Source organism: Zalophus californianus, chromosome 10 (assembly GCF_009762305.2).
Source record: "Zalophus californianus isolate mZalCal1 chromosome 10, mZalCal1.pri.v2, whole genome shotgun sequence".
NCBI classification, from domain to species: domain Eukaryota; kingdom Metazoa; phylum Chordata; class Mammalia; order Carnivora; family Otariidae; genus Zalophus; species Zalophus californianus.
In genome coordinates this window covers 10,526,152-10,598,240 of record NC_045604.1, presented here as the reverse complement: position 1 = coordinate 10,598,240, position 72,089 = coordinate 10,526,152, and the positions used below count along the sequence as shown (strand labels likewise).

General features: G+C 42.9%; 1 protein-coding gene and 1 pseudogene across 1 annotated transcript; one reads left to right on the top strand and one right to left on the bottom strand.

Annotated features, from left to right (window-relative positions):
• The first annotated feature begins 39,406 nt into the window (after positions 1 to 39,406).
• Positions 39,407 to 40,405, top strand: LOC113933271 (annotated as a pseudogene).
• A 5,287-nt stretch (positions 40,406 to 45,692) lies between these two features.
• On the bottom strand, positions 45,693 to 46,098 carry LOC113933025 (60S ribosomal protein L36a-like). Its single transcript, XM_035722436.1, has one exon. It carries the CDS (start codon positions 46,075 to 46,077, stop codon positions 45,757 to 45,759), a length of 321 nt encoding a protein of 106 aa, XP_035578329.1. The 5' UTR covers positions 46,078 to 46,098; the 3' UTR covers positions 45,693 to 45,756.
• Between the last annotated feature and the right edge of the window lie 25,991 nt (positions 46,099 to 72,089).

The following is a 72,089-nucleotide window of genomic DNA, read 5'->3' as shown; positions in this document are numbered from 1 at the left end:
ATTCTTTGCCTCTTTGGTTAGATTTATTCCTGGGTATCTTATGGTTTTGGGTGCAATTGTAAATGGGATCGACTCCTTGATTTGTCTCTCTTCTGTCTTGTTGTTCGTGTATAGGAATGCCACTGATTTCTGTGCATTGATTTTATACCTTGCCACTTTACTGAATTCCTGTATGAGTTCTAGCAGTTTTAGGGTGGAGTCTTTTGGGTTTTCCACGTAAAGTATCATATCATCTGCAAACAGTGAGAGTTTGACTTCTTCTTTGCCGATTTGGATGCCTTTGATTTCTTTTTGTTGTGTGATTGCTGTGGCTAGGACTTCTAATACGATGTTGAATAGCAGTGGTGATAGTGGACATCCTTGCCACGTTCCTGACCTTAGGGAGAAAGCTCTCAGTTTTTCCCCATTGAGAATGATATTCACTGGGGGTTTTTTGTAGATGGCTTTTACGATATTGAGATATGTACCCTCTATCCCTATACTCTGAAGAGTTTTGATCAAGAAAGGATGCTGTACTTTGTCAAATGCTTTTTCTGCATCTACTGAGAGCCTCATATGATTCTTGTTCTTTCTTTTATTAATGTATTGTATCACATGGATTGATTTGTGGATCTTGAACCAACCTTGCAGCCCAGGGATAAATCCCACTTGGTCGTGGTGAATAATCCTTTCAATGTACTGTTGGATCCTATTGGCTAGTATTTTGGTGAGAATTTTTGCATCCATGTTCATCAAGGATATTGGTCTGTAATCCTCCTTTTTGATGGGGTCTTTGTCTGGTTTGGGGATCAAGGTAATGCTGGCCTCATAAAACGAGTTTGGAAGTTTTCCTTCCATTTCTATTTTTTGGAACAGTTTCAGAAGAATAGGTATTAATTCTTCTTTAAATGTTTGGTAGAATTCCCCTGAGAAGCCATCTGGCCCTGGGCTTTTGTTTGTTGGGGGATTTTTGATGACTGCTTCAATTTCCTTAGCGGTTATAGGTCTGTTCAGGTTTTCTATTTCTTCCTGGTTCAATTTTAGTAGTTGATACATCTCTAGGAATGCATTCATTTCTTCCAGATTATCTAATTTGCTGGCATACAGTTGCTCATCATATGTTCTTATAATTGTTTGTATTTCTTTGGTGTTGGTTGTGATCTCTCCTCTTTCATTCATGATTTTGTTGTTTTGGGTCATTTCTCTTTCCTTTTTGATAAGTCTGGCCAGGGGTTTATCCATCTTGTTAATTCTTTCAAAGAACCAGCTCCCGGTTTCGTTGATCTGTTCTACTGTTCTTTTGGTTTCTATTTCATTGATTTCTGCTCTGATCTTTATTATTTCTCTTCTCCTGCTGGGTTTAGGCTTTATTTGCTGTTTTTTCTCTAACTCCTTTAGGTGTAGGGTTAGGTTGTGTATTTGAGACCTTTCTTGTTTCTTGAGAAAGGCTTGTTTTGCTATATACTTGCCTCTTAGGACTGCCTTTGCTGCATCCCAAAGATTTTGAAGAGTTATGTTTTCATTTTCATTTCCATTAATTTTTTTAATTCTTCTTTAATTTCCTAGTTGACCCATTCATTCTTTAGTAGGATGCTCTTTAGCCTCCATGTATTTGAGTTCTTTCTGACTTTCCTCTTGTGATTGAGTTCTAGTTTCAAAGCACTGTGGTCTGAAAATATGCAGGGAATGATCCCAATCTTTTGGTACTGGTTGAGACCTGATTTGTGACCTAGGATGTGATCTATTCTGGAGAATGTTCCATGGGCATTAGAGAAGAATGTATATTCTGTTGCTTTGGGATGGAATATTCTGAATATATCTGTGAAGTCCATTTGGTCCAGTGTGTCATTTAAAGTCTTTATTTCCTTGTTGATCTTTTGCTTAGGTGATCTTTCCATTTCAGTCAGGGGTGTTAATGTCCCCCACTATTATTGTATTGTTGTCAATGTGTTTCTTTGCTTTTGTTATTAATTGGTTTATATAATTGGCTGCTCCCACGTTAGGGGAATAGTTATTTACACTTGTTAGATCTTCTGGTTGGATAGACCCTTTAAGTATGATACAGTGTCCTTTATCATCTCTTATTATATTCTTTGGTTTAAAATCTAATTTGTCTGATATAAGGATTGCCACCCCAGCTTTCTTTTGGTGTCCATTAGCATGGTAAATGGTTTTCCACCCCTTCACTTTCAATGTGGGGGTGTCTTTGGATCTAAAATGAGTCTCTTGCAGACAGAATATCAGTGGGTCTTGCTTTTTTATCCAATCTGATAGCCTGTGTCTTTTGATTGGGGCTTTTAGCCCCTTTACATTCAAGGTAACTGTTGAAAGATACGAATTTAGTGCCATTGTATTGCCTGTAAGGTGACTGTTACTGCATATTGTCTGTGTTCCTTTCTGGTCCATGTTACTTTTAGGCTCTCTCTTTGCTTAGAGGACCCCTTTCAATATTTCTTGGAGGGCTGGTTTCGTGTTTGCAAATTCCTTTAGTTTTTGTTTGTCCTGGAAGCTTATCCCTCCTTCTATTTTCAGTGACAGCTTACATGGATATAGTATTCTTGGCTGCATATTTTTCTCATTTAGTGCTCTGATTATACCATGCCAGTCCTTTCTGGCCTGCCAGGTCTCTGTGGATAGGTCTGTTGCCAATCTAATGTTTCTACCATTGTAGGTTACATATCTCTTCTCCTGAGGTGCTTTCAGGATGTTCTCTTTGTCTCTGAGACTCATAAGTTTTACTATTAGATGTCAGGGTGTTGACCTATTTTTATTGATTTTGAGAGGGGTTCTCTGTGCCTCCTAGATTTTGATGCCTGTTTCCTTCCCCACATTAGGGAAGTTCTCTGCTATAATTTGGTCCAATATACTTCTGCCCCTCTCTCTCTTTCTTCTTCTTCTGGGATCCCAATTATTCTAATGTTGTTTTGTCTTATGGTATCGCTTATCTCTCAAATTCTGCCCTCGTGATCCAATAGTTGTTTATCTCTCTTTTTCTCAGCTTCTTTATTCTCCATCATTTGGTCTTTTATATCACTACTTCTCTCTTTTGCCTCATTTATCCTAGCAGTTAGAGCCCCCATTTTTTATTGCACCTCATTAATAGCCTTTTTGATTTCCACTTGGTTAGATTTTAATTCTTTTATTTCTCCAGAAAGGGTTTCTTTAATATCTTCCATGCTTTTTTCAAGCCCATCTATTATCTTTAAAATCGTCATTCTGAACTCTAGTTCCAACATCTTACTAATGTCCGTATTGAGTAGGTCCCTGGCAGTTGGTACTGCCTCTTGTTCTTTTTCTTGAGGTGATTTTTTCTGTCTTATCATTTTGTCCAGAGGAGAATAGATGAATGAGAGAACAAAATACTAACAGGGTAACAACAACCCAAGAAAAATATACACTAAACAGATCAGAAGAGACCTGAAAGGGGGGGAAAGAAAGGGAATGAAAGAAAAAGAAGAAAAAAGAAAAAGAGGAAAAAAAGTAAAAGAAAAAGAGAAAAACAAACAAACAAAACTAAAAAAAAAACAGAATATGATCAAATATGATCAGCCTGCTGCATTGATCAGTGCCACACTCTAGATTTTGGGCATATTTTGGTCTGTTAGAAGAAAGTGCCTTCCAAAATTTTAAAGAGAGAAAAACTTATATATGTACAAAAATAAGGGTAAATACAATGAAGGGATGGAATATGACTGTAAAGATGAAAATTATAAAAGATTTTATAAAAGGAATTGATAAGACAAGAAGTTAGTTGAAAAAAGAAAGAAGAGGATTAAAAAAAGGTGGGGAGAGAATGTGATCAGGCAGGAAACTAGAACAAAGCCATACACTAGAGATTTAGGGTATATTTTGGTGTGTTAGAAGAAACTGTATCTCAAAACTGTATCTGTTCTTACTGATCTTCTGGGGGAGGGGCCTGTTGCCGTGGTTCCCAAATGTCTTTGCCAGAGGCGGAATTGCCCCGCCCTTGCCTGGTCCGGCGTAAGTAATCTACTCGGGTTTGCTCTCGGGAGCTTTTGTTCCCTGCAAGCTTTTGGTACAGCTTTGGAGGACGAGAGTGAAAATGGCGGCCTCCCAATCTCTGCCCTGGAGAAGCTGAGAACTCAGGGCCCCACTGCTCAGTGAGCCCTCAGAGAAAAGCAGTCAATCACTCCTGTCTCCCCGGTCTCCGGCTGCACTCCGTGCTCACCCGGCCTGTGACCGAGCATTTCTATCTCTGGCACACGACCCCGTGTGGAGTCTCCAAACCCAGCAGATCCCTGGGGTGCGCTCCCATGCTTCTCCTCCAGGGGGAGGAAGGGGAGTCTCCCTGGATCTGCCGCTTGTTGGGTCCCTGCTGGAGGAGTAGGGGCCCGACTGTGCCACGGATCACAGTCTATGGCAACCCCGAGCTCCGTCTCTGCAGCCGGCTTCCCCGCTCCGATCCCTGGGAGCTCTGCCGCACTCAGGCACCCCCGGTCTTTGTGTGACCCCGAGGGTCCTGAGACCACACTGTCCTGCGAGGGTTCCACCCCCAGCTTAGCCACTGGAGCTATGTCCCTCAGCAGAGCCAACTTCTAAAAGTTCCGATTTTGTGCTCCGCGGCTCTATCACTTGCCAGAAGTGGCCAATGGAGGGCCCCTCCTCCGCCGTCTATCCTCCCGAATATCGCCTCGGATTCACTTCTCCACACGTCCTACCTTCCAGTAAGTGGTCGCTTTTCTGTTCAGAGAGTTGCTGCTATTCTTTTCTTCGATCTCCTGTTGAGTTCGTAGGTGTTCAGAATGGTTTGATCCCTATTCAGCTGAATTCCTGAGACCAGATGAAATCCAGGTCTCCTACTCCTCTGACATCTTGTTCCTCCCCAATAATTTTTTTTTTTAAATCTTTCAATCTATCACTTTCTTGTGCTGCCTCCCACAATGAAATCAAGGCATAAAATCTTCATTAAAATAAGAGAATGATTCTCCAGGACAACAAAAGTTGGGGGGGGAGCGGGAAGACCCATAACTCTTGAATTTGCTAAAAGCTTTTCCTGTGGTTACAAATAATCCATATTTACTCTATCTCCCTAACCCTGTTCCAGGGCACAGGAATGGGTCCTATTTGTCATCTCTTGCATTGGGAGCCCAGTATTCCTAGGAACTCTAAGTAGCCTCCATCTCTTTCATGGGACCCCCACAGCAACTAGTAGGAAATTCTGTCCGCAGTAGATAAGTTCTGTTCAGGAACTGATTAGAGCCAGTGGAACAGAGAGAAAAATACCCCTTTATCTTAGTGCTTTCTGGATTAAAGAAGAATACCAATGTGCATTTCCCAGGATTGAAGTGATCATAACCACAAGGCAATTTGGCAGCTGAATGAGGTATTGCTCATCATCCAGCTTTGCATAAAAATCAGCATGGTACTAGGAACAAGGCTCAAGGACAAATTGCCCCCTTTCACTCTATAGGCAGAAAAAGGGAAGAGATGATGCTTTGCCACTTGAAGCATCATCAGTGGAACCCACAGCCGGGGATTCAGAGTCATCAGCAGTGAATTGAGTTACTAGTCTCAATGACAAAGAATTTGAAGACAACAGAAAATGACATTTTACCAGTGAGGTTAGAAGGACTCATGTTCACACATTTCCACCAAAATCAGGAAAGGAGCAGCAAGTCCTGGTGTTTAAGAATTCAAATAAGAAACTTCATAGGTTAGAACTAAGTCATTATTGCATATGCTGCATTTCTGAGGCACAAACATATAAAATTACCTTCCATTTTGCAAAACACAGATGAAAAAAAGGGCATTTCAAAAAATAGGACAGATCTCACCTCACTGCCTGTGAAGAAGTCACAAGCAAAATGGATCTCTTTACTCTGTCACATCCTAGACCCTGATGCTCCTCTGACCATGACCTGCCTGTTTCTCTGCTCATTAAGTGTTATTCATCATGGAGTAGGGCTGCTGAAGTCAAAGGCAAACTGTTCTTTCAGTTCCAGGAGCACCGAATTGTTCCATTAGTTTTCAGATGTCCATGACAGGTCAGAAGTTCCCCGAACCTGTCTGGAATTGAAGAGACCTCATGGATCCTTCCATCAGAGATTCTGGCGGAATCACCAATGAAGGAAAAATACCTTGACATTATAAAACATAGGGTAGAGATCTGAGATAAAGGGAACCACAGCTATGCAAAAACATTTAACCTGACCACCGTGGTTCCCTTTGCTGTACTTTTCTAGCACTAACCCTAGGACCTTGAGTTATTGGGTTTAAATGTCTTTTTTCATACCCCAAATGACTACAAATGCCAAGAGAAAAAATGTACAAGTTTTCCATTTGCCATAGTCTGTGTTTGAAAACGTGTCTAAGGGCTTCCACAAGGGTGAGAGCATTTTACAAATGACAATTAAGAAAGTCTCCTATTTGTGATTATTTTAATACATCTTTCTAAGAGATCATCAACATTTTAAAATCCTAGTTTAAAAGGGGACAGTAGGCATATAGAGAATTGTTTCCCATCTTGTCTTTTGGATGTGGCATTCTTTACTTGTTCTGATAAGGAAAATCTGTGTCCTAAGATGGCTGACTGAGGCAGCAGGAGAGTCCCAGTCCTTGCTCCGGGGCTCTTCTGGGTTCTTCTCCCTGCTCTGCTTCCTGCGCACACCAGTCTGGATTCTTCTCCCTGCCCCACTTTGTGCACGTGCCAAAAATGCCAAGTATTCAGAAGTAGAAGTATATAAATTGCCCCCTTTGTGCTCGGGGCTCAGACCTTTGGAGACCACTCTCCTCTGAGCCTGCCAGCATTAAATAAACTTCCCATCCTCCAAGATTTCTGAATGCTACTTGGTTCTTCCGTCGGGCGATCCAGTCCAGGTTCCGTAACAGTTCTACTGTTGCTTAGTGCTTGCCACATTGAAGCATCCCTTTTGGGCCAGTAGACTACACATACAAGGTGGTGCCACAGGAAACATAGCCCTGGTGCCTCCAGTCAGCCTGGAAGTGGTGCTGTCTTGTTGGGTTCAGCTAGAGCCATCCTTCAGCCAAAAAGACTTTGGAGGGCTCCATGCTGCCTGCACTTGACTCAGGAGGCTTCATCAAGACAAGCAGCCTGGTCACACTAGCTGATGAAGAAAGATGCCTTGAGGCCTATAGCCACACAATTAGTCTGGTATGTGAATAAGTTCTAGACTTGGGAATTTTCAAAAGGTTTGGTTCCAATTGCCTTCACTAAAACCAGCCTCTTGGTGAATCTATGTCACAGGACTATTTATAAAAGTTGGGATCATCAAGACGCCTGAGTGGCTCAGTTGGTTAAGCATCTACCTTTGGCTCAGGTCATGATTCCAGGGTCCTAGGATCAGGGTCCCTGCTTAACAAGGAGTCTGCTTCTCCCTCTCCCTCATCCTCTCTGCTCATGCTCTCTCTACCTCTCTCTCAAATAAATAAAATATTTTTTTAAAAAAAGTTGAGATCATCATTATTATCATTGTGATTGTGGTGATGATTAGTCTTTTCCTTTATAGAGGCCAGTCAGTCCCTTGTCTACCCACCCCCTTCCAGCAGCCCTGTTGTGACTCTTATTCCCTATTCTGAATGTTCCTGAATGCTAACCTTTAACTAGCTTTTACCCAGATCTATCTCCTTAGGGAAAGTGGAAAGGAGAGAGGAAGGAACACTGAGGAGGGTGGCCAGGCATGGTACTCCAGACTGGGGCCAAGCATAGCCCATCAGGTTACAGACTAGCAACATATGGGGTCTTCTCCCTCCAGTGGGAATAGGGAGGATTTGAGAGTCATTCTGTAGTTAAGAGGCCTTTCCTGTGATGCATATGATCAATTCTCTGTGATAATCAGATGTGTGAACATGGATCTTCAAAAAATCATTTAGCTGTACACGAAGAATAAGAAAAGGGCAAGGACATGAACAGAAATAAGGAAAAGCGGTAAAAGGAGCCCCCATCCTTGTCAGGCCTGACTTCCCCAATGGTGGCAAGAATCCTACTAAGTCAGATTCATGAGAAGATCCCTTCCTTGACATCTGATCACCCTGGCCTGCCTTCAACAAGAATCCTATTACATTGGTTTAGGAAGAATCCCGCACCCACCCACCCTTAATGTCTCCCCTCAGTAATTTTTCATTCCCTGTACCCCTCACCCTGCTCTTTGGTGATAAATCCCCAGCTGTCTTCACAGAATTTGGAGTTGCACTCCCTCTCTCCACCTATTGCAATAGTCTTGACACCTACTGAGAGAGTCTTACATTAGGGTTTCCTTACCATTTTAACAAGTGTCAGAATAATGTTTTTTAATACAGGTCATACCCTCTGGAAGGCACACTATAGGAGAAAGAAGGAGGGAATGCTTAGTGGGGAGTGCATGATTGGGTGATTCTAGACCCATGTGGGGGATAAGAGTCCAGATGATAGCTCAGTCCTGGGAAGTGTAGTCCACTCATCTGAGGTAAACAAAGAAGTGAGGCAGGATATATGTGATCTTAATGGCTTCTTGGGGTAGACCGATGATCCATTTTGCCTAAAAGTCTCTCCCCCAAAGTTCTTAGGAATTTTGCAGTAGTGATATGGGGGTGTTGAGGCTTGAGAAGGGACAGACATACTAACCTTTGCATGCCCTCTTTGTGGGTGTAAAGAGTTGTGTCACAGCTGATGAAAGGTTGGTCCTGCCAAAAAAACAGTTTGAACAGAATTCAGGAGCCTCTCAAAGAGCTCCAGGAGCTCCTGTGCAGACCAGAGGGGAGCGTCACAGCGCTACATAGCCAGGACCCTAAACACTGGCCAGAGAGTTCGAGAGTTCTAAAATTCTTTTGGGCCACTAGGACTTTCTCATTGGCCCAACTTAACATAATTTAAGATCTTACACAGGATGATTCAGCCCTCTCCATGTGTCTGTCTCCAGCTGTGCCATCTCCATGGGCTTCAACTTCCCCACACAAATCAGTCCATCAGGGTATCCCCCCCTTCCCTCCCCAAAAGACTGTTTTCTTGCTTACAGGGAATCCAGCCTAATAATTAAAAACCAAACCTTCCTCCTACAGCCTTACGCAGCCTTGATAGACCTCAATAAACCACAAGGATAGGGGCTGTGCCTGTCTGGCCCCTCACTGCTTGTCTGGTGTCCAGTACACCAACCAACCTACACTGGACATTCACAGTTGGTTATTGAATAACCATACGAGTGAATACACTTTCCTAGGAAATGGGGAGTTTTTTCCAACTGCAGGGTCTGAAAAATAAAACTATCACAAAGTCATTATTTTCTTTTCTTAGTTCTAATTTCAAAAAGACAGCTATGAAGATGGAGAATGTGTGAGACCGCCCTGTGGTCTACTCATGTCCACAACAGGCTTTTTTACTCTGTTGGGTTGGATCAGACTCAAGCGACTAAGTACTCTGAAATTGTTATTATTTTGTCCTTTCTTGACTTAAAGGGGAAAAAAAAAGTCTTCAGCATGGGTGACAAGGTGAAAGGATCCAACCTGATCATATGATTCATTTGCAGATTCAAAATAGTTTTGGTCTAGGGGGATTAAACCAACAGACCTAAAGCCCACCAGTAAAGGGCAAAAGCACTATTTGTCTTTCAGGAGACGGTAGCTTTCACTGGCCATGAATTAATGAGAAACATCATTAGATTACTCATTCTGAGGTCCTTTTCTTATTTTTCAAGTAGGCTATAACAATCAGCATGTTTTGACTGACTTTTCCATCCAAAAAAACCATCTCCTTGGTGTGTCTGCTGTTTCTAGGAAAAGAACTTATCAAAAGCTACTCTGTCCTGCAGGGGTCTTCAAGAGGGTTTATTAACAAGTTCTAAATTTTTTTTAATATTTTATTTATTTATTTGAGAGAGAGAATGAAATAGAGAGAGCATGAGAGGGGGGAGGGTCAGAGGGAGAAGCAGACTCCCTGTTCAGCAGGAAACCCGATGCAGGACTCGATCCCGGGACTCCAGGATCATGACCTGAGCCGAAGGCAGTCGCTTAACCAACTGAGCCACCCAGGCACCCAACAAGTTCTAAATTGAAGCCACGAGAAGTGTGCAGGTGTAATCAGGTGTGTCTGTGTCTGTATGAAGAGTGCTTTCCTCTCATTCACTGATGGCCCATCCACTTGGTAAGGCAATAGAGTGGTTTAGAGCCCTAAGCTATCCAGAGTCCAACTGCCTGGGTTGAACCTAAGTTCTGCCATTTACTGTGTGAACATAAGCAAGTTTCTGTGCCTGTTTGCTCCTTTAGGAAGTAGGGGGTTATAATAGTACCTTCCTCAAGGAATGAGGAAGGAATGAAATATCCTACATGCATAATGCTTAAATAGGGACTGACATAGTAAATCATTGAGTGAATCACTGCTGTTATTACTAATGCTAATAAATTACTAATATTATTAGCAAAAAATAAACTGCACATATCCTTTCACACCTCAATCATACCAGTAGGAATTTATTCTACCTACAGATATATTCATGTGTGTGTGTGAGATATATGCACACAGATATGGATGGTGGCATTGTCTGTCACAACAAAAGATGGAACAAGGACTAAATTTCAAGGACTCAATAAAAGGGTTGGTTAAACCAATTCAGGAACTTCCATCCTATGAAATATTGTGGATCCTCTAAAAAGGACATGACTGCATTATATGAACCAATATGGAACTCTTAGATGTATTATAACTTTTTTTTTAAAGCAAGATGTAAAAATAAGAAATACCACATGCTGCCATTTCTATAAGAAAAGAAAGGCATATATGCTTATATATCCAAAGACAATCTCTAGAAGGAGATGTAAGACCCTGATTATGCTGAAGACCTCTGGGAAGGACAGCTCAGAAACTGAAAGAAAGCAAGAGAAAAGAGACTGTATTACCACCATGTGCCATTGTATATATTACCTATTTGAAACATGAAATATAATATAAATTATGAAATTTTAAAAGAAAATAATATGTTACAGGGCAAGCCTGCAATTATATTGTAAATATACAAAACTGACTGTTTTTAGAGATGATGACCCAGGAAAGTTCTAAGCTCCAAAACTGTGTGGCTGCATGGGCCCCAAATGAAGGTTCAAGCTGAAGGATCTGAGATGTGGCCCCAGGACAAAGCTGAGGGATTTCACTCTCTCAGATTCTGGATCCACTGAGGTCAGAAAGGCCAGATGGTGCTACCCTCCACTTCCTTCCTCTGCCCATCCCACCCCTTCCCCACACCTCAAAATCCTCTTTACTTTGCTGTTACTCTCTTCTCTATTGTCAAGGGAATCTACCCATGTTCACAAATTTTGTACATTTCGATAATCCTCCACACTAAAATCTAAGTCTAAAGCCTGGAAGCCCTGATTTTTCAGCCAGTCACTCATTTAATTAACAAATATCTGTTGAGCATTTATTATGTGTTAGGTATTATTTTAAGTGTCAGGAAAACAAAAATCAGTAAGACACAAAAAGACATCAATTTCTTGAGTACTTCCCATGTACCAGATGTTCTCAAAAGGAATTTACAGGCTAGTGGAGGTGAGGAGGCAAATTGCCCAAATGACTGTAATGTGGTGTTCTATAATACAGGTTGGAAGAGGCCCATTGTCAAAGACTAAAGGAGGAATCAATGAGGGAAGATTTTCTATTGGTCTTATAAGATAGGAATCAAAAAGAGCCTCTGAGAAAGAGCAGTAGCCTCGTTTACACCCCACAACCGTCCAGGGGTTATCAGTCCTATTTGACCTTATTGAATATGAGTAACTTCTCCAAATCTCTCATTTCCCTTACTGCATGGCTGCCTCCCTGTGGTGAATCTGCAAAAGAAAAATGGCCCATGAGCTGTTTTCAGAGATGTCAAAGAAAGTATGGGGCACAAAGTCTTATCCATAACCATTCTTCTGGGGAGAGAATTCAATGAGACAAATCTACTCAGTAGATGGTGACAGGTGCATAGAGAGAAGAGAGCAAGGCCTATAGCAAAGGAGGAAGGGGCAGAGGAGGGCTGATCAGGGTTGAGAAAGTGGGCTTTGCAACACTGAGAGCTCACATGGGGCTGGGAGAGGATCCAAGTCAGGAAGATGGACCCTCTAGGTAAGACCTTAAATGGGCACCATTAGAGGAGAAGTGATGTCATTGGGAGGTAGCACCTATCAAGTGCTGGGGGCTGCTATAGATAGGTACTTTATTGCACTTTCTCATTTATTTCAGACTTAGAGTAACAAGCTCAATAAAGTGATCAATCAGGCCTTCCTTGAGGGCCAGGAGACAGCATTCCTAACAGAGAAAGTATCTTGCAAATCTTCATGATGGTTATTTGAAGACAGCAAAGCAGACAAAAGCTAAGAGAACACAGAGAGTTCGGGAGAATATCACCATCTTGTTCTTCAAAGGATTGGGAAGCTGGATTCACTGGCATTTGGTTTCAGAGCAAACTACTGGTGGAATAAATCTGTAGTTCTGGGAAGGCTGTGACTTATTTGGGTACAAAGCTGTGTGAATAGAGAATTAAGAAAAACACTTGATGTAAGAGCATACTTGTACAATTACTTAAAGCTACATAAATACTGAAGTGAGAACTCTCATCTCATCTATGGGCACCTTAGTCGGGGCTACCAAGACCTGGAATTTCTAACCACAAATGATCTCATTTCATGACTTCTGCCATATAAAACAATGGAACCTCAACATTGAATGAGCTTTCAAAATCCTCTAGATCAACGTTAACTAATCTAGAAGTTGACCAGACTCTACAGTATCCCTGATGTGGTTACCAAGCTCATATTTAAATACCTTCAGCAGCCAGGAACTCACTGCCTCCCAAAGTGGTCCATTCCCTGTTCACCTATTTTAATGCTGTTTTCCATTGAAGCAAAGTCTGTCACCCCACAGTATCCAACCTCTAGTCTTAGTTTTAACCCTTGGAGCCTTACAGAACAAGTCTAATTTCTCTCCTAAAGTCATTCATTCATGTATTCAGCAAATACCTATGGAGTGCCTACTCTGCATGAGGCACTATTCTAAGTGTCAGGAAAATAACAATGAGTAAGTCTTATGGACACCCAGTCTAATATGGTAGGCAGATATCTACACAGATCATTAAACACACTGTAAATACAAAGATAGAGATAGACACAAGGTATCACAGAAGTGGTGCCCATGTGAAGTGTGTGAATCCCCCATCTTGGGTGGGATTTGGGGAGATCTTGCTGTAGAAGGTGACCTCTGAGCTGAGATAAGCAGGCTGGGTGGAGCTGGGGAAAGAGGGTAAGGAGGGAGAAAGGGGTCCTGGAGAGAAGGAACCTCATGTTTTCTGTCCCCAAGAGAGATAGCCCTACATGTGGGATATTGGCATAGAGGGGCAGTGGGAAGGTTGTAGAAAAAATAAAGAATTATGTCAAGAAAATAATCAAAAATGTTCATGTTAACTATAACTATCTCTGCATGGAGGAAATACTAGCAATTTTTATTTTGTCTTTATTTTTCTGCATTTTCCAAATTTTTTCAAATGACCATACAATGTTTTTACCATCAGAAGAAGCAAAACCATGATGATTCTGAAAACAACACATCCCTCTTGCCTTCCATGACCCTCATCATTGCAGGCCTGAGTCAGTGAGAGCAAAGGTCCCAGTGGGGACAGTTCTGAGGTAAAATGTCTCAACATGTCCATTGGAAAGCTGTATTTCCAAGTGTCCCACTCTGTTAACACACTTTTCACAGCAGCCTGGACAGCATTTCTCAATTTATGTGATCACTTTAGCCATATTTAAAATATCAGTATGTAATCATACTTCACTTTAATTTTTCAAGACTTGTTTCCATTATTTGTTTTTATTATTATTTTATTATATGCGTCCATCATCACAGTGGGTTTGTGTTCTTAAAAGATGCATGAGGTGTTTGGCCTCTCCAGTGGGTGAGGAAATGACATGGCTGGATGACAAGCTCTGTGTTCAGAACAGATTCTGCCAGAAGAGATGAAAGCCCAATAGGGACCAGGGCTACAGATGGAGAAAGGCTTCTAAACACAGAACTGTGACCTGGGCAGGAGGGTAGGGGGAGATGGAGGTGTCTGAATTAAAGTGGTAGTAGTTACAGTTGACATTGAGCAGTTACCAAGTGTCAAGCACTTGGACTTCACATGCATGGTTTTAATTAATCTTCACAAGAACCCTGTGAAGTAGATATGGTGGCTATGATGATGATGATGATGGTGGTGGTAGTGGTGGTGGTGATGATGTTAAGGAGGAGGAGGATCCTTGTTTCACAAACAGGGTAACCATGCCATAGAGAGGAAAAGTAACTTGCCTAAGATTCCAGAGGTAGTAAGTGGAGGAACTGGGTTTAAATCCAAGGGTCTGGGACACCTGGGTGGCTCAGTAGGTTAAGCATCTGCCTTCTGCTCAAGTCATGATCCCAGGGCGCCCTGCTCAGCGGGGAATCTGTTTGTCCCTCCCCCTCTGCTTCTCCCCCCCCCCATTTGGCACTCTCTCTCTCTCTCTTGCTCTCTCTCTCTCTCTCTCTCAAACAAATAAATAACATCTTTAAATCCAAGGGTCCTCACTGGTGCTGTGTTGCAGAATGAGAGGGAAACATGAAATCACCTGGCCATGGATGTCTCTGGCAGGCTGGTTTAGACCAACAGGCAGAGTTGGAAAAGAGGCAATGCTGGAGATGGAGTGCTGTGCTGGAAAGTGTCCCGGACCTGGAGCCAGGTTCATGGCCAACTTTCCACTTACAGGTTCAAAGGCCTCTCTAGGTCTTGGTTTCCTCCTGGAATAATCAGACATACCTCCCAGGATCGTTGTGAAGATCAAATGACTTTGTATATAACAAGCTGCATAATCTATAAAATGCTTTACAAATCTAAACTGAATATGCAGGAGCCCTTCCCTGGTAGCCATTATTGTGGAGTCTCTATAGAATTGCTCCTCTACTCACCTTTGGCTTTGCCCACAAGGGAGGCACAAATTTGGCTTTGAGGATAAATTTGGTGTAGACTCTGACTTTCCAGGGAAATGTCATCACCTCTCTCATGAACATCTATGGAGACACCTCTTTGCTGGAGTAAGAAAGGGAAGGAGTTACGTCTTTTATTTTGCTAAAATGCATTATTTGGGTCAACTGAACAAGCTCTTGGGAGAAAATTGAAAGGTTTTCATAAAGTGAAATGAATTTACATCTTTAAAATAAATAAGATATATAGGACTAAGTCCTGTTGTGTACCTCCTCCCCACACATACACACCTGTGCACATATAAACACATGAACACAGACACACCCCTTACCCTCCCCTTCTTTGCAGTTATTTTTCTCAAATACAAAAGCAGATGGATGTTTCCTGCACAATGGTGGGGTTGGGGGCAGGGGGTCTCTTTTAAGGAAAATCCATCAGCGTGCTTTTCAAAAATAAATTGCCCCTGGTTGAGGACCACTGCTTTAGAGTGACTTTTAAATGCCCTTCAAGTATATTAAGGGTAAATACCAAGACCAGCCTCACCAAGGATAGACTCAGGAAAATGTGACCTGTGAAAGTTTGGAGTTAAGCATCAGGACATATTTCCCAATGGTGGATGTTGTTATGCACTGGGTTATGTCTACAGACAACGTGGAGGCCCCATCTTTGCAATCTGGCAGAGGTGTTTCCTGAGGGAAGGGGGAGCAGGAAGGACCTTTCTAGGCCCTTTTAACTCCAGGAGTTTATTATGAATCAGTGAAAAGGTAAGAACAGTCCACTTGGTTAAATAGCATGGATAGTATTTCCTGATCTTAAGGAGTTCCAAAAAGGAGGAACAGAGGAAAACAGGAAGCAAGACAGAGATAAATAACATTCACCAACACTATGGTGTAGCCGATTTGGAGGGAGTCAGCGGAAGTAAGGTAGATAAATGAGAGCACATGGGAGATTGGCATGGTGGACGAGGAGGTGGGCCATTAACCCACCTGAACAAACACAAGTTGTCCCCCATCAAACATTCCACAAGTACCAGACATCACAGCCCAGGATGGGCCTGTTCTGCAATATTTTGGAGCTCAGGCCAAATGTCTAGAGTCCATTGCCTGTGCGGATTTGGCATGATCTAAAATGATGAAGGGCCAAGTCACTTTTTTCTCTTCATTAGTATATTCCAAGGGAAACCCAGGCCATCTGTTTCTGCCTTGTCAACTCTGCAGGCCGCAGCATGGCTTTAGGGAGATGCAGTTGCTGTCCAGATAACTGCATGAACATTTTAATATGCCAATTTATGATTTTTAAGTCTTTTTGAATTTTTTATTTAAATTAAGTCTGGTTTCTCTGGGATAAAGCAATCCAAGTAATCAAAGATAATAACCCAAATAGATTCCAAGCCTGGCAAAAGCCTTCTCTAATCTTCTGAACTTCTCACATGAAGGAAATTGGGTGAAACAGTGCTGGCGTGCAAGGTCAGTGCCTCAGCCACGTGCTACCATCTGTCCCACTGAGCAATATAGACAGAGCATAGCAGGTAAGTTCCACATTTGTTTTACTGATCATTTCATCTCTCTGGAAGCAGAAGTAGAAACAGTGGGAACTGTGACTCTGGCCTTCATTCTGATCAAAAGAAGAAACAGGTACAGAACATAAAAATGGCAGGTAGCTTGGGAAAAATAAACCATATCACCTGAGAATTCAAAATAGCAAAAGATGATAAAGCCAGGCAAATAAGTATTTCCCCCCATTAAACCATAAAGCAATAAACAATCGATCTTGTTCATTACTTTTTCTCCAATTCCTCACACAATACCTGACATCCTACATACTTGACATACTACAGGCACTCAGTAACTATTTAGTTACTGATGGGCCTAGAAATTTTCTAGACTCTAGAAAGGAAATTTAAGAGAAATAAATTTAAGATAAAGGGATTTTATTATTAAATGTGTCTTTTTTAAAGTTAGTTTCCAAAACCAGGCAATAGTTAGCAAAGAAATTCTGATCATACAATCTCTAATAATAAAAAATAAAATTTAAAAAAATTATATCCATTAAGTTGCATTCAGCAGTAAATAACATAAACTCTTGCCAGTAATATCATTGAACCTAATGATATTTACTATTTATCCCAAGAAGTCTGCAGGTGGGTAATGCCAAGGTTGGCTTAAAAGCTCCCCACAAAGACACTGGGTTGGTATATCTATGATGTTTTGAGCATCATATGATATATATAAAGGATATTATTCAGCCATGAGAAAGAAGGAAATCCTGCTGTTTGCAACAACTTAGATGAAACTTGAAGGCATTATATTAAGTGAAATAAGTCAAACAGAAAAAAACAAATATATATGACATCACTTATATGTGGAATCTAAAAAAAAAGAAAAGAAAAGCCAAAGTCATAGGAACAGAGAGTATAGTGGTGGTTACCAGGGAGGTATGGGAAATGGGGAAATATTGGTCAAAGGGCACAAACCTCTAGTTATAGAGTAACAAGTTCTGGGAACCTAATGTACAGCATGGCAACTATAGTTAATAATACTGTATTTATACTTGAATGCCACTGGGAGTTAGATCTTAGATGTTCTCACCACAAGAAAGAAATGGTAATTATGTGATGAGATGTAAGTGTTATGGTGGTAATGATTTTGCAATAGATAAATGTATCAAATCAACATGTAGTACAACTTAAACTTACACAATGTTATAAGTCAATTATATTTCAATAAAGCTTTGGGGGCAGGGAATAATCAGTGGTGTCAAGTAAGATATGGACTGATAATTGATCATTGGACTTAGCAACATAGGGTGGTGGGATACTGGTGAAAGCCTGATTGGAATGAATTTAAGAAAATGTGAGAAGAGGATTTGGAGATGGGGGATTTAGATTTTGAATTTGATTTCAGATTCTTTAGAGAAGTTTGTTGCAAGGAGGAGCAAAAATTAGGGAAGTAGTTGGTAGGAGAAGTGGGGGAATTAACAGCATGTTTGTACCAGTAGGAGAGGGAAAGTTGATGATTTATGAATCAGAGAATTGCTAAGCAATGCCCTTGAGTAGTGAGAGGGGATAGCATTTAGATAGAATCACCCAAACAACCAGGTGGCAGGAAGGCAGAGGTATGGATGAGGTTGCTGGTATGTGGGTATAATGTGGAGCTAGAAGTCTGCCAGTCTTCTCTTCTAACAGCTTCAGTTTCTTAGTAAAGCAGGAATCAAGGTCAGCAGGTGAGAATGAGGATGAAGGAGGGGTTGTGGGAGACTTGAAATGGTGAGGTAGCACCTAAGAAAGTGGGAGGATAAATGGACCAGAGAAATACATTATGATAATGATGCTGGGCAGCGTTTGGGTCTCATTTGAAGTTCATGGTCATGAATACAAAATGAAACCATGCTCATGGTTGAGATTTTTCTCTAACAACACTCAACTGTGCAGGCATAGACACAGAAGAGATGGACAGAAAGATTTATCCAGGGTGTGGTTTTACTAAAACCATAAAGGGGGTGAAGGACAAGGGAACAGAAGGTACATATAAAGAAGAGATTTAAGAAATGATCATAGAATTTAAGCTGGAAGTGGAGAGAGGGTATGAAAGGATGAGAGGCAGTGAAAAGAAAGTCAGACCACTTTATTGGGGGTCCTCATGGGATTGCAGAATTGCCGAAGTTCAGAGTTCTGAGTGGGAAAAAATGAAAAAATAAGATGGTGCTAACAAAAATTAGAAAATGAGACTGAGATTGTGGAGCTTAGCAAAGAGGTGCCAAAGAAGTAGCATCCTGACCTGAAGGGGCACCTACACCCTTATCCACCACCTGGCAGGTCTGATCCCCCTTATCCTATCCCCACCTTTAAGTCAACTCAAAACCAACCTTTCCAGGAGACCTCCCAGACTGTCCCCACTCCTGTGCCAGCCTAGAGCTTTTTCTCCCCTGTCCCCCACCATCGATCTATGATTATAATACATTTGACACATTGTTGTCATCTCTTCATATTTCATATTTCCACTCAAGAGCTCCCTTTCCATGTGAAGGATTATTAGAAGAAGCAATTCCAAGCTCTGTCTCTAAAGGCTCCAGGAGAGGAAGGGTTAGAATCTGAATGAAACCTGACATTCATGGACCAGTGTTTTACTAGGAAGCATGTTAATTGTGCTTGAAATCAGAAACTGGGTCTATTGTTGATGTCACTGTTGTTTTTCCTGTGGACAGTGACAGTTTCTCCTCCACTTCCTGCCCCCCGTGCAGTATGCACATGGGAACAGTCCACTCTTGTCTGTCATCCCTGACCATTCAGCTTATTGGTGAGAGCATTTAGAATTACTTGTAGAGGTCCAGTCATACTAGGGTGGGAGCAGTGAGTCCTCACCATGACCTCGGATCTATTTCATATTCCCCAGTACAACTCATCAGAAGCAATATTTGGGGTTATTGCCCAGAGTGATACATCAGTACCTCATTTCCCATTTAGCTAAGGTTGCTTTAATGATTTCTCTAGCCCCTAGAATCCTAAGGAAGGAGAGGTTAGTGGCAACTCAATCCTGCCACACTTGGCATTTGTTCTCAGTACTGATCTCTTTCAATGAGCAGCTGCTTTGCTTCCAAACAAGATTTTCTAATCGTTGAAGGCAGAAACATCTATGCCTTTTTATAACTCCTCTAGCACCCACCACCAGAGTGTCCTACGGGTAATTGATATTCAATAGACTACTTGTTCACAGCATTATCCACAAGCAAATATAAGCCCATGAATCACCACCCATGACCCTGTGCCCCCAACTCCCCAAGCCAAACCTTGTTATCAAACAAGAGCATCTCAGGGTTTGAGTGAAAAATGAGACTCGAGGGGACACATTTGAATTCCCAGTGTGTTTCATTTGTTTTTCCCAGTGGCCCAGGCAAGGAAATTTCTCACCCCATCTGTGGATCTCAACACTTCAGAAACAATATAGATCTTATCTCTGCTCCATTTAATTGAACATAAAAAGCAAGGTCACTACAGCCATTTGGTCCCTGTGCCTTTGGAACCACTGCATCAACTCGGAGAGAATATTTAGCTCTCCTGTCACCTACTGCTTAGAAACAAAACAAATGACATTAACAGGTCTTTAGTCTTCTCATCAGAGCAGGCATATGGGCTGGAGTTTGTGATAGTACTGCAATGAGTATGAGAAAAAGAAGTCTCCATGCTTCTTTCAAATATGACTTAAGACAGCAAGAGCACTGCAAATGCCACTGTCTTCCTCCCACCATGTATAAAATTACTTTCAGTGAGAGAGGGAAGAAAAAAAATACATTCTGGTCATATTTCACTTGATTTCTTTTGCTTTGTGATAAGCCCACTTTTGTTCTCAGTCCCTATCATTACATAGAAGAAGGATACTTATGTGGAAAGAAGAGCCAAGACCACTTTGAACCATAAAACAAATGGATTGAGGTTGAATGCATTGCATGGTCCCGCCCGCCCAGTGCACTTAAGTAGCCACACTACTCTCTTCCAGTGAAGGGCACTTCTATCAAGCTGCCAGTGTATGGGCAGAAGTAAGCCGGCCTGAGTCGTCCCCTAGCACAGGGAGGAATGCAACTGAGGACACAGGCTCCCTCAGGACATCGCCCTTCACGAAATCCCAGTGCAGCTGTTGGCCCCTCTCTGTGGGTACAGGAACTAAAGGGCCCACCCCTGGGGCTCAGAGTTCTTCTGACCCCAGCGCACAGAATTCTGGCCTTGTAAAATATATTCAAAAATAACCCAGATTCCTTCTCTGAATGCTTGACTATGCCAGGGGTGAGACAGATGGAGACTCAAGGGGTGACCTCAGAATTTTATTATGGTACCAGGTTGCAGGCCAGACCAAGTACAGAAATCACCTAAGGGCCTTACCTGAACACAGAGGGTAGGAGTGAGTGGAGTTGGAATCTGGGGCCCCTCATGGGGCTTTGTAGGGAACATTCTGTTACCCAGGGACTGGTAAGTAGTAATGATCGAAATGGCAGTGGTATCCTCAGAATTTTAGCAAATAGTTAGGGAAATGGAGAGTGAGATTGCAGGGAAATAGAGCCAAGAGACTTTGTCTCTGAAAGAAGAGGTGACCGACCCGGGGCGGGGGGGCGGGTACACAGGGCAGAAGAGTGGAGTTGAGGGAAGGCACCATGCCTTGTCTCAAGAGGGAAGGTCAAGGTCTCCAAGAAGAGGCAAGGGGAGGGAAGGTTCTGAGTAGGCCTCTTCTTTTGCCAACTGCAGGGCAACTGATCCTGGTCATACTCCCCTGCAATGATTCTAAGTCACTGGCACCAGGCAAATTCCTTGGAATCCTGCCCATACGTGAAGCATGCCTTTCCACGCAGTTCCCCTCCCCTCCAGCTCACACCATCATTCTCCCTTATCTTTCCAAAGCCAGCATCTTGGTAGCACTGCTTTTCATTAATCATTCATCAGCCAACCCTGGTCTGCAGGGATGCCATTTCCTTCTATAAGAACCCTCTGCCCGTGTGCGGTCATTACTGGAAATGCTCAAATTGCCACACACATTTTCATTTGCTCAAGGCAGTTGTTTTTATGAGCAGTGGCGAAAACAAAATTCCATTATGTCAAAGTTAATTCCTCTGCAGCACATCAATAGATGCTCCTTGGAGGCAATGCATTAGCCCAGCTGCAATCAGTAGCTTAGAGGGCTGACGGAAGTGGCGCTTCTGTGATGCATTCACTGTTAGAGTCACAGTAATAACCAATCCTTCCATTTACTGGGAGCTGCCTCTTTTGGATGGATCCCAAAATGCGTCACTAGCTACCTATATATTACTCAACCATCAGCTAAAGTAGAGTACCCATTCGGTAATCCCAGCCAGTGTACGCATGCCTCCATTTGAGGCCAGAGAAATGTGGCCTTAGGGACAACTCACACAGAGCTAATCAGCTCTGACTTGCCTTTCTCTTGTGTATAAATCTGGTCTTCCAGGAATTTGATTTGGTCAGGGATCTCACAGCTGCTTCCCACAGGCAGAGGCAGCTGGCAGGGTCCTACAAGGGAACATTATGGCCACAAAACCTCAAAGAGGGGAAGGCAAGTGTGGATCAGCTAGTGTCTACCCAAGAGCCTTTGGGCTGCTCCTATAGCAATGCAGGCATCCTATAAAAACACTTGGAGCTGCTATGCGATTGGCATCAGGAACATCCTGATGAAGCACACACAACCTTAGGGATGGAGAAACCCAGAAGAACAGGGGGTTTGGAAATGGTGTGGGAAAAGAACAGTGACGAGCAGATCATCCTTACAGGTGGAGTGAGGAAGTATTAGGGGAGATGCTTTCTTAACATTGTAATGTCAGGGACTCCAAGAAAGTGTTTCTCATCTCCCCAAACAATAAATTCACTTGTAGGTAACAGGACTTCTTTAATAGGGTACAAGGTTAGTTAACCCACAGTTAGAACCAAAATCAAAATGCAGGTGTCCCTAAGACAGATAAATCATCATTTGGATAAATGGTTGATACAGGAGACTTTTCTGACAGGCAAGAAAGGAGAAAGGAAGATGTCACTAGGAACATCACGAGAGGAGAAGAGGGTGACAACACAGAGGGGATAAGGGGCAACAGAAGGGGGACCACAGACACCTCATCTACTTTACAACTAAGGCAGGGCTACCCTACTTAGAGAATTGAGAGTTCCCCAGATGGAGGCTTCCTTGAGAGGTTGAGGGAAATCAGAAATTAAAGAGTGAGGAGGGAGTTTGAAGTATCTTCCCCTCCCCTGTCATTTTCCTCCATGAATTCATTTTGACAAAATAATTTTGACCCAGCAATAGCCATGCCTGCTTCTCTTACCACAGCTTAAGGAGATTCCATGTCACTAATTTATTGTACTGCTGGAGTAAATTCTTGTACTGCTAATGAAATTTTTCAAGGAAGAATGACTTAGATCAATCAGAGAAAAACTCTCAGGAAAGGAATATTGCTTACTTGTTCCAAATGATCCTGATTAGCTTTCTACACTGAGGTCACTGCATCACCTCACCTTCCCATTTTTCATCTCTTTATAAACTTGGGCAAAGTGGCCATTCACAAAACACCTGTGACCACTTAGCCTAATGAGACAAAGAACAGTGGCAGGTCTGATGGCTGAGGTGGCCACATGGCTTTGAGAAACTTGAGTAGGGAACATTCAGTTGTCCAGAGTCAGAGAGAGAGTTTTGGGGGCACTAAGATGATTTGAAACCTACCACACAGGCTGTCTGTGATCATTCCTTGCAATATTAAAAAGTAATTGAAAGTGAGTAACTGAAGGTGACCTGAACTCCAAAACCCAACAACAAAAAGAATGTTCTCCAGAGGCTGTGGAATTTTAGAAGCCATTTAGGTTCTTTGCAATGTTAGGGTTTGAGGTAGATTTTTTATGCCCAAATTATACTTCTCACCTTTTCCCTCTGGAATTCTCAGTAGAAGGAGAGTACTCACAATGGAGCTCAATGGAGAAAACACAGTTTTATACATAACTGCAAAAGAGTCTAAGAGCTCCAAAACACAGGACTTTTTGGATAAAGCTGAATTGGAGCACATGACCCAACAGAAGGACAGAAGGATGGAAGACCCAAGTGGAGTCACCCACATCCTCCCAGTGTAGGGCTTGACTCCTACCTATTTAAGCATGTATTCCAGGAGTAAGAAATATGGTGGAATTTCATAAGAGTTCGGGGTCTCCTTGAAAGGGGCTGGCCAATCTGTCTCAAGTAACCCAATTAATACTCCATGCATTGGTAAGCCTTCCTTGGCAAGCAGGTGGTGGAATGCAGAGCTAGCAAGGGGGTGAAGAGAGTGTTCAAAATCATGTCATTACTTCCCCATATAAGGAGAGAGCTGAGTTTGTTGTCCTCTATTAAGAGATGCTGAAACACAAGGAGGAAACACAAAAGTCATACGAACAAGAATTTGCAAGAAAGTCTATCTATCCAGTGATTACTTTACTGAGAAGCCCATATGCCTAGCTAAATAGCCAATAAAGCATGAGCTTCCTCCCTAATTCCACAGAAAACCACCCAGGCTCAAGGTAGGGAAATAACCCACAAGTAGAGGGAACAAAGCGCAGCCAACAGGGATTCCTTGTCATCCCAGAGCTTATAAAGACTTTTAGGAAATGCTATAATTGTGCAGGGAAAAGCTGTGTCTAGATCATTTAGCAATTGGGCACTAATCATCTGGGCTTAAATAGGTATCCCAGTGTGGATGGTGGCAAGCAGATGTTTAGCACACCCATAGCCCATATGTAGCTGGAGAACTTTGGGCCATGGTTCGGTGCTTTGTGCCACTGACTCAGGAGAATTTGATGCCCAGAAAGGATGCTGACTGCCCAGAATAGGTTCGAGGGCTTGGCTCATTGACCAACTGTCTGACAACGGAGGTGACCTTGGACCGAATGCAATGCCCTCTGTTTTCTGGACATAACAGAAATAAAGAACAGTTGAATAACACAAGGGCTGATATCTACCACCTTTCTTCTTGTGCCTTTGTTAGAATGTATAACAAAAGCAGAATCCTCACAGGTCCTGGGTGCCAAGACGGGAGAATGCCGTTAGGCCTTTGGTAACTTTTCGGAGAAGACAGCTAGAGCATAGACAGGTGACCAAACTAGAGAAGAAGAAATGAAAGAGAGAAAACAAAACCCCTTTGACCTGGAAGTTCCATCCTCATTTCTTCAAGCTTTCAAAGCCATCTCAAGGCACCTGAGGGGCAAGAGGAGATGGATCGGGAAAGATTTCACACCCACTTCAATCACAACCATTCGATTTAAGTTTCATATATTGGGATTTTTATATCATACTCCATTCATTTGACCAAAGAGGGAAGTCTTTTGCCTTAAAAAAGTAAAAATAAAATAAAATTTTTAAAAGGGTTGCACACCACTATCCTAAAAAGGATAAAGATTAGGAATTCCTAAAATAACACGGAGCAAAACTCTTGGCCTCCAATGTACTCAATTATATAAATTGACTGAAGCATAACTGAAATTAAACCTGCTAGCTTTTCTGCCCAATTTACCCTTTCCTTTCCTTCCCATGGTCCAACCATCCCAAGATCCTATAAAGGAAAGGGCCCTGATCTCAGAAATGAAAGTTGTTAAGTACAGGTTGGGTTCTTTTGCTTACTAGAGATGTAACCTGTGCTAATCAACCTATTTTCTTGACCGTAAAAAGACATTACAATTCTCACCCTTCCTATCTAACAGAGTTGTGAAGATAATTTATGTGAGAGAAACTTTTCCCCTGAAAGAGCATTATGTAAATCTGTGTTTGTTATTTCTGAATATCTTGAAGCACTGATGCATTTTCCAGTATATATTTCAGTCAATGAATCCCTTGTTCAAATCAACCAAAACTTCTGCCACCTGCAGAAAGGCAAAGGTGGGTGAATGATTTGACTCCTAAATTTGGGTAGTAAGTTTCAGGAAAGTCAAAGAATTCGGGAATCCCAGGGTGGATGCCATAGCCCCATATCAATGAATACCTTCTACTGGCCCTCTGGGTGGCCCAAAGACCATGTCAGTCAGAATTAGAAAAGGAGTCCCCAGCACCCCTCTGAGGGGAACTAGCCAGGGAATGTGCTCATCACTGAGTTCCAGGCCAAGCAGCCACACTCCTGCTTCTTCCTATCACTCTGCTCCAGATACAGGCCCCCAGGTCACTGAGGGCCCCAGAGGGTGGCTGCACCTTGTCCATTCTGGCTCATCTCCCCATACCTTGACAGAACAGTGGAAAGAAGAGATGATGTGGATGGAAGGTAGGACAGCCCAGTGGCTATGGTGAGACCATTGGCCATGAGGTTCCAGAAGGAAAACAGATGAATGATTTCAACTAGGCTCAGAAAAGAAAGAAAGAAACCAACATGTTGCTGTCCTGTATTGTCATAAGGGGGGAGGGAAATCCATACACAGTTCTTATATATGCAGATACCCAGATGGCAGTGATGTAGATTAGCAGACTACAGCAATGCCCCCTTCAAGCCTCTCAACCATTTCTTAAGCACCAGAAACCCCAGGACCAGGTTATCAAACCCCCTTGCTCACTAGTGCTACCAATTGCTCTGCAGCAGATGCAGATTTAACCATGAATTTGCCACAAAAGGCTGCAAACAGACTGTTTTATTTTTTTAAGATTTTATTTCTTTATTTGACAGAGAGAGACACAGTGAGAGAGGGAACACAAGCAGGCAGAGTGGGAGAGGGAGAAGCAGGCTTCCCGCGGAGCAGGGACCCTGATGCGGAGCTCGATCCCAGGACCCCGGGATCATGACCTGAGCCGAAGGCAGACACTTAACAACTGAGCCACCCAGGTGCCCCAAAGACTGTTTTTAAATCATAAATTAAACCCAGGCACAAGTGGAAGGCGTTACCTCAAAATGGAGAAATACTGTGGCACTTTCAAATTCTATGCCTTGGCATCTGTGTCTCTGGGCATAAGTCATTGTCCTCATCCTAATTAATGACAGGGAGAAGTAAACATATTCACGGAAAGAACCAATCTCAAGATCGTGAAATTGGAGCCAGATCACTGAAGAGCAAGCAGGATAACAGTAAAAGAAAAAGAAAAACAATCAGACCACCCAGGAAAGTACTCGATTGTCGCTGGCATAAAAGGCAGGGCTGACTAGAAAAAGGATCACAGCAAACCATGAACATTTAAAAACAAATCAGAATTTATTCATAATTGTGCTTGACCTTTAAATAATGCCTGGCCAAGGGCAAAAATGAACTATTGGGATTTCATCAAGATAAAAAGCTTCTGCACAGCAAAAGAAACAGTCCACAAAACCAAAAGACGACCGACAGAATGGGAGAAAATATTTGCAAATGACATATCAGATAAAGGGCTAGTATCCAAAATCTATAAAGAACTTATCAAACTCAACACCCAAAGAACAAATAATCCAATCAAGAAATGGGCAGAAGACATGAACAGACATTTCTCCAAAGAAGACATCCAAATGGCCAACAGGCACATGAAAAAGTGCTCAACATCGCTTGGCATCAGGGAGATCCAAATCAAAACCTCCATGAGATACCACCTCACACCCGTCAGAATGGCTAAAATTAACAAGTCAGGGAACGACAGATGTTGGCGGGGATGTGGAGAAAGGGGAACCCTCCTACACTGTTGGTGGGAATGCAAGCTGGTGCAACCCCTCTGGAAAACTGTATGGAGGTTCCTCAAACAGTTGAAATTAGAGCTACCGTTCGATCCAGCAATTGCACTACTGGGTATTTACCACAAAGATACAAATGTAGGGACCCGAAGGGGTACGTGTACCCCAATGTTTATAGCAGCAATGTCCACCATAGCCAAACTGTGGAAAGAGCCAAGATGCCCATCGACAGATGAATGGATAAAGAAGATGTGGTATATATACACAATGGAATATTATGCAGCCATCAAAAGGAATGAGATCTTGCCATTTGCAACGACGTGGATGGAACTGGAGGGTGTTATGCTGAGTGAAATAAGTCAATCAGAGAAAGACATGTATCACATGACCTCACTGATATGAGGAATTCTTAATCTCAGGAAAGAAACTGAGGGTTACTGGAGTGGTTGGGGGTGGGAGGGATGGGGTGGCTGGGTGATAGATATTGGGGAGGGTATGTGCTATGGTGAGCGCTGTGAATTGTGCAAGACTGTTGAATCACAGATCTGTACTTCTGAAACAAATAATGCAACATATTTTAAGAAAAAAGAAAAAGAAGAAGATAACAGGAGAGGAAGAAAAGGGGAGTATGTCAGAGGGGGAGACGAACCATGAGAGATGATGGACTCTGAAAAACAAACTGAGGGTTCTAGAGGGGAGGGGGGTAGGGGGATGGGTTAGCCTGGTGATGGGTATTGAGGAGGGCACGTTCTGCATGGAGCACTGGGTGTTATGAACAAACAAAGAATCATGGAACACTGCACCAAAAACTAATGATGTAATATATGGTGATTAACATAACAATAAAAAAATTAAAATAAATAAATAAATAAATAAATAATGCCTGGCCATTTCCAAAGCCCCTTCACATGCCTTATCAAATTTGATGTTCACAGCACGTTCTGCATGGAGCACTGGGTGTTATGCACAATGAATCACGGAACACTACATCAAAAACTAATGATGTAATGTATGGTGATTAACATAACATAATAATAAAAAAAATGTTGATGCTCACAGAATCCTTGGAAATAGGCAACACAGACCCCACTCCTGTCTGACTGATGGGCAAACACATGTCTCCAGAGGTTAAGGGACTTGCCCATGGTCACACCGCTAGTAAGTAGCAAACCTGTCTCCAGCACTTCCTGCTATGTAAATCCTGCTATTATGAGAACTAAGTAACCACAAGTATCTTACGGGAAGCATTAGATTGTCAAGCATCTCAAAATGACACCTCAGAAATCAACTGGCCCATGTCAAGGGTCAAGAAATGGAGTATCATGATGCTAGGAAGCATCCCCTTAGCAACTCCACATTGCAAATCCACCTACAGGCCCCTTCTTACTCACCCCTTTTTTCCTGTAAATATACTGAGGCATAAAGATGCTAGAGGGTGGGCCCAGAAGGAACTAGACATGACAACCAAACCACCAGTTTCAGTGCCAATAAAAAGCATCACTGAATGTCCACCAGACACCAGAGCATTGGGAAGATAGAGAGAGAGTGTACAAAATGAATAGAACATGTAGTCCTGCCCTGGGCAAGCCAGCTAAAACAGCTATCCCAATGCCAACAAAGCATGTTAACAAAGTCAAGGTCATACTCACTTTCCTCTAAGGGATCTGGGAATGCCATTCCTGGAAGATCCACTTCTCATTGACCATTGCTCAATTGAGTCATGGCTCACTCTTGAGCCATTATTTAACGCACCTCAAACTCTGCTCACTGAATGAGAAGAATCCATTTTTAAAACCTCTGCACCGATTTTGAGAGTTGCTAGCTCTCAAGTCCATGCCAGCCACCTACCATTTTGAGCAGGTCTTTTTGTGTTTTGTGTCTTTGCCTGCGGACACTATGTCATTAAAATATTCATACGCATAGAAGGTGGACCCCACCAAGGCCAAGCAAGAAACATTGCCTTTATTATTCACCTTACTATCCCAGCCTATGAGGAAACCAGAGCACAGCTCTGCAAATGCCAAACTCGTTAATGAAATGGGTTTTCCATCCAAGAGATGAGTGGGTTATCCAGGATCAGAGAGAGTACATTTGTAGCAATAGCACTTTACCAGACAATGAATCAGCAAAGTGCACTGAAGGTTTGTTTCATTTGCTCCGAGGAAGATTGGTCTTCCTACCACACCACTTTTCTAGGCTACAATCTGGGAGAATGTTTTCTTTTCCAATTCTCAAAAAATATGACTCTGGTTCAGGGTGAAACACAGCCCTAAGCCTTAGGAGGAAAATGGAGACTAATAAAATGGAATGTGACATCCTACAGGAAACTTCAGCCCACCCAGCCAAGTACTGAAAGCCAGAAATTTCTAGCCTAGGCTGGGAAGAGACCCAGGGTCTTGCTCTATGAAAACAATATCACAATCTCTCAGCACAGTTCCAGCCAGGATCCCTCACTCCTGAGTTGGATCAAGGCTAATTAAGTTGCCAGATGGACTAACCAGGTTCAACACTTTAAAAACCTGGTTTTTACTCACTGAAACAGCCTGCTCTCCCCCTGTTCTGGATACAGGCATAAATGCTCCCAACTTCCCTGGAAGGTTCAGCAGCCCCTGGGAAGGGGAGGAAGGGGGCAGAATGCTTGCTAAGTAAGAGTAGGGAAGTGGAGTGTTTTCTTAAGGCAAGGTTTCTCAGCAGTGACACTACTGACATCTTGGACCAGATAATTCTTTGTTGTGGGGATAAATTGGTTTTCTAGGGCTGCTGTAACAAACTACCACAAACTGCATGGCTTAAAACAACAGAAATGTATTCTCTCCCAGTCCTGGAGGCCAGAAGTTCAAAATCAAGGTGTTAGCAGGGTTGGTTCTTCCTAAGGGCTGTGAAAGGGAATCTGTTCCATGACTCTCTCCTAGCTTCTGATGACGACCAGTGATCCTTGGCATTTTCAGCTTGTTGATGCACAGAGAAGTGCATCGTTCCAATCTCTTCCTTCATCTTCACAAGTTCTGCCTATGTCCTTATGTCTTCGTATGGCTGTCCTCTTAGAAGGACACCAGTCACATTGGATTAGGGGTCCACCTGTTCCAACATGACATTATCTTAACTAGTTACATGGACAACCACTCTGTTTCCAAATAGTCACATTCTGAGGTACTGGGGTTTAGGACTTCAACATTCTCTTTGGAAGGACACAATTCAGCTGGTAACAGGAGAGTATTCTGGGCATTATAGGATATTAGCTGCTTCCCTGGCTTCTACCCACTAGATGACATTAGCACTCCTCCGGTCATGACAACCAAAAATGTCTCCAGACAGGGGCGCCTGTCTCTTGGTTTCGGCTCAGGTCATGATCTCAGGGTTGTAAGAAGAAGCTCTGCATCGGGATCTGCACTCAGCATGAAGTCTGCTCGAGATTCTCTCTCCCTCTCTCTCTCCCTCTGCCCCTCCCTCTTGTGCTCTCTCTCTCTCTCTCTCTCAAATAAATAAATAAATCTTTTTAAAAAATAATTTTTAAAAATGTCTCCAGACATTATCAATTGTGCCCCGGGGGCAAAATTACCTCTGGTTGAGAAACATTCTCTCAGGAATTTGGCTCAGAAAGATAAAAGTTTAAATTCCGATTCAGTTTTCATTAATTGTCCTGTGACCTTGAACAATTTGGTTAAACTCTCTCTTCACTTTTCTCACCTACTTCATGGAGTTAAAGTGTTGTGGGTCACATAAGATACTATGTGAAGAACATTTGTTGCATCATGGGACCCAATAAAAGACAGCTATTGTCTTTCATAAATTAGGGAAGCTTCCTCTGTAGGATTCTCTGCAGGCCTCAGGATTGGCTGCACAGATACTGAACTCTGGCCCTTGTCCCTGAGACCCCCAGAAGGCAAAGGAGCTTTCCAGGTCTTTTGGGGGCAGACAATCCCCTTACTGCCCAGCCCATTCCCTCCCAGCATCTGTGATTACAATACCGAAGCTGCAGGTAGCCACATATCACAGACAGGGAAGGGGAAACTCTGGGTATGACCAGAATGTTAATGTGGCTGCACTGCACCATGGCCAGTATCAGCCCAACTGAATGCTGTAGAAAATCCACTGGAGGAGACAGGGATAGGGAAGATGAAGAAATCTGACACTTAGATGTTGGTTATAACATAACTTTGGAGCCCTTACCTCCCTTGCATGAAAAGATAATCTGAGATCCCATGCTAGGTGTTGAAGGAGGAAAATAATGCATCTTATTTAAGTGTCTGTCTCATGTGCTTGAAAGAAAGTGCCTATCCCATGCTAGAAGATCAATAAAAGTGTGTGTTTATTAAATGTGCCACCTCTGGGTTCCCAAGCTCTTTAGCCTTCAAGATGGCATTTCTCTTTAAAGTTCTAATACAAAGAATCTAAGCCCCCAGCCCTATGGATCTTGGGAAATCCCTTATTTTTTCATATTTACTCTCATGAAGTAATTTCTGGACATTCCCAGAGAAGGTTAACATGTCCCAAGATCTGTCCTGTGGACATGAAATTTTTCCATCCATCATTCTCCAGGTTGCCTCTTGCCATCTTTTAATTGGTTTGTTGTCACTCACTCCATATAATTTCAACTCCAGTGCGAACCCCCACCCCAACTGCCCAATGCCCTGCTAAGAGCAGGTGTACAGCATTTAACAGATCCATTAACAAGACTCTGAGAGACCGAGTGACCACACAAGTCACTTTCATTTGCTGCTCCATGTGGATACCCTCAGGGTCCCTGACCTATATTTGACTCCATTCCTCTGCCTATTTCCTCTCAGGTTTCTATGTATTGGGGAAAGGGGGAGATGACAGCTCAACTTCCACATAAGAATTTCCAAACCTTCTTCTGCCTGAGGCCCTCGCCCCATTCCAGTTCCAGACCAGGGAATGACAAGAAAGTCCTCCCTCCCTGTCTCATTTCCCACCCTAGGACAAAATGACAGTGGAAACATCATCCTTTTCAGGAACAAGATGCAATGTGGCCCCTGTGGCCCCCAAAAGCAATCACTGTATTTATCAATAATTTCTAAAATGTGAGTTTATTCCATCTTAAATGAGACCAATGAGAAACATCACTACCACAGCCCAGGTAACACTGTGCTAAGCCCAGTCCTGGTACTTTTCAAAGTCAATCCTCTGGTCAAGCTTAATATCCCTCCTGACACAGTCCAGTCTCCTATGAACAAATCTAGGTCAAAAAGACATCCATATCTCCCAAGAAAAAAGCGAAAACTTTGAAACATAGCACAAATCCACATTGAAGTGGAAAGAATCTAACTGCTAAAGATAACATTCAACTTGTGTTACTAGACAGAAGACAACATCTACTCATTTATATTAGAATTACTTTATTAGTTCATATCTTCCTCAACACATGGTAGGTTTGTGCTTATATTTGCCTGATTAAAAGGACTTATCCACGAGAAGCTCCTAAACTCTAGAAGTATATCAGACATTTTCATTTGATTGCCAAGCAGAATCCAAAGCTCCTTCCCAATTTGGGGGAACCCCCTTGTAGAGGTCCACAGACACTAAATGTGGCTGATTCTCATCCTTTCCACACCTTGGCAGCCAAATCAAGGATACACACAAGAACAGGGCTGCTGCTATGTCTGTTTTCACTACTCAACTCCAGGCATGCTGTGCACATGTAGTCATCCTTGATTTGTATATTTATTACAACAATATTCTGGCAGAGGAATTTACATGTGAAGGCTCTACTTAAGCCAGTGGCAGTCCTAGCCCCAGTCAATATTTTAAATCACGAGAAAGTGGAATAAAGACCAAAGGTCAGAGAGATTAGCTCTGTGGTAGCTGCAGAGTTGGAAAGCCCTGGAACCCTTGTCCAGTGGGTAGAGTTAGCTCATGGTGACAGTGTCCACTGGCAGCCATAGGTAGTGACAGCAACACTGTACATCAGTGATAGTGCCCACACTCTGGCCCAAACGTTCATTCCGCTGAGCCTCCACTGATTACTATTTTCCACACCTGGTTTTCCAGCCTCCCTGTTGATTCTCTGAGTTAGCCAGGACACGTCTAACTCCATGCCCACACTGCACAGGGAGACACAGCTGCAAAAAAACTCATAAACTTATGATCATGAAAACTGCCCAGCAATCATAATTTTTCCATAGTAAATTTGCTTTCCCACTTTTCGAGATACTATTTCACACCTTTTTCTCTCTTCTCCACTAAATCTATTATCTCCTCTGATAGCCCCTCTCCCTATCCCCATTTTTTGCTGATAACTTCATGCTTCATTTCACTGGAAAAATAGAAGCAAATGATAAACATCTGTACACACCTGCTCTCCCTTCCCTCTGTTGAAATGAATGGATCATTCCTGATCCTGTATCAGCAGCCCTTCACTTGTGCACTGGTACTCATCCCTGCTTACCTCGGCAAGGGACTCTACTCCTGCAATCATAACCTCTCTCTCCCACATCATCAATCCTTCCTCTCTACAGAGTATCACATCTCAATCAGCAACATCGTAACCTGCTGATGGAAACAATGTTCCGGTTAGGTTAAAAAAAAAAAAAAGAAGAAAACATAACCTCCAGCTCACCAGCAAAACCCTACTCAGAATCTTGATGGGGCATTGTACTCCAGAGGGGTGAGATTGTAGACAGTGCTTATATTGGACCCCCTCCCATCATGGAGGGGCATCAATTTGTTCTCACCAAAATAGACACTGACTTGTGAATGTGAATTTCCTTTCTCTCCATCATCCAACATGATTCTGCCAGGAGATCCATTAGTGGACTTACTGTATGCCTATACACAATTATATCCCATAGAACATATTTTCTGACCAAGAGTTTCACTTTATAAGAAGAGATGTCCATGGAATTCAATGGTACTATAACACACCCCATTACCCAAAGAAAGTTATGTAATGTTGCAACCATCCACTAAATCCTCAGTTACAATGCTGGCTTGGAAACACTATTCTGTGATACGGGTGCAGCCCTATAGGATATTGTACGTACTCTGAATGAGTTATCAACATATGGTCCTCTAATATGTGTATTTTTTCCCACCACCACCAACCAATTAACTCAATCCTGACACTATATGTTTGAAGATAGTATCACATCCCAAAAATTAAGGACTTGGCCCAATAAGACCACCCCCTCTTCAGACACCATTTGAAAGTACAAGTTGTCACCTGGTTTCTGACCCACCAGCTATAGATTGGAGGTTCCCACAACACTTTCCTTGGGTTTGACTAACTTGCTAGAACAGTTCACAGAACTCAGGAAAACAACTAGATTACCAGTTTGTTATAAAAGGATACAACTCAGGAACAGCCAGATGGGAGAGATGTATAGCACAAGGTATGAAGAAAACAAACAGAGCTTCTGTGCTTTTTGAGTGCATCAATCTCCCAGACACTTCATGTGTTCACCAACTTGGAAGCTCTTCAAACCCTGTCCTTCTGGGTTTTTATGGAAGCTTCATTGCATAAGCATGGTTGACCAAACCATTGGCCATTGATATTTGAAACAATCTCTAGCTCCTCTCCTCTCTCAAGAGGGAGGGAGTAGGGCCAAAAGTTCCAACCCTCTAGTAACATTGTTGGGTCCCCTGGCAACCAACCCCATCCTTGGATTACCTAGAGATAGTCCAAAACTTAGCTAATTAACATAACAAAAGACATGTTTATTGCTTAGGAAATTCCAAGAGTTTTAAGAGGTCTGTGCCAAGAATAAGACAAAAACTAGGTATGTATTTCTTATTATAAATCACAATATCACAAGTCCTATGTCCACCACAGCCATATACAAGGCAATGAACCAGGGTTAAAAAAGGTCCAACAAAAATGGCTCTGTCCAGCAGTAGGAGCTCTGTCCAGCAGCAGCTGAGTCTAGCAATAGTAGTGGTGTCCTGAAGCAATGGCCCCACATCCTGGGCTGACTGCTGCCCAGCCACCCTTGGTTTCTGCCCATTTTCCAACCTGAATTATTCAGCTTTCCCTGTCCATTCTGTGAGCTGATATCCTTCCATTATCCTCCCCCAAAATTCATTTTCAGCCTAAGCTATTCAGCCTTGGTTTCTTTTTCTTGAAACCAAGCACACAAACTGTCACAGAAGGCTTTACACAAAGATAATTCAGAAACTGTTTGCAATCCCCAAAATTGTGGTTTTCCAACTTTAAAAAATTTAACAATCTCCAATAGGCATCCCATTACAAATGAATTAAATGTGAGAACAAATGAACTCCAGCTTTCAGCTCCCCAGAGTAGGGGACCAGGTGTTTAGAACCCCAAATGGTAAACCTAAGCTCCTTATTTTTTTATACTGTTTGACCTGCACATCTTGCCAGCATTAAATGATTCATGGGACCAATCACCAGCAGAAAACAGTAGGGTATTTAGAGGTATTGTGTTTTACTTTGGGGGCTGTGGAGTAGATGAATGATGGCACTATTCCAGCTCCTCAGTCATTTCTTGATTACAAGAAATTCTTAGATGAAAACTGATATTTTAAAAATTGTGATACAAATTGATATAATGCCTTTCGATCATGCTTGTATGCTCAGAGGGCTGTTAGGATGTAAAACAGAACCATAAAGCTTATGCATCTTGTTTAGAACTTCCCCTACCTCCCCACCACCTCCGATACAAAACAGAAGATAAAATACAACATATCTTCCAAAGAGCATGGGATCCCAACCATCATTACCTATTGCTGTGCAATCTTTGCAGGTAAATGGCTTTGATGCTCATTAACAAACTTGGAACAAAAGGAAATCTTCAACAGGCGTTTTCTGCTCCCTCCTCCTGGAATATTCATGAAATGGCCTTTTCTGGCATCCTTAGCATACCTCCTACTGTAATATCTTCAATTCTTGGCAATGTTTTAAAATACAGATTTTATCATTATTCAGAGAGGTGAGGCCGACAGATCAGGAGATTACAGCCATTTACAAAAATAGTTTGTCGGTTGGAACAAGATGGCAGAGGAGTAGGAGACCTGGATTTCGTCTGGTCTCAGGAATTCAGCTGGATAGGGATCAAACCATTCTGAATACCTACAAACTCAACAGGAGATCGAAGAAAAGAATAGCAACAACTCTCTGAACAGAAAAGCGACCACATTCTGGAAGGTAGGATGTGCGGAGAAGTGAATCCAAGGTGATGTTTGGGAGGATAGACGGCGGGGGAAGGGGCCTCCCTCGGCCGCTTCTGGCAAGTGATAGAGCAGCAGAGCACAAAATTGGAACTTTTAGGGGCGCCTAAGTGGCTCAGTCTTAAGATCTGCCTTTGGCTCAGGTCGTGATCCTAGGTTCCTGGGATCCAGCCCTGTGTCGGGCTCCCTGCTCCAAGGGAAGCCTGCTTCTCCCTCTCCGGCTCCCCCTGCTTGTGTTCCCTCTCTTGCTGTGTCTCTCTCTGTCAAATAAATAAATAAAATCTTAAAAAAAATCGGAACTTTTAGAAGTCAGCTCAGCTGAGGGACATCGCTCCAGTGGCTAAGCGGGGGGCGGAACCCTCGCAGGACAGTGTGGTCTCCGGAACCTCGGGGTCACAGAAAGACCGGGGCTGCCTGAGTGCAGCAGAGCTCCCAGGTATTGGAGCAGGGAAGCCGGCTACAGAGACGGAGCCGAGGCACAGGCTCTCAGCTTGGGGTTGCCATAAACCGTGATCCACAGCAGAGTCAGGCCACTGCTCCTCCAGCGGGGACCCAACAAGCAGCAGATCCAGGGAGACTCCCCTTCCTCCCCCGGGAGGAGCTGCGCGGGAGCGCACCGCAGGGATCTGCTGGGTTTGGAGACTCCACACGGGGTCGTGTGCCAGAGATAGAAATGCTCGGTCACAGGCCGGGTGAGCACGGAGTGTGGCCAGAGACCGGGGAGACAGGAGTGATTGAGTGCTTTTCTCTGGGGGCGCACTGAGGAGTGGGGCCCCGAGTTCTCGGCTCCTCCAGGGCAGAGATTGGGAGGCCACCATTCTCACTCTCGTCCTCCAAAGCTGTACCAAAAGCTTGCAAGGAACAAAAGCTCCCGAGAGCAAACCTGAGCAGATTACTTAGCCTGGACCAGGCAAGGGTGGGGCAATTCCACCTCTGGCAAAGACATTTGGGAACCACGGCAACAGGCCCCTCCCCCAGAAGATCAGCAAGAACAGCCAGCCAAGACCAAGTTTACGGATCAATGAGAATGGCAGAACTCCAGCACTAGAACTAGAACTCCAGCACTGCACATAGAATTCATGGCTTTTTTACCATGATTCTTTAGTCTTTCAAAGTTAATTTTTTTTAACTGTCTTATTCCTTTTTTTTGAATTTTTCTTTTTCCCTTTTTCAACCAACATCTTATCAATCCCTTTTTTAAAAAAAATTTTTATTTTTCATTTTTAGAGTCATATTCTATCCCTTCATAGTAGTTACCCTTATTTTTGGCATATATAAATAAGTTGTTCTCTCTTTAAAATTTTGAGATACAGTTTCTTCTAACAGATCAAAATATACCCTAAATCTCTAGTGAATGGCTTTGTTCTAGTCTCCTGCTTGATCACATTCTCTCCCCTTTTTTTTCTTTTTTTTTAAATCCTCTTCCTTCTTTTTTCAAACAACTCCTTATCAATTCCTTTTATAAAATATTTTATAATTTTCATCTTTACAGTCATATTCCAACCCTTCATTGTAACCACCCTTATTTTTGTACATATGTAAGTTTTTCTTTCTTTAAAATTTTGGGAGGCACTTTCTTCTAACAGGCCAAAATACACCCAAAATCTAGTGTGTGGCACTGATCTATGCACCAGCCTGATCATATTTGATCATATTCTGTTTTTTCGTTTTGTTCTGGTTTTGTTTGTTTTTATCTTTTTCTTTTTCTTTTTCTTCTTTTTTCTTTCTTTCCCTTTCTTTTATCCTGGTTTCAGGTCTTTTCTGATTTGTATAGAGTATATTTGCTGGGGACATTGTTACCCTGTTAGCATTTTGTTCTCTCATTCATCTATTCTCTGGACAAAATGACATGATGGAAAAAAATCACCTCAACAAAAAGAACAAGAGGTAGTACTGACTGCCAGGGACCTACTCAATACGGACATTAGTATGATGTCGGACCTAGAGTTCAGAATCATGATTTTAAAGATACTAGCTGGGCTTGAATAAAGCATGGAAGTTATTAGAGAAACCCTTTCTGGAGAAATAAAAGAACTAAAATCTAACCAAGTCGAAATCAAAAAGGCTATTAATGAGATGCAATAAAAAATGGGGGCTCTAACTGCTAGAATAAATGAGGCAGAAGAGAGAATCAGTGATACAGACCAAATGATGGAAAATAAAGAAGCTGAGAAAAAGAGAGATAAACAACTACAGGATCACAAGGGCAGAATTCAAGAGATAAGTGATACCATAAGATGAAACAATATTAGAATAATTGGGATCCCAGAAGAAGAAGAAAGAGAGAGAGGGGCAGAAGGTATATTGGAGCAAATTATAGCACAGAACTTCCCTAATGTGGGGAAGGAAACAGGCATCAAAATCCAGGAGGCACAGAGAACCCCTCTCAAAATCAATAAAAATAGGTCAATACCCCGACATCTAATAGTAAAACTTACGAGTCTCAGAGACAAAGAGAAAGTCCTGAAAGCAGCTCGGGAGAAGAGATATGTAACCTACAATGGTAGAAACATTAGATTGGCAACAGATCTATCCACAGAGACCTGGCAGGCCAGAAAGGACTGGAATGATATATTCAGAGCACTAAACGAAAAAAATATGCAGCCATGAATACTATATCCAGCTAGGCTGTCATTGAAAATAGAAGGAGAGATCAAAAGCTCCCAGGACAAACAAAAACTAAAGGAATTTGCAAACACAAAACCAGCCCTCCAAGAAATATTGAAACGGGTCCTCTAAGCAAAGAGAGAACCTAAAAGCAGCATAGACCAGAAAGGAACACAGACAATATACAGTAACAGTCACCTTACAGGCAATACAGTGGCACTGAATTCCTATCTTTCAATAGTTACCCTGAATGTAAATGGGCTAAATGCCCCAATCAAAAGACACAGGCTATCAGATTGGATAAAAAAACAAGACCCATCGATATGCTCTCTGCAAGAGACTCATTTTAGACCCAAAGACACCCCCAGATTGAAAGTGAGGGGGTGGAAAACAATTTACCATGCTAATGGACACCAAAAGAAAGCTGGGGTGGCAATCCTTATATCAGATAAATTAGATTTTAAATCAAAGACTGTAATAAGAGATGAGGAAGGACACTATATCCTACTTAAAGGGATTATCCAACAAGAAGTTCTAACAAGAGTGTCGGAAGCGCTGCCGCCAAGTCCCGATCCAACCTCGCGTGCCACTGACGCCCGCCCGCCCGACGTGCGCTCCCGATTCCTTTTGGTTCTAAGTCCAAAATGGCAACTCTCAAAGATCAGCTGATTCAGAATCTTCTTAAGGAAAAACATACCCCCCAGAATAAGATTACAGTTGTTGGGGTTGGTGCTGTTGGCATGGCTTGTGCCATCAGTATCTTAATGAAGGACTTGGCAGATGAACTTGCTTTTGTTGATGTCATGGAAGACAAACTGAAGGGAGAGATGATGGATCTCCAGCATGGCAGCCTTTTCCTTAGAACACCAAAAATTGTCTCTGGCAAAGATTATAATGTGACTGCCAACTCCAAGCTGGTTATTATCACAGCTGGGGCACGTTAGCAAGAGGGAGAAAGCCGTCTTAATTTGATCCAGCGTAACATGAACATCTTTAAGTTCATCATTCCTAATATCATAAAATATAGCCCAAACTGCAAGTTGCTTGTCGTTTCCAATCCAGTGGATATCTTGACCTATGTGGCTTAGAAGATAAGTGGGTTTCCCAAAAACCGTGTTATTGGAAGTGGTTGCAATCTGGATTCAGCCCAGTTCCATTACCTAATGGGGGAAAGACTGGGAGTTCACCCAGTAAGCTGTCGCGGGTGGGTCCTTGGGGAGCATGGAGACTCCAGTGTGGCTGTATGGAGTGGAGTGAACGTTGCTGGTGTCTCTCTGAAGAATCTGCACCCTGACTTAGGCACTGATGCAGATAAGGAACAGTGGAAAGAGGTTCACAAACAGGAGGTTGACAGTGCCTGTGGGGTGATCAAACTGAAATGCTAAACTCCGTGGGCCATTGGACTGTCTGTGGCAGATCTGGCCAAAAGTATAATGAAGAATCTTAGGCAGGTGCATCCAATTTCCACCATGATTAAGGGTCTGTATGGAATTAAAGATGATGTTTTCCTTAGTGTCCCTTGCATCTTGGGACAGAATGGAATTTCAGATGTTGTGAAGGTGACTCTGACTCCTGAGGAAGAGGCCCGTTTGAAGAAGAGTGCGGATACACTTTGGGGGATCCAAAAGGAGCTGCAGTTTTAAAGTTTTCTAATGTACCACTTCACTGTCTAGACTACAGTAGGATTTTAGTTGCAGGTTGTGTATATTGTCCTTATTATTTGATCTGTTACTCAAGTAATATTAAAATGGCCTAACAAAAAACATCAGTTTCCTAAAGTTCCAAATAGGAATGGTTCACCAAACCCTGCAGCTGTATCCTGATACTGGATGATACCTGTCTTTGTAGCCCTAAATTGGTTAATGTAAGTTAGCCCCACCGTCTCAGAGGTTCCACTGCAAGAGCTGCTGTTGCTCTGCACACCAGATGTGTGTTTACTGTGTGTTCTGTCACTTTGGGTTTCTTCCCCCAACACTAGACATGCCTAGTCCATCTTTTCCAGTCAGTCACGTCCTGGGATCCAATGTATAAATTCAATATTGCATGTATTGTGCATAACTGTCCTAAAGGATCTTACTTTGTGTACCATGTATGTCAGAATATAGTGTACATGGCAATATAATGTAAAAAGACAATGCAATCAACTAATTGTCATACCAACTAAAATACCAAATAAGTTTTGAATGGTGAAAAAAAAAATCTAACAGTTGTAAATATCTATGCCCCTAACATGGGAGCAGCCAATTATATAAGGCAATTAATAACAAAAGCAAAGAAACACATTGACAACAATACGATAATAGTGGGGGACTTTAACACTCCCCTCACTGAAATGGACAGATCATCTAAGCAAAAGATCAACAAGGAAATAAAGACTTTAAATGACACACTGGACCAAATGGACTTCACAGACATATTCAGAACATTCCATCCCAAAGCAACGGAATACACATTCTTCTCTAGTGCCCATGGAACATTCTCCAGAATAGATCACATCCTAGGTCACAAATCAGGTCTCAACCAGTACCAAAAGATTGGGATTATTCCCTGCATATTTTCGGACCACAGTGCTTTGAAACTAGAACTCAATCACAAGAGGAAAGTCGGAAAGAACTCAAATACATGGAGGCTAAAGAGCATCCTACTAAAGAATGAATGGGTCAACCAAGAAATCAAAGAAGAATTTAAATAATTCATGGAAACAAATGAAAATGAAAACACAACTGTTCAAAATCTTTGGGATGCAGCAAAGGCAGTCCTAAGAGGAAAGTATATAGCAATACAAGGCTTTCTCAAGAAACAAGAAAGGTCTCAAATACACAACCTAACCCTACACCTAAAGGAGCTGGAGAAAGAACAGTAAATAAAGCCTAAACCCAGCAGGAGAAGAGAAATAATAAAGATCAGAACAGAAATCAATGAAATAGAAACCAAAAGAACAGTAGAACAGATCAACGAAACTAGGAGCTGGTTCTTTGACAGAATTAACAAGATTGATAAACCCCTGGCCAGGCTTATCAAAAAGAAAAGAGAAATGACCCAAATAAATAAAATTGTGAATGAAAGAGGAGAGATCACAACCAACACCAAAGAAATACAAACAATTATAAGAACATATTATGAGCAACTCTATGCCAGCAAATTAGATAACCTGGAAGAAATGGATGCATTCCTAGAGATGTATCAACTACCAAAACTGAACCAGGAAGCAATAGAAAACCTGAACAGACCTATAACCACTAAGGAAATTGAAGCAGTCATCAAAAATCCCCCAACAAACAAAAGCCCAGGGCCAGATGGCTTCCCAGGGAAATTCTACAAAACATTTAAAGAAGAATTAATACCTATTCTTCTGAAACTGTTCCAAAAAATAGAAATGGAAGGAAAACTTCCAAACTCGTTTTATGAGGCCACCAATACCTTGATCCCCAAACCAGACAAAGACCCCATCAAAGAGAATTACAGACCAATATCCTTGATGAACATGGATGCAAAAATTCTCACCAAAATACTAGCCAATAGGATCCAACAGTACATTGAAAGGATTATTCACCACGACCAAGTGGGATTTATCCCTGGGCTGCAAGGTTGGTTCAACATCCACAAATCAATCAACGTGATACAATACATTAACAAAAGAAAGAACAAGAATTATATGATCCTCTCAGTAGATGCAGAAAAAGCATTTGACAAAGTACAGCATCCTTTCTTGATCAAAACTCTTCAGAGTATACGGATAGAGGGTACATACCTCAATATCATAAACCCCATCTATGAAAAACCCACAGTGAATATCATTTTCAATGGGGAAAAACTGAGAGCTTTCCCCCTAAGGTCAGGAATGCAGCAGGGATGTCCACTATCACCACTGCTATTCAACATAGTATTAGAAGTCCTAGCCACAGCAATCACACAACAAAAAGAAATCAAAGGCATCCAAATCGGCAAAGAGGAAGTCAAACTCTCACTCTTTGCAGATGATATGATATTTTATGTGGAAAACCCAAAAGACTCCACCCCAAAACTGCTAGAACTCATACAGGAATTCAGTCAAGTGGCAGGATATAAAATCAATGCACAGAAATCAGTGGCATTCTTATACACCATCAACAAGACAGAAGAAAGAGATATTAAGGAGGCAATCCCATTTACAATTGCACCCCAAACCATAAGATACCTAGGAATAAATCTAACCAAAGAGGCAAAGGATCTGTACTCAGAAAACTATAAAATACTCATGAAAGAAATTGAAGAAGACACAAAGAAATGGAAAAATGTTCCATGCTCATGGATTAGAAGAAAAAATATTGTGAAGATATCAATGCTACCTAGAGCAAACTACACATTCAATGCAATCCCCATCAAAATACCATCCACTTTTTTCAAAGAAATGGAACAAATAATTCTAAAATTTGTGTGGAACCAGAAAAGACCCCAAATACCCAGAGGAACATTGAAAAAGAAAAGCAAAGCTGGCGGCATCACAATTCCAGACTTCAAGCTCTATTACAAAGCTGTCATCATCAAGACAGTATGGTACTGGCACAAAAACAGACACATAGATCAATGGAACAGAATAGAGAGCCCAGAAATGGACCCTCAACTCTATGGTCAACTCATCTTTGACAAAGCAGGAAAGAATGTCCAATGGAAAAAAGACAGTCTCTTCAACAAATGGTGTGGGGTAAATTGGACGGCCACATGCAGAAGAATGAAACTGGACCATTTCCTTACACCACACACAAAAATAGACTCCAAATGGTTGAAAGACCTAAACGTGAGACAGGAGTCCATCAAAATCCCAAAGGAGAACACAGGCAGCAATCTCTTCGACCTCAGCTGCAGCAACTTCTTCCTAGAAACATCGCCAAAGGCAAAAGAAGCAAGGGCAAAAATAAACTATTCGGACTTCACCAAGATAAAAAGCTTTTGCACAGCAAAAGAAACAGTCCACAAAACCAAAAGACAACCGACAGAATGGGAGAAGATATTTGCAAATGACATATCAGATAAAGGGCTAGTATCCCAAATCTATAAAGAACTTATCAAACTCAACACCCAAAGAACAAATGATCCAATCAAGAAATGGGCAGAAGACATGAACAGACATTTTTCCAAAGAAGACATCCAAAAGGCCAACAGACACAAAAAAGTGCTCAACATTGCTCGGCATCAGGGAAATCCAAATCAAAACTTCAGTGAGATACCACCTCACACCCGTCAGAATGGCTAAAATTAACAAGTCAGGAAACGACAGATGTTGGCAGGGATGCGGAGAAAGGTGAACCCTCCTACGCTGGTGGTGGGAATGCAAGCTGGTGCAACCACTCTGGAAAACAGTATGGAGGTTCCTCAAAAAGTTGAAAATAGAGCTGCCATATGATCCAGCAATTGCACTACTGGGTATTTACCCCAAAGATACAAATGTAGGGATCTGAAGGGGTACGTGCACCCCGATGTTTATAGCAGCAATGTCCACAATAGCCAAACTGTGGAAAGAGCCAAGATGTCCATCGACAGATGAATGGATAAAGAAGATGTGGTATATATATATATATATATATATATATATATATATATATATATATACACAATGGAATATTATGCAGCCATCAAAAGGAATGAGATCTTGCCATTTGCAACGATGTGGATAGAACTGGAGGGTGTTATGCTGAGTGAAATAAGTCAATCAGAGAAAGACATGTATCATATGACCTCACTGATATGAGGAATTCTTAATCTCAGGAAACAAACGGAGGGTTGCTGGAGTGGGGGTGGGGTGGGAGGGATGGGGTGGCTGGGTGATAGACATTGTGGAGGGTATGTGTTATGGTGAGCACTGTGAATTGTGCAAGACTGTTGAATCCCAGATCTGTACCTCTGAAACAAATAATGCAATATATATTAAGAAAAAACAAAAAGAATAAGAAGATAGCAGGAGGGGAAGAATGAAGGGGGGAAATTGGAGAGGGAGATGAACCATGAGAGACGATGGACTCTGAAAAACAAACTGAGGGTTCTAGAGGGGAGGAGGGTGGGGGGACGGGTTAGCCTGGTGTTGGGGATTAAAGAGGGCACGTTCTGCGTGGAGCACTGGGTGTTATGCACAAACAACGAATCATGGAACACTACATCAATAACTAATGATGTAATGTATGGTGATTAACATAACAATAAAAAAGTTTAAAGGGGAAAAAATAGTTTGTCACTCACAGTTCCCAAGAGGAGGGAGTATTCTACATCGTGCAGGGCCCTGAAGGGAGGCACCAGGGTCAGTCAGGAGAAAGAAGAACAAGGGGAAAGTGTGGACAAGAACCTTTATTGTGGCTTCGACACAAAAAGCAAAGCAGGACAGTTTAAGCGGGTTTGGGATTGGCTAGTCTGAATAATTTCAGCAGGCTCTGGAGATGGGGGCTTTCTCTAGTTGTCTGGTACCTGGTCCTGGGATGATTACAGCAGAGGAATATTGCCTCCTAGAATGTAGGAGCCAGATAGAAGAGGTGGCATGGAGAATGGGCCCTGGATTGTTTCATTTTTATATGAAAGGCATGGTCCTGGGAGAGTCCTTTGATGTCTCCTAGAATTGGCTAGCCCTGGAAGGGGCAATCGCCCCCAGGCAGTGAGGCTCCAGATGCCAGAGCATCCAGAATGCAGAAAATGAGAAAATACTGCTAACGCAGGAAATGACCCTGCAAATTCCTGATGAGCCTTCTGAATCATCTAACAGGAGACAAATCTTATACATGATCACTTTGGTGATAAGTCCTGTGACTTTTAGAATTCCTTGAGGTGCAAATGATGAAAAAAAAAATCATTCTGGCTCCAACAGTAAAAGGGATGTGTTGGTTCATGTGTCTCAAAATCCAAGGGTATGACTGGCTTCTGGAAATGTTTAATCCAAATTATCAGGCCCAGTTTTTTTTGTTGTTGTTTTTTTTTTTTTAACATAACCTCATGATTTTATTGTCTTCGTAATATTAACAAAATATGAAGCTTAGAACTGGATCACTTGGCCCTTTCTCTTCTTATCTCCTCCCAGTTCAAAATGCTTGCATCTCTTAATAGCCAGCATTCTCTTAGATCTGCAATTGGGCTCAACACATTCAAGCCTCAGCACAATCTTCTTTGTAGTTTTAGCCTTTTTCCGGAAAATCGGCTTAGTCTGCCCGCCATAGCCACTCTGCTTCCTGTCATAACGCCGCTTTCCCTGGGCATAAGGAGAATCTTTGCCCTTCTTGTACTGTGTCACTTTGTGGGGCTGGTGCTTGCCACACTTCTTGCAGAAAGTCCGGCGGGTTTTAGGAACGTTCACCATGTTTGCGAGAGCGCTATCGGCACGGAAAGCTATCAGGCCCAGTTTTTCTGCATCTCTTGACATTGTGCTTTTTCAGGCCATTCTCACTGGGCCTCCCTCACTATACAGATCAACCAAAGTGTATCAAGCTCACATCTCCTCTTCCTACCACTGAATTCAGGGGAAGAATTTCCCAGAAATTCCAGCAAATGTTATTCTCATTGGCTGTGACTGGACTACATTACCATGACTGAACAAATCACTGTGGCTGAGAGATGGCAATTGGCCTGCTGGCTTAAGCCAATCAGAGTACAGACCCAGAGCCAGGTTGGATCTGTTCAAATGAAACCACGTGGTTGGGGAAGGATGAGGGGTGCTTTCCTAAAGGAAATGTGGACAGCTGTTTCCAACAGGAAAGGTAATTGATGATGAATCTCAACACAGGATATCTACCAAAAGTATGCTGCTTTGTATTAAAATGTTCAATATTAATTTTATACACATCCAGTACTTGGTTTAAAAAAAAAAATGGACAGGGTGTGGGAGTTGGCTAGCTTAGTTTGGCTGGCTTAGTCCCTAGAGCATGCAACTCTTGATTTCCTGGTCATGAGGTGGAGTCCCACATCGGGTGTAGAGATTACTTAAAAATAAAATCTTTTTTAAAAGGGGGGCTCAGAACCCACTGCCCTGGTAGCCCTACCTTCATCCCTTGCTACTAATATGACTCAGTTATTAAATTATCATTTGTTACAGTCTGTCTGTTTAGATCCAACAATAGCTTTTCAGCATTTGAAATATAATATATACCATCTATTAGTGAGGATTCAAAATATAAAAATTCATTTTGATTTTTTATCATTTTAAATAAAAGCAGAAAGAAATTACCAATAAGAAACATCATACCTTAACCATACTTGTCCTTGGCACTCACTTTCCTCTTAACACTGACAACATTGGTTGGTTCTCTTGCTGTATTTTAACAGGAGACGGGATCTGTGGGGCAAAATGATGAAGAAAAAGTCAAACCTCCTGCCCTACCTCAACCAAAAGAGATCCCCCGCCTCAAAACCAGAAGACACAGCAAGGAGCATTTCTGGAGAGAAATTATTCAGCTACATAGTATAGTGCTTCCCCATCTCCTTCTCTGTCCAGGCCTCCCTAGCCTCGTCAAGAAAGAAGTCTGGCCCCTTATCAAAGCTGGTGATCCTCTAGAGTAGAGGCCAGAAGAAGTAGTATACTAACGTAAGAAAAAATACATGATTTATTTTACTTATACAGTTATTAAATTAATATAAAAAGTAAAGTTTAACACATGCTTTGACATTGAACAGTCCTGGTATATACAGTGGCTCTCAAACTTTAACATGTCAGAATCCCCCAGAGGACTTGCTGAAAACAGATTGCTGAGTCCCACCCCCAGAGGCGCTGATCCAGGAGGTTTGGGCTGGGGCCTGAGAATCAGAATTGCTAACAAGTTCTCAGAAGCCACTGATGAAGATGTTTAGGGGAACACACCTCAAGAACCACTGGTACACGTTATGTGTTTTATTTTACTAGTGGCTGCTTCTGTTAAAAAACGAGGTTCTAAAATGCCATCCCAGCTTCTAGAATTCAAAATCTGGCCTTTTGGATGGTTAAAAAAAGGCTTAACTATAAAGTAAAGCTCATGCCACTTGGTTTTGAGACAGCAGGAGAGGAGACGTGAGAAATCACTACTTCCCTTTACTCCTAGATGCCCGAAACAGGCAAGATCTGCTTTTAAGGAACAGCAGCAAAAGTAAGAGTGCAGACATAAATATTGTCTCCTGAAAGCCCAGGAAATAGGTCAAGGGAAGAGGGCATCTTTCTATTGTTTCCATTACAATCAATAAAAGTTAACATGGCTGGCTTTGAACCCGGGGCCTTGAGAGCTCAGATTTACAATTATACCAATGGGAAGGAAAATGAACTTGGTAAAATGTTAAGACTTTCTTCTTTTTCGGGCCATGAAACTTCTAGGACTGACCTGGCTCATTACAGTGTCCAATAGGTCCCTGTATACCATCAGTTTGAAAAGAACTCTTGTTGGAAAAGTCCACAATTCATTTCTGCAATGAACTTCCCCTCTTGCTGGACTTGTGTTGCATGAAAAGTAATCCTCTTCCACTGAGCTTCACAGTGTTTCCAATTCAGAAAGTCTCCAAGGAAAAGAAGAAGAAATTTTACCAGCCAGGGGGGGGAAAAGCAATATGTTTTTGCACACACATATGGTTTCTATAACAGTTTTATAAAAATTGACTTTGACCTAGCTCTCTGAGAGAGACAGCCTGATTGAGGATGACAGGCCCAGAAAACCCACCCCGTCCCCAGGCAGGGGAATGCCTGGGCTTGATTTGTGGCCCCGAATGGAGGCCTGTGCTGTGTGAGGTGATTTTTACACACTTCTGCTTTGCTGACTGACCTCTCCTAAGCTGCTTTCCCCACACACCAACCAGCTTCATATGTTTCCGAACGGAGTTGGTGATCTGGAATCCATAAATAATGAGCATCTCAGGAAAAATCATCTCCCTAAAATAGAAGCTAGGAAACTTGTGCCCACAAAACAGAGCTGTCAAAGGGGCCTGTGGTACCTCCCTCTAAAACAACATGGCGGCCATCGGGACCTCCACAGCCACCAGGCCATACATCAGAACCTAACATACGACTCTCACTAGAACCAATTCAGAAGAGTTGAGTATACTCTTTCTGCCTCTCATCTCCCTAAACCTACCAAGTCCAGGGTAGAGACCTGGGCTGTGGGAGGAAAGCCTCCACATACTTGAGGGAAGGTGGGTCAAAACACTGAGTTGGTTTGTCCAAGCTCCCCCTTTGGGGGCTCTGCCTCACTGCAACATGACAGCACTAGATCTCTGCACCTCTGGCCTCCAGGAGGCCCTTGAAGGAGTCCAGAACATACCCAAAATGAATGAAAAGAATGTTTGCAGGAGGTAAGTTTTCTAATTCAGAAACCTTCTCCCATTTCCCACCCTGCTTTCTGCACACCACCTACTCCACCACCTTCCAACCCCTGAGGACAGCAAGCCGTGGGGCTTCACTTACCTTTCCCCCCTTACCTGAAATGCTCTTTCCTCTAACTGGGAGCATGACAGCCTCATTCTCCTCATGCAGGTCACTCACCTTCCAGAGAGGCTGCCCCTCCACACCTTTCTACCCCATCACCCTGTTCTAGTTCCTTCACAGCACATAACCCTACCCAAAAGTATGCATTTGGTGGTTTCCTTACCTACGTATACATAAACATACCTACATTCCCCTCTAGAAAAAGTTCCATAAAGCGAGGGACCTTATCGCCCTTGTTTCCCACTGGACCCCAGTGACTGCTGGCATTGCAGGTGTTTGGTAAATATTTGCTGAATAAGTGAATGAACCCTGAAGTGATTTCCAACTTGTGGACACTGTTCCAGTTTCTCTCAAAAAAGTAGAAAATTTGGCAACATTAGGCCTATATTCTCATGGGGCCACTACTGCATGGGGCTCGGTAGCAGCTCCCCCATTTATGAGGTAGTTAATGTAGTTTAGTTTAATTAGAGATCATTAGCCTAATGCAATGCCTGGCACAAACTAGGTACTGTAATAAGTGAGCATGTTGGGTGTTGACCGTGCTTCTCTGCTCATTAGCACTTTTTCTAAACAAAAACAAAAGAAGCGAAAAGACTCTAGCAAATCTAGCTGTCTCATGACGGCTCTAGGAAGGCTTTGGCTGAGTAAAATCTAAGATAAAAACAGCCTCCCTAACCAAAGGACTCCTTCAAATACATTTCTTCTGGCCCCAGCCTGTGGATAGAAGTGGAGGGGATTAAAGTGGATAGAAGTGGAAAGAAAGGAGAAAGTGCCCCTTTGTAAGTGTAAGTACATGCATGGGGTGAAGCCTCTCACACCTTCTCCCTGAGGCATCTCAGCAGGACATGTTTGGAAGCTAAAGCCAAAATTCTGTTCAATGGAGGCAAAGTCACAATGCATAGGATACCACTGATTTACCTACCACAGCATGGGGTTAAAGCATTGAACAAATTCCTGCAGGAGTTTCCAGTGCATAAGTTCTCAGTGGGCTGCAGTTTGGGGGAGTCCCGACCCACCCCACTCAACCTCCCTCATAGCCTGAGCAAAGGTGAGCTCCCTTTGCCCTGCTCTTCTGTCCCTGGGGACGTGAGTGCTTTGCTGCTCGGCCTGTCTACTCATCTTTGACTCCGGGCTGAAATCTTCCTCTCAGGCAGCAGCCCATCTTGCTGGCTTGGACAGAACCCCCATTTCTGGACACCCCTGGATTGGGCCTTTTTCCAGCTTCCCCGTGGTGCTCTCGTTCTATCTCTGAGCCTACGTTTTCTCTTTAGTAATAAACCCGGAATACTTTCTTACTCTTCCTTCCTCTTAGCCCTTCGTTCCTTCTCTCTATTCTGCCTTCACCTGCCACTATGCTCACAGGAATATTCCACTCATTGCTAGAAGGAGACAGACTTTTTTCAGACTATGTACATTAATAGGGTCTCAAATGTCTCCCCCCAGACCTGACTAAAGAGCCAGACCCATGATTTCTATGGAGATTCTTTTGGTGCCTTTCTTTCATCTAATTCATCTATAGGGGAGGAGAGGCTAAAATAAGGTGGAAAACCCCTCATCGGACTTCTGTTATCCATATTGTTCCTCTTCCCCAAATCATGAGGAGTCGGGGTGGTCCATGCTCAATCATTAGCAACCCTGTGGTCCAGTGAGAGTCCCTGGTTTCCACAGCCCCCTCCCTCATAATTAACTCCCCTGCTGACCTCTACCACACCTGATCTCATTCACGCCCTCAGGAACAGGAGCCAGAAAACTGGATTTCAGCCCAATGACTTTACCATCTCCACACATCTGGGTTCTGTTTGGGGCTAGTTAGTGAGTTCCTTGGTTGTTGGCTGAAAGGGTTTTGTTTTCATTCACAACTTTTCAGGGAATCTCTGTGGAGTGTTCAACTTGACTCAGAGCCTTCTCCAGGGGTCTCTTCTGATCATTTCCTCTGGACAGGAAAGAGGAAATACAACATATTGTCGGAGAAAACAAAGCCCAGTAGCTGACTGGCCAAGGTATAAGGGACTCGGCATACGGGGAGGGCCAGAATTCCCTTCGACCTCCCCAAGGCAGCAGAGAGCCTGTACCCAGTAAGGCAGAGGAGCGGCTCGTTTTGACATTCCGTGGCTCCCGTGGAATTGTGCACAGATCGGGGAGCAGATCAAACTGGAAACATTTTCTGCCCAGCAGCCCCCTTCCCTCAGATGATCCTATTTCTCACAGCAGGTTGATGTCCCTCTCACTTTCCTGAGCCCCTCCTTCCCTCTGTGGTCTCGACCCTTCAGATATTAAAAGGCCTTTTAATGCTATTGGCTCTGTTTCTCTCTGCAGACACACGGGTATACACACAGCACAGATTTCAGAAACATATATGCACACATGCATGCCCACACACACAGAGCAAAGATTTACTGCTCTGGAAATGTTGCCTCTTTTATAGATTTATTCTTTGAAAAGTGAGAGATTCCTCTCCTGGGATGGACCTGGGGGTGGGGGGTGGTAGAGGGAGAGAGAAAGGCCTGCATATTCAGGCAGCCCACCCAGGCTCCAGGCATCTGGCTAAGGGTGGGTGGGGTGGTTAGGGAAAGAGGGAGGAGCAAACATAAATCACAAAGATTGGTGGGTTGGAAATGCCACTTGTGATTCGAGAGAGGTAAGGCTTTAGAGCCATTGCTAAGATTCAGATGCTTCAGGGCTTTATAACAACATCTGGTCCATCTGGATAAGGGCCAAGGTAGGAAAACTCTCCTTTCCAGAAGCAGAAGCTGCGGAGCAGTGAATTTCAAGGTGGCGACAACAGCTTAGTCAGTTAGCTGGGGAGCTTGTACAAACTACACGTGCCCATCTCTGAGATTCTAAGAGGCATATCAGAACCTCTGGAGTCGGCTTGCATAGTTTTGTATTCCATTAAGTTATCGGAACCTTCCTGATATAGATCTTAGCTCTACAATCTGGCTCCCCTGAGACATGAAGGATGGGAGCCGGCTGTGCAACATGTGATGGCATGTTGGCAGGGAACTCCAGCTGCCTAGGCAGGCAGACAAAGGAGGAAGAGCCCAAAGATATCTGTAGACACCTGGGAAAGTGAACAATATTTTGGCATTCCCTGCGGAGCTCTAAGTCCTCTTGCTACTTATAGATGTAGCCTCCAAATTTGTCAAAAAAGCAAATGCAATCAGGAATAGTGTCTCTAGGAGGTTAGCATGGGGCCAAAGAGCAGCATGGTTCTGCTGCTCTTTCCCCATCAGACCCCCCATGGAAGAAGGCCAAGTTCAGTGCTGGGAGCCACTGGGTGAGAGGGAAGTTGATAGGCTGGAACTCATGCAGTGCAGTGAGCACACTGCAGGTACTGGAGGGCTGTCACATGAGCTGAAGGAAGAGAAGTCCCTTAACGAGAAAAGCAGAAGGCTAAGGGAGCAGTATGACAACCTACAGAGCTCTGAAGGGTCATGCCAGGGAAAGAAGAGGCTGCTCTGTGTTGCTGTAAGAGGGACTGTGAGAGGAGAGAAAGGAAAGGCACTGCAAGAAGCATTGCACTACTATCACCCTTCAGTCCTTCCCACAACCCTAGGAGGTGAGTGTTATCATACTCATTTTCCAGGCAGGCAAACTGAGGCTTAAAAATAATTTACCCAATGTGGTCAGTTTCCAAAAAATGAAAATTAGATTCCAGGCTACAACTATGTGATTCCCAGCCCTGTTCTTTCCATTAGTCATAAAGGAAAACCTGCCCTGGGAGGAAAAATAGAGGGAGAAGACAATGAGTCGATAGAAGAAAGAATTGTGGTAGATGCTACCAGTGCCTCCCCCCCGTCCCCACCACACAGCTAAGCCACTGACTGGCTGGCTGACATGGAGGTACAGCAGGCTGACATGGAGGTACAGCAGGCTGGACCCCTTGCCTCCCGCCAGGATGAACTCTGTGTGTGCTTTGTGCTGCAGAGCCTCCTGGGGGACCAGGCTAAAGCTAGTGGCCCACAGGGATCCCATTATCACCTAGCACCTCCCTGCCCCATCCACTCTCCCGAATGCACCCCCCCACTTGCTGCAGCATCCTCATCTCAGGCTCTGCTTCTGGAGAACCTCTGAGGTGCCTTACATCACTGGCTCCTTAGATCCTACAATCCCAGGTATCCAAAGGGTGTGGGTTTGCTATGATGAATGAAAAGGCTAAGAGATGGGGCACGTGGGTGGCACAGTTGATTAAGGGTCCAACTCTTGATTCTGGCTCAGGTCATGATCTCAGGGTCACGGGATTGAATTCCACATCAGGCTCCATGCTGAGTGTGGAACCTGCTTGAGATTTTCTCTCTCCCTCTCCCTCAGCCCCTTCCCCCTTCTCTTTCCCTCTCTCTAAAAAAAAAAAAAAAAAAAAAAAAAGGATAGAAGATGGATGACAAGGGGGAAGGATAAGAAGGGGAAGCTTGGGGCCCTGGGCTGTTGTTGCCCTGCAGAGATGCAATCTCAAACACTCCCCTGAGAGCAGTGTGACAGAATGAGCCACCACCCATGTCTCGCACTCGTGGCCTGGGATAACATATGATTACAGCACAATTTTATTTCCAGATAGAGTTTCTATTTAGCATTCAGAGAGAGTTCCAACCCCAGGGTCAAAACAAGAGGAAAATAAAGGGAAGAAACAAAATTAAGTAACACCATTCCCCATGAATATAAATACCAGAAAGAAACAGTTCCTCCTTCCCTTTCTTCTCTCCCGTGTGCATCAACAGAATTTGCTACTGAGCCAAACTCTATGGTTGTGGTTGTCCGAAGTCTGAATGTGGAATGGAGAACATGTAAGCATACCTCTCCAACCCCCTTCCGGGAAGGACCTCCTGCCTCAGCCTTCAACTCTTAGCCTGTGGGGATGACCTCAGTTGACAAGGGCCACCTCACCCAGGGTCACGCTCTTGTCCATGTGTCCACATCCAGTGACTGAGCCACAAAGGAGTATAAAGGCCTGGCCATCTCAACCCAGCTTGGGACAGCCCTGTGTTCCCCACCCCCTGGTGTTCATGCCCACATGGAAGCCCCTCTCCTCAAGTGTGGGCTGGAGCTGGTAACTTGCTCCTAACAAAGAGAATGTGGCAGGGGCTCCTGAGTGGCTCAGTCAGTTAAGTGTCTGCCTTTGGCTTAGGTCATGATCCCAGGGTCCCAGGATCAGGCCCCACATCAGGCTCCCTGCTCAACAGGGAGTCTGCTTCTCCCTCTGACCCTCCTCCCTGCTCGTGCTCTTGCTGGTGCTCTCTTTCTCTCTCTCAAGTGAATAAATAAAAAAATCTTTCTAAAAAAGAGAATATGGCAAGATGATGGGATGTCACTCTTGTGACAAACTTACAAAAGACTATGACTTCCATTTTGCAAGCTTGTTTGCTCATTCTATCTCTTTCCCTGTCTCTTGCTAGAACTCTCTTTCCCTTTGGCTGCTCACTCCATTGTGAGATGCTCTGTGGAGAGACCCACATGGCAAGGCATAGAGTGGGGCTTCTACCTTTAGCTTGTGATGAACTAAGGCATTTACCTCATAGCCCATGAGGAAATGAATCCTGCCAACAACCACATGAGTGGGCTTGGAAGCAGACACTGCCCAGCTGAGCCTGCAGATGAGACCACAGCCCTAGCAGACACCTTGTTTGCAGCCACGTCAGAGTCCCTGAGGCAGTGGACCCAACTAAGCCATGCCCAGATTCCTGGCCCACAGAGGCTGTGGGACAGGTTTTGGAGTTAATGTTACTTAGCAATGAATGATGAGTACAACCCTGAGGAGACATTCTAACTCCAGAGCTTCCCAAAGGGCCAGCTGAGGCTGTAGGACCTTCATTATAGTAAGACCTCTCCTTCTAAATCTTCCTCTGACCTCTCCCATCCCTTCTGTGGTCATTGATGCCAACAGCCCTCCTTAAAAAGCAGCCTGTAAGCTAAACTCCACCTCTGACTCTGCTTCCCAAAGACCCCAATGTGTGACAGGGCTCATCCAATAAGCATCTTACGGAATAACAGCAACCTCCAAATGTAATTCTGACTTAGTAATATTTAGTAATATCCCTAAAGAATATATAATTCAACTCAACACATATTTATCAAGTACAAAAGTGAACAAGGTAGACAGATGTGGTCACTGCCTCAGGGGCTAATCACCTGCTGAGGAAGACTGTCTTTAAAGAAGTCATTAATAGACTATAAGCACAAGCCTGCAGATTCCTGAGGGAGGAGGATCAAGAGTTAGCATCTCTTCTTTCCTAATCTCCTTTTATTTCCCCTTCTTACAACAGGAGGGCTGGAAAGGGCACCAATCTGTCTACTTTGCCCCAGAGGCTCTTCTCATCTGGTGCATACCTGGGAAGCTGACATTCTCCCAGGACGAGGCTGGGACTTCTACCACTGACCCAGAGTAAACCAATGTTGAGAGAGGAACTGAATCCTGCCAACAACCTTGTTTGCTGTACATCTGTGGGAACCCTCCAGAATGTTAAAGACTACCCGAGGGGTGAGTAGTCTCCAAAGTGACCTGTATCCAGTGGATCTTCTGAGCCCCAGGGGCCAGCCAGCCAAAGTGTAGCATGTCCTTGTCCAGAACGGACACAAGAGAGAAAAGAATGTTGAATAATATTTCAACCAAAATACCAAAACATAATCCTCTACCATGATCCAAATCAAAATCATTACCATTCAAGGAACTGTGTTTTGTTCACTATCTTCTTCATAGCATTTAACATTACACGAATTATAACACACATTTTTCAGTTTTTTTTTTTTACTTCATGTATCCCCTTAGAATGTTTCTTGAGGCAAGGATTTTGTGCATCCATTGCAATGCTTCCAGTGGCTAGAACAATCCTTGCCCAGAATGATGTTCAATGGTTATTAGTTGAAGGAATGAGTGAGTGAATGAATAAAGTAAATGAATGAGTGAATTAATTTAGTGCCAATCTTCACATCTTCAGATCTTGCTCCACTTTAACGGTATAGAAGCTCTAGAGATGTGGAGAAGGTAGTACTTCTATGACCTCCATTTTACAGATGAGGAAACTGATTAACAGAAAGTGAGGAAGCTCCCCCAAAGTCATACAACCAGAAATCCACTAAGCCACAACTTTAGCTCAAGTCCTTTTAAACTGCCCTTCCCTACAGAGATTGCTACTTAGGGACACACAAAGAGTATAATTCATTTATTTCAACAAATACTTATTGAGCACCCAAGATGTGTCCAAACTGTAGGCTCTTCAAGAACAGGAGCCACATCTGCCTTTACTCACCCTTGATCACCTCACCTGGAATCACTCCTGGCTTAAAGTAATTTCTCAGTAAATATTTGTTGGATGAAGAAAAAAACCAACTGTGCTAGGTGCTTGGACTTACAAAACAGACATAGTCATTTTCTTCATAATGCTTAGAATATAGTGGGGCCACAGTCCCATAGAAACACACCAGAAAGGATGATCATAAGAAACATCATTGAGCATATGCTTTGTACAAGATAATTGTCTAAGCACTTTTCATGGATTGATTTATTTAATCCTTTCAACAATTCTTTGAGTTTAGTCCTACTATTATCCTTATTTTATAGGTGAATAAATGGAAACCCAGAGAGGTTAAGTAACTTGCTAAAGATCACAAGGCTAATGAGTCCAGAGCCAGGATTTGAATTCAATCAGGGTGACTCAAGAGCCTGTGCTCCAACCACTGGACACTGTACTGCTTCTATATGATAAACGAAGACCATAACAGACATGAGTACCTGCATGCTGAAAATCCCTACTGGCATTGACAGCTTTAACTGGGAGAGGAGTGGAACGATACTTGTGTGAGTCAGCTAGGGCCACCATAACAAAATACCACAGACTAGGGAGCTTACACAGCAGAAATTTATTTCCTCACAGTGCTGGAGACTGGAAATCCAAGATCAAGGTCTCAGCAAGTTTGGTTTCTCCTGAGGCCTCTCTCCTTGGCTACAGATAGCTGCCCTCTGACTATGTCTTCTCACGGCCATTTCTCATAGCCTTTGCACAGGTCACACACACCCATGGTGTCCCTTCTTCTTATAAGATCACCAGTCAAATTGGATTAGGGTCCCACCCTTATGACCTCATTAACCTTAATTACCTCTTTTAAAGCCCTGTCTCCAAATACAGTCACATTGGGAGCTAGGGCTTCAACGTACGACTTTGGCAGGTTGCGGGGGGAGGGCTGGACAGTTTGGTCCATAACAACCCTGTTTGAAACACAGCACCATCGAAGACACTCTAAATACCCGCTTCACCTGTCCCTGGTGAGAGCTGCAATAAGCCCTTGTGAGCCCAGGGTCAGCCATGGGAAAGGAGCAGGACCATGTCTCTGTCCTGATGTGATCTGTCCATCTCCTCCCCTTCTGCTGAGACCTTCCTACACAGGGGGTGCTGGCTACCTGAACCATGTGCCTTCTTGACCCATCTACAGCCTCACAAATAGAGACCATGTCTACCCACAGCCATGAGTTTGTGAAGAATTATTAATATTCTGATAGGGCCGGGCAAAGGGTGTCTTAGCCCTCAGTAGCAGAGGTGGTCACTCAGAGCTTCCCAGGGGGCCTTAAGGGAAGGACCCATGCTCAGTTTATAAGTAGAGATTTGGTTTCATGTTGATACTAAACTGATTCTTAAGGGGCCTGAGAGAGAATTCTTGGGAGGGAGAGCTTCTTAGGCTGATTTTGCACAGAAGCCAGGATGCGGTTGTGAACTACTTTGTCCATCTCCAGGCTCATGTATGGAGGGGAGCCATTTGAGCATACGGTCATTGAGAGGTTGTCCACCCTGTCCTCCTGCCCTCCAGTGGGATGGCTCCTAAATAATTCCAAAGTGATGCACAGCTGCTAGGGTTTGTAAAAACTTCCAGAAAAGGAGAGGGAAGAAGAACACCCTAACTGGATTTGGGTTTCACAATCCACCCCTCTACCGGCAACCACATCAACTGAGAGGAACAGCAATCCACCTCCATGAACTACCCTGAGGAAAAAAGCAGCCACCACAAGGGCAAGCAGGCATTTGCCTGTAACCGGGGGAAGGGGGAGATCAGGTGGGGAGGTGGGAATAGCCGAGCTGTGCTGCATAAAATTCAGCTTAAACAGAAGGATGTTCACCCACACTCCCCATCCCCCTATGAAACAACTTTAACTCTGACTGTAGGAGAACAAAGGGACAATGTGGATTAAAACTAACACCTCCGAAGAGCCAGCAAGGAGCCAGCCCTGCCTACAGAGCACAGTGCCGTGTGCCCTGCATATGATATCACAGCACTGGCAATTCATCCAGTGGGCTAGTGTAACAACCAGGCTTTTCACAGTGTCTTTGCCTGCACAATCTCCAAAACAAATCCAATCTTAAAGTGAGGTGTTGGAAGGAGAGAGATCTTTAATGAGCATGGAGAATGAATGGCAAAGCACTGTCTCTTTTTTAACTGCATTGAAGAGAAGGACATAATTAGAAAGATGCATAACTGAAGGTTACTTTTTAGGAGGTAACTTCAATGTGCTGTGTGTCAGTTTCGAAGTCTATATGACAGTGGAAATCTGATGAGAAAGGGGGCTTTGGCTAAAACAATTCCTTCAAATAACAAAAGGACTAAAGCCGTTCCCCCCCCTCCAAAGCTAGGCTTATGGATTGCTTTGTCATGGGCCAACTGTGTGAAAGCTCAAGCTTTCCAGTGAAATGAGCAATGAGCACCATCTTCCTCATTTTTTTCCTGATGGGTAGAACTCACACAGAGTCAGCATATTTCCTAAGGCCACTCAGCCATTACCCAAGTCATCTGACTCCCAACCCCGTTCTTTAGTCTCAACTCCACATGGTCACTCAGAAAAGTAGGGTGTAGTGTTTATACCTCACAGAAATGCACCTACGTGGCCAGTCAGAGGATGGTACCCATGGGGAGGTGCCTCTTGCGTATTCCCTGCACTCCTTCCCCATAGTACCTCCACTGTGTGTGAAGAACTGCATTTCAACACATGCACACAGGCACACACACAACTCGCACACACCTTAGAGTCAGAGACACGGAGAACGGAGCTAGGAAGATAGTTTACTAGGAGGCTCTCAGTCCTGGCCAACACCATGTCCTGAGGTTTCCTGATCTTTCTCCTCAAAAATCACAGTCCTAGAAGTGGAACCACAGTTACACACACGCAGACATGCATGCGTGCACACACACATGCACACACACACACACACACACACACCCTCCCTAGGCTTTCAACCATCACTCTACCTTCCAAAGCCCCCTACTGAAGTCAGAACTGGCTCTCTCAATGGCCCAGCTCAACTAGGCTCCACATATAAATCACACATGGATTAAGATCTAGGAAGCAAGTGCCACTCTCTCTGTCCTCATCAACCAACCACTTAGATCCAATCCTTGGATTCACTTAGATCCAACCCTGAGTGGGGAAGAGACAGCACATGCCATAGTGGCTCAGAACAGAAGTTAGGGTCAGATGGAGCTGGATCTACACCTCAGTTCTCCCACTCTCTGAGATCTCCATCACACTGTCACCTCCAGGGGCAACATTCACAGAGACTACAATACGAATGCTGCACCCAGAGTGGTGGCATGCCATAGCCCTAGCCACTAACTAGCAGTGAACTAGTAGTGTTACTTGAGCAAACGCTTACCTGTCCCGATCCTCAGCTTCCCTTTATTTATAAAGTGACTATTTTGATGTCTATGTCTCCAACTTGTTCTAAGGATTCAATGAGATGATATTATGTGATATGCTTAGCACAGAGTCTAATACACTGAAAACAGTCAATAATTAGTAACAATTATTTTCTTTAAGGTCACCTAATGGAGGATTGTTCCCACATAAGGACTCTCAGAAGTACTTGTTTTCAGGGCTTCATGCAAAGAAGTCTATGAGCCAAATGTCTCCCATCCCTACATATGAGCCTTTATTGATTTGCCAGCCAATCTCAAATCCAGGTATTTTTACTGCCTAAGTTCTTGATGGAAAGGAGAGAAGTTGAGGAGAACAAAGCCACTATGGAACAGCTGAAGTTTTGGTTAGAATGGTAAGAAGGAAAGAGCCCATTCCTCCACACCGTGACACCCCTAACCTATCCCCTGACCCCTAGAGTCATGCCACCTCATCCTTAGAATAGGTAGGGGGGCCATCAGACTCTCATCCCGAGTCTCCAGACAAGGGATTTGGATGTAGAATTAACAAAGAGTTAGATACAAAGGAAAATATTGTTACACTTTTATCATGTTGTATGTGCGGCACAGTCTGTTGTACACTTTGTACAGTGGCCCTTGTCAACTAAGATTCTAGAAGAGAGTTACGCTCTAATGCTGAAGGCGGACACCTTCATACATACATGCATACCCATCAATGAACTGACTTCTCTCCTATTCACTCATGTTACTATCAATGGATCCTTAAGAGAAATGAGAATCATTATCTGTGTTCTTTGATTAGGATGAAGAATCTGTGAGGTAGATAAGGCAAACATCATTATTCCCAACTTAAAGATGAGAAAGCTGAGTTTAGAGAGTCAGAAAACCCATGGTGACAAGACAGGTAACTGGCAAAGGCAGAACTGAGTCTCCAAACTCTAAACCAAATGCTCCCTTGTCACAACAGGTGGGCCCAAGAAGCGTCTAAATCCCGCACCTGTAATCCTCAATCACACAAGGAGGATCTCAGAGATGTCTAAGGAGGAAAGAACTTAAAGTTCATCTATTGCAATTTTCTCATCTTGCAGATGAGAAAACTTATCTTAATCTACCATTATCATGTCCACCACTCCCTAATGAGGTTGTTTCCACATCTGTTAATTGTCTTAATATAACTACTCATTGGACACAGTGGATTCTGCTGAATATAAAAGATGCAGTGGTGACATATGGATTCATAAGTCCTGAGTTTTTAGTGGCATACTTCTGTCCAGAGCCCTGACTGGCCACAAACTAGCAGTGTGACCTGAGGAAGTCATTTCAAGTTTCCTCGTTTGTATAATAAGGAGACTGGATGAGAGAATTTAACTCCCATTAAGGTCCCTTCCAACTCTAAAACCTCCTATCTGTGAAAGTGCTTTGAGGGGTCATCTACTCCAGCCACCCATGCCCCACAGAGGTAGCATCTGTTTAAATTCTTCTTTCCTAAGACTAGTTTTAGCCTCAATTCATCCTTCTGTGTGTCTGCCATTCTGCGGATGGCTTTGGGGAAGGCACTTATTTAAATTCTGATTAAAGTCAAAGCAAAGTCAGCTCCCAACAGACAGACCAGCCCTTTAGACATTAAAGAAACAAGAGTTTCCCATTCTCCAGACCCAGCCCTGAAGGCCCCAAGCTTTGTGCCAAAGGGAATGACGTCTACACTCACATGTCTAAACTCACATCAGTACAGCCCTCGTCCTTAGACATCTGAGATTTACTGCTCTAACCTGAGGCAGCCGCCTGCTTCTGAGCCCTCCCCCGCCCCATCCCCTGGAAAGAGAGCATCTCATTCTTACAGGGCCAAAGTTTTTCTGATGGTTGCAATTCCTCTACAAAAGAAAGAATACCAGACATCCAAAGGGGGCACCAAAGACAAGAATAGGAAGTTGGGTTTGGAGTCAAATATATACAGGATGATCTAAGAAGACAACAGCAAGTAGCATGTTGGGCAAGACAAAATGTAATAGATATTAGAAATGCAGAGCTGCTCTCGCAGCTAAGGTTTTTTCTTATAATTTTTATTTGAGGAAGTAAAAAAATACAAAAAGTAAAAAAAGAAAAAACTACTTAACACCATAGCTTCTTTACTCAATCAAAAATTAGCATTTTGTTATATGACTCCCTAAATGGTAAAAAGAAAAAAACAGAGTAAAAGATAAAGTGCCATTTAGAGACTACCCTCTGGCCCTCCCCTTGACCAAGACTCCCCTGTACAGACACATGCACGCACATGCGCACACGTGCACACACACTCACGCACACGCACACCCATGCATGCACATATGAGCATGCTTAGTCACAAGACCATTCTCATGAAGGCTATACACTTTCCATCTATTGCACAATTCAGTTATTGTACACATGTTATATTTAGACAGAGTTACTTAAAGGAGCTTGAAGTGCAAGGACAATCTATAATAACTAATCACAATCTCTGAGTTTTTAACTACCTGTGATGCCTCACAGGAATTTTTGCACTTAGGATGTCTTTTGTTTTTTCTAAGTACAGTGGTTTCCATCATACCACTATGTGTACATTTTCAAATATAAATTTATATTTACATATATATGATATAATATGCATTTTTATTCCATTAATGAAAAGGCACTTTTAATGAGAGGTCCACTCACAAGTGCCTGCAGTATGTCTCTTAGCAGCTCTTTGGATCCCTGTGTCTACCACTCAAGTCCAAATGGGCAAGGCTCCAGCATGCCTACTTAAAAATACTTAGTGCTTGTCTAGCAGAAAAAAGTTATAGGAGGAGAGGTTTACAGGGCATCTGGTTTTAATCAGAGAACTCATGTATATAATCTTGTTTGTCTTTTGAAATTTCCTTAACATAAGAAAAAGTAGTCAGTCCCATTTTATTGAAGGGGCCACTAAAACATTGGAGGTCCAATGTCACTATTTTCATAAGTAGAGGAGGTTCAGAGAGGCACCAGGTCCAAGACTTTAAGGAATATAATCTGCTCCGGACCTTCAGCACCAGCCAGCCTCACTTCAAAGGCAAACAATCACACAGATTAGTGGAACGCTGTCCCTTAAAGGCTCTCCTCTGAGAGCTGCTTCCAAAGGGAGTGATGTCTACACTCACATGTCTACACTCCAGACCTCTGAGAACTGCTTCCACTTCAGCTCTACAGCAGAGTCATAAAGCACAGAGAAAGTACCCAGTGCTGGGGAGGGTGGTAAGAAGTCAACTTTCAGATTTGGGGCACTTGACTTCACAGGTCAAATGAGGGCAGTACCAGGAAGCGAGGGAGTGAGCAGCAGGTTCTAGCCATAAATCTGAGAGACAGGACCTTGACTTTCAAAGGATGCTCCATGGAGCATCAGAGAGCCACCCCCTCTGTCTCATCAGTGACCTGTGGGAATGGGAAAGACAAGGAATGATCCAAAGGCCCAACTGCACTCAACCAAAAAGATTCCACTATTATCAGAGCTTCCAGAAAAGAGTTTTGTTTGAGATCCTTTCAATTAAATCATGTGCCCCAATCCATCAATAGTGACTGCCTGAAGCCCTGTGTTGATAGAGAGAGGCCATTCTCAGGCTCTGCAAGAAAGAATTCTGTTAGCAATGTCTGCCATTGGCACTTGTGTACAAATTCTGTATTGAAAGTAACTATTGAGGGGTGTCTGGGTGGCTCAGTTGTTGGGCTTCTGCTTTCAGCTCAGGTCATGGTCCCAGGGTCCTGGGATCGAGCCCGACATCGGGCTCCCTGCTCAGCAGGAAGCCTGCTTCTCCCTCTCCCACTTCTGCTTGTGTTCCCTCTCTCTCTCTCTGTCAAATAAATAAATAAAATCTTTTAAAAAACGAAAGTAACTATTGAAATAAAAATGTTATATTCCTATGAGATACCAGACGGTTTCCTTAGGCTATTCCCCTTCAGACTTCCATTTCCGTGCTCTCTAAAAGTTTTTTGAAAATTTATATATCCCCTCGCACTTTTTAGTTGACATTTCAAATTTTTCACCATAAGTTTAGAGAGTCACAAAGAATGTGATTTATGGGTATTGTAAATATCAATACTTTAAAATACATTCTCACATTCCTCCCTTAAGTATATGCACTGGAACATAAGTAACATAATTTGATAGCCACGATTGTACATTTTTTTAAATTCATGAGCAATATTTTATGTCAGAAAATTATGTCACTTCTTTTTCTCATTGATTTTAGTTTCTTTCCACTTCTCCACAAGACTTAATTCTAATGTACTATTCTATTTGCTTAAACGTCTTTTATTGATCACCCTATCATAATTTTATGTACTAAAATATGTATATTATTTTTAAATTTTGGTAACTATAAGGCTATAAGTGTATGCAAAATTTCTCTGGACTTAATTGTTATAGTTATTAATAAACAGTTGATCAAGGGGCGCCTGGGTGGCTCAGTTGGTTAAGCGACTGCCTTCGGCTCAGGTCATGATCCCAGGGTCCTGGGAACGAGCCCCACATCGGGCTCCCTGCTCGGCGGGAAGCCTGCTTCTCCCTCTCCCACTCCCCCTGCTTGTGTTCCCTCTCTCGCTGTCTCTCTCTCTCTCTCTGTCAATTAAATAAATAAAACCTTTAAAAAATAAAAATAAAAAAATAAACAGTTGATCAAAATAACATGAATATATTAACATTTTTGCTAAATAATTATTAAACACAAATGTAATTTTTAAAAAATTTATTTCTTAATGAGAATGGTAGGACTGGGGTTTTTTTAATTAGTTATTCTTTTTTTTTATATTTTTATTTATTTATTTGACAGAGAGAGAGCGAACACAAGCAAGGGGAGTGGCAGGGGGAGTGCCCTCTCAGGCAGAGGCAGAGGGAGAAGCAGGCTCTCTGCCGAGCAGGGAGCCCAATGAGGGGCTCAATCCCAGGACCCTGGGATCATGACCTGAGCCAAAGGCAGATGCTTAACCAACTGAGCAACCCAGGTGCCCCAGCTCTTCTATCTTTGGATAAAAATTACTTATCACCACCTAGATTTAGACAGAGTTTAGGATCTGTTAGGGAACTCATGAAAGACTCACAAGGGGCAAAAGAGATTACTGGATGTTCTTTCAATGAAAAGATGGGTGTTGTCTAGAAGACCACATACCCTTCGCCCCCAGGAAAGTTATCCAATTCTGTAGGGGTGTATGCCTTTGGTTATGTTTGACAGTTTTACAATTCTGCAAATTGTAGCAAATTGAAAGTAATAAAAATGTTTCTTGTTTATAGGAATGTAAACAAATTTTGTCCAAGAGGAATACATATTTCTGCTCTTTAGGAAACATAATTCCAGGGACACCTGGCTGGCTCAGTTGGTGAAGCATGCAACTCTTGATCTTGGGGTTGTAGGGTCAAGCCCCATGTTGGGTGTAGAGATTGCTTAAAAATAAAATCTTTTTAAAAAAAGAATACAAAAAAGAAAACATAAACCCAAACATTAGTTTTCATTGCCCTATAATAACCAGTTCAGTATCTATTAACAAATTCATTTCAGCATTTATGAGAGTCTATATATATGTGTGCACATAGGGTTTTTCCTTTTTGAAAATTATCCTGTAATACTCAGTTATATCTCTACTTTCTGTTTTTATAGGCAAAAGCACTACAAAACTTTGTTCACACATACATGATGATGGGAAGAGAAGGAGTTTCGTTACAGCACTGTCCCTCTATTATTTGACATTCTTAGTTATATGTCAAAACTTATACAATGATCTATAAACAAAACTTATTTTAATGATCCTAGAGCTGAAACCTCAATGTAGTCTTCCTTCAATTTGGGGAACAAAGATTGGAAACCACCTGACCTGTACAAGTTTTCACTACCCAGCCATTACAGTCATTCACTTTCTCAGAAGCATTATTTTGAAATCTTTGGAGCCCTGAAGATTTTTATACCCTGCGACAATGTACCATGGTAAGACTCAGAATGGCTGAGAGTATTCATTTCTTTTGTAAAGTGTGACCAGTGTTATTGTAAATAGGGAGGTAAGTGAGAAGCACTATAGGCTTATTTTAAGAAAGAAAATTTTTAGGAGAGAATGTTTATGAGTACAGGATGTGGCTATTGATACCCTTAAAAGTTCTCTGAAAAGTCTTTGTGAACCTCCATGATCATAGGTTCAGTGTGAAGACCACTTCTTTAAGTCACATGAGAGAAAAGCCACCCCACGCAGAAACAGCTGAAATCAACAGAACCAGCTGAAGAGTCCTCAAAACTTCAGCTGTGCTTCCTAATTCCCAGGCTTCGACTCCTTTCCAATCTACTTCTAGTATCCACCTTGCTGGACACCGAGTTTCTTCCAGCAACTGCTATTTTGCTTCTGGGATAAACACTGACTCCATCTTTGATGCACTAATTCCCTGAACTCACTCTGACCTTTTTTGTTTGCATTTCTGCACAACCTCCCATTATGTCAGGGAGCATATACAAAATGCTTGTTAAGCTTTGTCCCGCAAAGCTTTTAGGGGTAAAAGCCTGTGGGAATAGAGTTCAGAGCCCAGAACACTCCACAGGGAACACAAATTTGTTAAGTCTCATGCTTTAGTTTAAAAATTTCATTTGAACTTTGCATTCTCTTTTACAATTTAACAACATTTATCTTAGTTTGCCAAGCTGTCTTGGAACTTAAATACTTAAAATCATTTGCCACTTAACAAAACTGATGCTGGAAGAAGTTATGTCGGGATCTTCTTGTGACTGCCTGGCATTTCACCAGAAAGTTCTATTTAAGAAGTATATCATTAAGCTGTTTAAAACCATGGCATAACACCTAATCTGGTCAGCCTCAGTCAATGGGCTCTGAGAGAATGAAGTGTACATTAGGTAAGTTTTGAAGCTGGGAAGAAGGTGGATATGAAGCTTGGGAGCATACAATCGTCCCATTCCAAGGGGACATCATCGTGGAGTCCTGGACAGTTGTGGGAGAAAACAGCCTGGAGCAACGGGTGGTCAGGGAAAGAAGGCACTAGGAAGGCATAAAAAGAGGGAAAAGAAGGATGCAATTGAAGTGCACAGAAGATGAGACTATTCACAACTTTCTCCAATCATCCTCCAAATCAACAAAACTGCAGGTTGTAGTAAACAGCATGTAATGCAGGGAAGAGGCAGAACTAATGCTTTTATTCAGACTTCTAAGCAGCAGGACCCAAAAGCTAGGCTCCTTTAAAATGACAGCCTTGCTTAGAGAGCCCTCTGAGTCAGCAGCACTCAAGCAAGAATATCCCTTTAGGAGGTGGTTAAGAGAAACACTGACTCTTCCTCCCCGAAAAGGACAATGTCAACCTCTCCTTTTTATCCCCAGCAGAGCTAGAACCATATGTTCGCTGTTTTCATGGCTTCAGAGGGAGAAATAAAAAAAAACAGCCTATTATGCTCATACCTCATTTGCATAATGGACAAGAGATAACACATAGCCCAGAGGACAATGGGCATCCTCTTCAGGCCTTCAGGATGACATAATCTGCGACATCTTTGCAGCCCCAGCAGAGGGACAGACACGCTCCCACAGGTCATGCTCAGCAAGCACCAAGAACTTAGCTTGCTTTGTTGAAAAGAATTTTGTTGTTTCCCATCAGCCTTTTAATCATGAAGTATCTAAATGATAATTTACATGACGAGATGGGCGGATCACCTTTCAAAAGTTCCCTAGTTATTGATTCAAGGGCTGTGTCAGGACAACTGTGGAGCCACATATACGCAGAAGGCTATATTGCTGCCCTCAAGGAGTCTGCTTCCTAATGCATACAAGATAGTCAACAGCCAAGTTCATGAAATATGTACTTAGTGCATACAAGATCAATCCATCAATACTTATTTACTACTCATCTTTGTATCAAGCACCATGCTAGACGGTATGAAAGACCCAAAGAAGCAAAGGATTTGGGCTCTGCCTTGAAAATATTCACAAACTGGTTGTGTAAATGGAACTGTTATGACTTCATTAAATTAACATTCATTAAGTAGAGCCCAGGGTGCCAGATGGTGAGCTGCGTTCAACCACAGACGCAAGAGAAATTGAAATAGAGAAATTTATTACTCCCAGGTCCTGGAGAAAGTACACAGCATGCCTTGAGGGGCCATCCAGGAAGGTCATGACAAGGTATAGGCGGAGAGAGGGGCAGGACCTGGGGCACATGCCTTTATTAGGCTCCATGGGTAGAGTGTTTTGGGGTTTCCAGGCTAAGGCCAGATTCGTCAATTCAAACCCAAAAGAGGGGAGTTTTGGTAAGCCCCATGGGGCTCTTATCTAAGGGACACACAAGGGGAAGTTTGTGGGAGGTGGAAGAGACTGTTGATTGCAAGGGCTGTTGGGGAGTCACGCCGGGAACTTACATTTGCTTGTGATGTTGTCGCTGCTATCTAGGGCATGGATAAGGGGGCTGGTGTCAGTTTCAGGTCTCTGCAGGCCATTTGGCCAAACAGAATGGATGCCAAGAGAGCAATACCATGGAGTAGCTTAGCTAACCTCTTATCAGGGACACACCAATATGACACCATCATTGGGCAGACAATAAAGAGTTAAAATGTTCTACATGTAGAACAGGTGTTCAGAAAAAGGAGGAGTTGGTGAGGTCTGGAATAGTCCCAGAGGACTTATGGAAAAAGAGACATTTAGCCAAGCAAGGAGGGTAAATCGTATATGGATGGATCTGAGAGCAGACAAGACACCCCCTTTAAAGACAGCAATCTGGGCAGGATTAAGGAAACAACAGCGATGATAGGAATAGGGGCAGAGATAGAGCATCAAAGACAAGGCATTGATTGGCTTGGACAGTTTGTATCAGGGAGTAGTGGGAAATACTGCCAGATTAAGGAAGTTCAGGTGGAGAAGTATGGCTTGATGAGGTAATCCAAAAGAAGTTAAATTAGTTCTTGAGTAAGGAGAGGACATAGAAAAGCAACGTTTTGGAAAAATCATCTTGAAATATGTGCCTTAATCTAACTGCTGAGTTTTATATATCATAAAGCCTAATCGGGAAAATGCTGGAGAAGGTAGACCCTTAACTCAATTTGCAGTGTTTGCCACAGCGCTGCATGCATGGTGGTTAGCATTCATTCAGTATCACATTCAGCAATCATGGAGCACCTACTACGTTCTAGGCATCGTGGGGGGCACTGTTAGTGCAAATGTAATCAATGAAACACTCTTCTTTACCTTGAGTCTACAAACTTCCCACTTTGGCTCTGCTAGATTGGGTTGTTGGCCACAGTTCTTTATTTCCCTGGAGGAAAAGTATGTATCCACATCTTTGCCTCAATCTCAGAGGAGCAGGGTTTATTTCCTTGCCCCGCTAAATTTGGCCCTGGCCAGGTGACTTCCTGGGCCAATGGTATGTTAGTATGCATGACACAGCAGCAGCCTGAAGTGTGCTTGTGTGGTTGGACAAACCCTCGTGAGCTTCTGCCATAAGTAGGAGAAGAAATTCCCCCCGGGAGCTCCTGCCCCTTCAGCCTGGGGCCCAGAATGACATAAAGCATGTATAAAGCAGAAATGCCCAGCCAGTCATACAAACCTGAAGGCTGGAGGAGAGCCACTTCACCTGACCAGTAAATATGCAATAAATACCTATTGTTAATGCCAGTGAGATTTTCATGTTTGTTTTACAGGAATAGGCGACTGATACACTCGCCCTCAAGGCCCTCCCTAATCAAGCCTCAGGCTCCATTTCCAACCTACCTCCCACTTCTGTACACATATCTTAGAGTCGAGTCGACTATTCACTATGCCCTCCACAGACCCTCATTTCCCAACTTATGCCTTTGATTCAAATCTCACTACCAATAACATTCTCTCTTCCTATCTCTGTCCATCAAAACCCTGCCCATCCTTTTAAGTGCATCTCATGTGCCATCTTCCTCTTTAAAGCTTTTCCTAATCCTGACAGTATAGATATGGACCACCCCGGACTTGCTCCTCGCTGTCTCTTCACCCCCAGCCTTATTTGCTTGCCTTAATTCCAGGCCAGAGTGACCCTAATGACAGCTTATGTTGTTCCTACCATCACAAAGCCCAAGCCACCACTGCGCTACCACAGACTAAGAGGCACCCATGGGTATGAATGGACCACGGAAAGCTGGATAACAACCCAAAATCGTGAGGGAGTTGGTGTCCATGGAGCAGATTTTGACAGAAAGGTGAGAGGCAAAAGCCAACCAATAAATTGTTCCCTCTTCCTTCTCTATGACAGGCAGCTGTTCTTTGCATTCTCTCTGGAGATGGTCCACATGACTGAACAACCATCTGGTTTCCTGCAAAGCCGTAATCAGCTTGGCCATTCACCATCTTGCATTCACTCTCCCTTCTTGACTCACTTCCTTCTTTTGCCTCATTGTTGCTTTCTTGGGAGTTGTACCCTCAGTGAAGTGTTACTATGTAAGATTTTGTTTGGGGCGATTTTTTTCATGGGAATTCAGCTGAAATAATAAATGACCTTCTTCTTTTGACCCCAAATGGTATTTTTAACACCTCTCATTTATGGTACTTATTTCATTCTGCTTTGTGTTAAATCTATTTTTAATAGATCCGCCCACACCAACTGCTATGTACTTTATATGTAGTAGGCACTCAATAAATGCTTTAATTAAGTGAAACTGAATCTATCTCATTGGATTCAAGTCAATAAGTAAAACATTCTAATTATCAAAATATATTTGTCCCATTGGCACTATGAAATAAATGACCTCCAAAACTCTACTCCAAGTTCTACTTTTCCTATAAACATTGATACAAAACAGCTTTTTGTTCCATTGTACTCACTACAAATAGAAATATGAATATTTGCATTAAATCCATAGGAATGCAGAAAGGCAGAGAAAATAGGTGGCTAATTGTGGATCTAGGAGGGCAGATAATATTTCTAAAACCTTAAAGGAATAGCAGTTACCCCTCCCTTGCCACCACCATGACAATGTACTCCTTCCACCTGTCTGTGAAGAAGACTTCTAGGCCTTTCCAAACACATCATGTTCCCATAAATCAGTGGCATTAACTGAATCTGCTTAGACTCATAATCTATTCCTACAATGATAACACAGGAAAAATATTGCAAAACTCAAGGCATTATTGATGCACTCTGTCACGAATGCCCATTCAGTAATTACATTCTCTCTTGTTAAAAACATGGGAAAGTTATGTTGTAAGAATGAAAATGTTTCTTAAAAACTATAAAAATAAATTTGAGGATTTTCAGATTCAAATGCATTGTGGGAATGCCTGTTATATAATGCTGGGAATATCTACCCAAAGATACTTGTAAGCACCATGACCCTAACATAGGTAGTGATTCACTAACTGTTTTTACCTACTTTCCATAACCCCCTTCCCATGTCTATGCCAAGCCCTGCTGTGGCCCGCCCTCAGCAGAAGATCCCTTTCTTACAGCCAGAGGCTAAAAACATGACAAAGAGTAATGATGAGGTCAGGGTCTCAAAATGAGCTAAACACAGGGAAGGCTTCCAAAGTGCTGCCCTTAGCTGTGCAGGAAGGAGTGTGGGTAGAACCACAGCAACAGGACAGCTAATGGACAACAGCCCAACTCTCTTGAACTCCCACTTTGGGGCCTCACAACCCACCAGGGGAGGACGTGATCTCTCTGTAGAAAGGATTCAACACTCACTGTGGCCACAAATCAACCCTAAACAGCTCAACCCACCAAAATATAAATGCTCCAAGGATTCAGATCTCCCATCCAGACATCATCCCCAACCAGGCTGTCCTCTTATGGCTTCTTTTGCCTTCTGAGTATGGTTCACTTTCATGTGTTTTCTGGAATAACTATTTTGCAAACAGGAGACCATGTGATACAATGCCCTGGGATCTGAGAAAACCAGGGATGGGTGCAGGAGAGGAGGGAGGAGGCAGGCATTGTGAAGGGAAGGTTTCAGTTACATGAGAAAACTAAGTACTTTCTTATTAATGGATAAACAGGACTTTTAAAAGTTTCATTTGCCAGTTTTTGAAACTGACCCCTTCTACCATTTACAACTAGAAATGTTTTATTTCTAGACTCAAAAAAGCTAGGGTAAAAGTCAATTCCTTGTCCTCTGCTCTATTATCTCTCAAACCACAGCTGTGAAGGGGACATTGACAACTGGACCCTGTGAAGAAAGATGGACAAGGCGAGGGAGAGCCTGGAAGCTTTGTTATATCAAAACCAGCTCAAGGCACTCAAGTACTGTTGTAGATTGAATTGTGTCCCCCAGAAAAGACATGCTGAAGTCCCAACTCCCAGTACCTCACAGTGGAAGTTTATTTGGAAATAGGGTGACAGA

Bases quoted from the DNA above. Each gene is read 5' to 3' on its own strand.
- LOC113933025 (XM_035722436.1), bottom strand. From the start codon at position 46,077: ATGGTGAACGTTCCTAAAACCCGCCGGACTTTCTGCAAGAAGTGTGGC.